The 72,089-nt window shown below is 33.2% G+C and overlaps 1 pseudogene; it reads right to left on the bottom strand.

The window, feature by feature from the left end:
• Positions 1–24,427: 24,427 nt before the first annotated feature.
• On the bottom strand, positions 24,428–24,523 carry LOC128567162 (uncharacterized; annotated as a pseudogene).
• Between the last annotated feature and the right edge of the window lie 47,566 nt (positions 24,524–72,089).

The following is a 72,089-nucleotide window of genomic DNA, read 5'->3' on the forward strand; positions in this document are numbered from 1 at the left end:
ACCAGAGATGTTGGCATGGATGTGGAGAAAAAGGACTACTTCTGCACTGCTTGTGGGAATGCAAATGAATACATTCTTTTTGGAAAGATCTTTGGAGATCCCTTAGGGATCTAAAAATAGACCTGCCATTCGATCCTACAATTCCTCTACTAGGTATATATCCAGAGGACCAAAAATCACATTATAACAAAGATTATTTGCACCAGAATGTTTATTGCAGCCCAATTCATAATTGCTAATTCATGGAAGTAGCCCAAATGCCCATCAACCCATGAATGTGTTAATAAATTGTGGTATATGTATACCATGGAATATTATGCGGCCTTAAAAAAGATGGAGACTTTACCTCTTTTATGTTTACATGGATGGAGCTGGAACATATTCTTCTTAGCAAAGTGTCTCAAGAATGGAAGAAAAAGCATACAGTGTACTCAGCCCTGCTATGAAACCAATTTATAAGTACCCACACTTCCATAGGAAAGCTACAACCCAACTCAGCCCAACATGAAGGGTAAAGTGGAGGAGAAGGGGAGAAGAGAGGAAGGATGGGTGGAAGGAGGGTAATTGGTGGGACCACACCTATGGTGCATTTTACAAGGGTACATGTTAAATCTACTAAGTATAGAATGTAAAGATCTTAACACAATAACTAATAAAACACAATAACATAATAAAATGTGCTGAAAGCTATGTTAACCAGTTTGATGAAAGTATTTCAAATTGTATATAAAACCATCACATTGTACCCCCTAATTGCATTAAAGTACACAGCCATGATTTAATTAAAAAAAAAAAGATTGAGGTAAAAAGGACATATATTTGATGTTTCCCATAAATGAAAACAATTTAGTAAGTATAACACTTATAAGTTATAAAAAACTCTAGAAAAAGATGTAGATTATAACATCACATTAAACTACAAAATTTAACTTTATGTCTTTTAAATAAACACACCTAAAATTGAAGGACACTTTTTCAGAGCAAAAGAGTGGCAAAAGCTAATCTAATCAAACATATAGTAACTAAAATAGCTGAGATGACAACATGTATATCTGACAATATAGACTTAAATTACTACTAAAAATTGGGAATTTAAATTAGTCACTTATTATATATACTGAAAATTTATAAAATTTGAATATTTTTAATTACATAACCTCAAAATACCTAAGTTAAAAATTAATGTCCTGGTTAGGGAATGAATAACAGAAATTTAGCTTTATTCTTTATGTGTAATGATGACTCTACCGGGCGGCGCCTGTGGCTCAGTGAGTAGGGCGCCGGCCCCATATGCCGAGGGTGGTGGGTTCAAACCCAGCCCCGGCCAAACTGCAACAAAAAAATAGCCGGGCGTTGTGGCGGGCACCTGTAGTCCCAGCTGCTCGGGAGGCTGAGGCAAGAGAATCGCGTAAGCCCAAGAGTTAGAGGTTGCTGTGAGCCGTGTGACGCCACGGCACTCTACCCGAGGGCAGTACAGTGAGACTCTGTCTCTACAAAAAAAAAAAAAAGAAGAAAAAAAAAAAAATGAAGACTCTACCATCAGAAAAGAATGTGAATTCCAGCTTTCATCATCAACAGGATTCAAGTGGCTCCACAGCTGGTCACCCGTTCTGTGAGAGCATGACTTCCTATAAGGCCATGAACAGAAAAATTCTCTTTTATAGGAATATCTTAGGGCATTAATGGGAGTGCTTGTTTCCAGTTGGATAAGTTAGAGCCTCTTGTTGCAGAAAATCTCATTCAAAGTGGTCTGATTTGTGAGTAACAGCAATAATAAGCTGAGATACAATTCATAAATAAGAATATGAGCCTTTGAAGAATTAAAATAAATTCATTTATTCTTAACATTCTATAGTTGTTTATTGATTTTGACTGTGTCAGAGATGGAACAGATTTTAACAAACCAAATAATTTTTAGAAATTTAACTGAATTGGTGACTTGTTCTATAACAAGGCTGTTTCTTACCCTTTTTCTGTGTGTGTGTGTGTGTGTGTGTGTGTGTGTGTGTAAACTTCTTCATGAGCTTTATATGTCCTGAATTTAATGAGTGTGTCAAAATGAATCTCCTTGGAGGAGATACTAGCAGCGTAGTGTCAGACCTGTGCTTTGGGAGAAAGCTGGACACAATTAAGATCTTTCCTACAAAGGTTATAATGATGGCTATTGACTCCATGCATAGCCAAGTAAATGCCTATCCCTTCAAAGGTGAGGACACTTCAGATGAAGTAGGCAACAAATAAAACATATTATATAAAATAGTCACTGAACAGAGAATATTAACACAGTTTATGATGGCAAAGTATTTATCAGTTGCTGATTCTATAGAATTAGTAATTTCAATAATATTATCTGGGTAGACCTTAGTGGGTGGAGACACACTGCAAAATGTCCATTTTCTTTTCAGTTTTATGAACCAGTCAATGTGGGCTAGTAAACAGAGAAGCAATAGAGGTAATCATCCTTCTCTGAGTAGCTCTATGAAGTAGATATCAAATATTGAAACCCACATTTTAGTTTATATTAGGCTGTATTAATTCTTTTAATTAAAAGGTTAGAAGGTTCCTGGGTTGCTATTGTTCAAGTTAATTTTAAGTGCCAAAATTATAATTTTATTTCAAATTGTAACTTTTTGTATCAAGGTCTACTTTAGGACCTTTTTAGAGCAATGAATGCTATGACCTTGTGAAATTCTGGCAAAATGACAGTTCGTATTGTTAAGGTGAAGCATTCCTATTCCCTATTTTGTGACTGAAGAAAATAATAAGTACCTTATTTTAATGGGATTTACATGCATAATAGCAATTTGATCACTAGTGTCAGTTTAGTCTATGCATAGTTGTCAATAAGTGCATTTCAGCAGATTTTAAACTTAATTTAGAACTTTCTTCTCATACAGAGGTGTAAGAGCCAATAAGCACATTTTATATATTTTTATTAAATAAATTAATTTGGTAAATTATGTATGTCCATTCCAGTAAAATTTTGGGCCTCTGCTTCAGCTTATTTTTTGTTTTGTTGTTGTTGTTGTTGTTGTTGTTTTTTGATACAGAGCCTTAAGTTGTTGTCCTGGGTAGAGTGCTGTGGCTTCACAGCTCACAGCAACTTCCAACTCCTGGGCTCAAGCGATTCTCCTGCCTCCACCTCCTAAGTAGCTGGGACTACAGGTGTCCGCCACAACACTCAGCTATTTTTTTGGTTGCAGCCATCATTATTGTTTGGCGGGCTTGGGCTGGATTTGAACCTGCCAGCTCAGGTGTATGTGGCTGGCACCTTAGCCACTTGAGCCACAGGTGCTGAGCTTTCAGCTTATGTTTTGTCATCACGTATCAAAGTGTTTGCTTTCATTTGGGGGGTAGTTGTAGTTCTTTTTTTATTCTGTCCTTTATTTTTTCCCTCACATTTTTAGGATTCATCTTCTCCCTCTACCCCTAAATGTTTCTAAGTTTCTTCTCTGGAAATTCTCAAATCAGTGTATTCAGGGTCTGGAAACTTCCCATGGCACTTTTGTTTTAGAGATCCTGGGCAAACTGAGGTCTAAATGAACTCTTTGGTATGTTACAAAGTCACGGAGTTCATCAATCCCAGGCACTTTCCTATTCTTTACACTTGTTCAATAGGGTGATGGTTTTCTCTGGCCTTTTAAGAGGGTGAGATTAGGTGGAAGATAAGTGGTTATAGAGGATTCAGGACAATTTTGTATAAGATCTATGGCAGAAGGAGTCTCTGATGTTTTCCCCATAAGAGGGAAAACAGGATCAGGATCGCTGTTGTAACAGATACATAGGCAGCAGCAGCAGCAGCATTTAAAATCCTGGCAAACCAATTGATTTTCAGTGTGAAGCTTAACTTTCAACATGGTGACTACTGTTTCTCATTTATTAACAGCCCTCTAGGACCATACGTTACGCAGATGTAGGTCTTTCTACATAGACTAGCATTCTATAGACTGTGAGTTGATGACTGATTAATGTACAAGTTCAATCAACGCTTATTGTTAGATTAAACCACATGATTTAATTTGTCATACACATAAGCCTGGGATGAGACATGAAGCTGGGCCACTTTAAGTACCCTGATTTCATACTGGTGCTTTTAAAGGCCAAGTACTAAAATTTTCAAAGATAACATTCATAATTACAACAGAACCCTGGTAGGACTACCATGTGTATCACAAAGTAGCACAGCTCAAAGCATTGGAAATTCAGCTGGCAATAGCTCAAGTCTGGTTTTGGCCAACAGAGAACAGAGCCTTCAATCACAAAGATATAATGACCCACAGGTGGTGGTGATCATTACCTAAGCTATAATGCCTACAGAAAAAGTGCTTTGTGGTCAACCCCCACAAAAATGGACTTGAATGTGGAGACTGATAGTAACACAGCTATATGTATAAAAAAGGCATGAAAAGTTGATTACTTGGATAATGGGACTTTGTCCACCATCAAAGCCAATATAGATTTGTGCACTTCATTTTTTTTAAATACCCAAAGAATAGATGTAAAAAGTTATATATTATTTTTCCTATGTGAATGTAATCCACACATTTAAGTGCTTGTGCAAATTTCCAAATGGCTCATAGGGTTATTTCTATATGTAAGCAACTTTACATATAACATTTCTCCCTGTAATGTATGTTTTTGTTTGGAAATATAGTAATGTCTGCTTTATTATTTACCCAATTTTTGGACAGTTGACTGTGCTGTTATAGTATTAAGTACATATGGGAAATGTTTTAATGCAAAGTTCATCATCATTGAATCATAATAATTCATAATTTCAACAAAGTTCATGTCACAAGTAAAAAATAACAATGTATTGTAGATAAAATCTTCTGTAAACTATTTTAAAATATAAAGATAAAAAACTGGAAAGAGTGAAAACCATCTATAAATGCATGTGTTTGTTTCAGGAAAATATTTTCTATCAATAATTCATAAAAAAAACATTGCCCTAAAACAAGTCCCTTGTTCCTAATTGTCCACATAGTGCCATAACAATTAATCCAGAAATACAACATATAAGTTAAAGAAGAAGGATGCATGTGTGTTAAACAAACATAATGGCTACTGAAAAAAAAAAAATAGCCTTTGACAAAATGGTTGCTGGCTATAATAGAATGCTTAATTAACAAACTCAGGCATGAAAAAATTAAAAAATTATACAACATCTAAGATGGAGATAGGAAAAAACACTCTCATCTCAATTAATTGAGCATTCTTTCATGAAAATAAGAAAGCCCAAATATTCTATTATTTCTCCCACTCAGAATAAGAGAATTCTTCCATGTACCTCGAACTAGTTTTTTCACTTAATATATGTTTTTCAGGGATTTTCACTCTTTTTTTTTTCTCAGATAAGTTGTGGCTAATATTATATGAAATGTATGTTTCCTGGTGGAATAAAGAGTGAACTAAAATTTGTATTTTTATTTTTTATTTATTTTTTTTTATTGTTGGGGATTCATTGAGGGTACAATAAGCCAGGTTACACTGATTACAATTGTTAGGTAAAGTCCCTCTTGCAATCATGTCTTGCACCCATAAAGTGTGACACACACCAAGGCCCCACCCCCCTCCCTCTGTCCCTCTTTCTGCTTCCCCCCCATAACCTTCATTGTCATTAATTGTCCTCATATCAAAATTGAATACATAGGATTCATGCTTCTCCATTCTTGTGATGCTTTACTAAGAATAATGTGTTCCACTTCCATCCAGGTTAATACGAAGGATGTAAAGTCTCCATTTTATTTTTTTTTAATGTCAGCCATTAAAAAAATAATTTAAAAAATTGTATTTTTATATATTTTTCATAAAATATTTTGGTAATAATAAGGATAAGGTAGCAATAAGGTAATGTAACTATATAAATACCTATAAGTGAAATATCTGAAACTGACAGAGATTTATTGTAGGTAGAATTAAGAAAAATACAGAAAGTAGAAAGCCAAATTTATTGAAATTTTTAGACAGTGTCATTTTGGAGCAATGGAGATACGTTCCAACTTACAAATATGTAGAATAAGCTAAGTAATTGCTCACAATCTCACAATAGCCTTTTTAATAATAGAGGAGTAAATTAATATACTCATTTGTGCCTCAATCTTTATTGTGTCATTGGGGTTAAGTCTCTCAAATAATAAGATAAAACACAGTTGGAATTCTTGTACTGATGTGGTTGAACACATTTATTTACAACTGTGTCTTTGTTATTGGCACATATTACAAAAATTTTTTTAATAGGGTAAAACTATATCATTTTGAGAGAATTTGTAGATTTTTAATAAGTTTCATATTTGAATACTGTTTAACCATGCTACACATATCTATTTTATAAGCACAAAACCATCTAAGTATTAATTTATATTTTGGCTATTTTTAATAACTCCATTAAACTTCAAATCTAATACTTATTTTCAAAAATAGTAGATTATCAGTTATCTTTGTTTTCCACTTATAAGCCATGGTCATAATGGAAAATTAATGACTTATTTTCCATTAAACACTATAACCACACATTTAATGTAACTTGAATTCATAAGTTATTTTTATTATTCAAATTAACCAATGTATTGTCACTCTCTATGTAGCTTAACATATTCCTTAATTTGGTAATTTGGGTACTATTTTAATTTTCACACATTTAAACACAGATAAAATTATTTAAAATACATTAATTTAAGAGGTTAAGGTTACTCTCTACACTGACATACTGAGTCTGGCCACGTCACATGATCGCCCCACCAACCTTGCAGTCTACTGTCCTAATGATCACTATTACCTGCCAGCTGGACCTTCCTAAGTGTCTCTTTGCTGCTCTCTTCATTTTCATTCCTACCACAGAGTAGCTGGAAAGATTCTCTAACAATATAAATCATCTCATGTTCCTCTTTCCTTAAAACACTCCAGGAGCTATCCACTACAATTTAATAAAGAATGACAAACTCTGACAGGATTCGATGTGTCCTCGTTGAGCAATTTATTTATCCTGCCCATGTCCTATATGGCTTAAGGTGAGCAAGTTTTATGTTTTGATGTATCCCCAAGAAATCTAAAACATTCTGGAAGAAAGTAAATGCTCAATATATATTTGTCTAGTGAAGTAATCGAACAGTTTGCCATTTTCTTTCCTCAATGTAATTGTATTCATGCACCCTTGCTTTTATAGGCTGCTATACAAAAGTTTTATTTAAAGTAAATGACAGCTGTTGATCATAAGTTAGGGGAAGAAAACAAGTATCCATTGTGATGATAAGAAAATTTATCCTGTGATATCTCTTAGGGAAAAGAATATTCTGGATAGTATCAGTCCCCTGGGGCTAAAGAATAAGTGGGATGTGTTGAATGTTACAAATATACTTTTACGTGTTTATGTACTTGAAGCAATTGTTTTGTAAGTACTGTACACCAAATTAGCTGAAGCTGAGCTTTATTCAAAAATCTAAATTTAAGTCTAAAAGAAAGACATTGAACAGTGAAAGCAAGGGATTTGCTCTTACTGTAATAGGGACATGAATAAAATTTAATTTATTAAGTGTGAATGCGTAAGCAAGAGTTCTCTGATTTTTTTAGCCTGATGTAAAAGATTTGTCTGTCACTCTTTGATGCAGTCCCACAGAAACATTTCCTTTTGCGTGTGGCTTATCCTTTCCCTGGGGCAATTAAAAGACCAGCTTCTGCCTAAAAGTTGTGTTTTATTTGTAATGAGTGCTAACAAATTACGCTAGGAAAAATTTGTCTGAGGATTTTTTTAGATGTCTGGTTTTTATAATACAGTCTTTACTAACTTGTCTTACTAAAAATCATTGTCAAGAAAGATGCGTAAAAGCTGATATAATTTCCCTGAGATGATAATAATGACTGCTAAACTAAGGATATGTAGAGTAACTATGTCACAGGGACAAAATCTGATGAAACAAAATCATTCCTATAATAAAGTAATAAAATTTTGGACAGATGGTGCCTTGCCAGAGAAATCACCATAGTTTTCCATAAATGTTAAGGTTACTGTCATAGTAAAGAAACACCAAATAAAAGTAGATAAAGCTTGTCCTTCATATGTTGCAGTTGTGTTTTTTGTATATTAATATTAAAATGGTCAATTCAACATAATTTTACTTACGGTGGATTTTACAAGAGACATAAAATGTTTGTTTGCTTTGAGTTTACCTAATTTATTTAAGTTTATCTTTAATATTTAAGATATTAAAGATATTTAAATATTAAATATCTTTAATATTTCCGAAAAGGTTAATAGCTTCTAATTATTCATTAAATAGAAGTGGAATAGACTTCATATTGACATGCATATTATGCTGAAAGATTCATACACAAACATTCTAAAATATTAAAAACATTTGATATATATGGTTATTGTGTAAAAATCAGTGAATTAATATAATCTATCCTAAGTTTATCACAAATATTTTTGTGATGAAAATTATATGAATGGAATAAAAAATTTATGAACCACATTTGGAAAGGAATTGCTAAAGCCATTCCTAAGTAAAAATGCCATTAAAGATCTCCTGCAAACTATCTTTCAAAGTATGGATTCATTCTTAAAAATGTAGTGGCTGAACAAATGCAATTTTCATTAATTTTTACATTTTGTTGATTTTTTTCACTTTTTGAAAACTGAATTTCTATTTATGTGCTACTACAATTTTTGGTATTAATTTACAAACTCTTAAGGGTATACTTTTAGGTTTAAATAGTATTCATTATTTTTATTCACAGTTTTTGTGGTTTCACAGTGCTAGCCACTGCAATGATTGGATTATATGGAATCCTTGTTCATTAAAAAAAAAATGACACAAGGGATAATTCCTTTTTACTATTACTGTTTAATGAAGGAGGAAATTTAGAAGGGTTATGTGACTTGTCCAAAGTCTGATGCCATTTCAAAGAGAAGCTGGAATCTAAATCAGGCCAGTCTAATGCTGCCTATCATAATCTTACCAATGTGAATCATGCCCATATAGGCATTATATGTCTATTTTTTGATGACTAAAATCATGATCATATATAATCATGCAATATATTATTAAACCATTTTATATTTAATTATCCACAGCACTTACTAGCTGTCTCTTAGACCAAGTTTATGGGGTTTTTTTTGTTTGTTTGTTTTGGATTTATTTTTTATTTCAGTAGATTTGGGACGTACAAGTGTTTTTTGTTACATGGATCAATTAAACAATTCTGAAGTCAGGTCTTTCAAAAGTGCCCAGCACCAGAATAGCGTATATGGTACCCAGTAGTTAGATTCCAATACTCGACACCCATTACACAGCCTTATGACCTTATACATCCTTCATTTAATTCCCACTTATAAATGAGGACATGTGGATTTTGTTTTTCTATTCCTGAGATACTTATAATAATAGTCTCCAGTTCCATCCAAGTTGCTGCAGGCGACATTATTTCATTCCCTTTTCTTCCTGAGCACATAACTCCATGCTATATATCGCATTTTGTTTGTTCACGTACCAGTTAATGGGCATTTATGTTGATTTCATGTCTTTACAATTGTGAATTATGCAGTGATAAACATTTGGGTGCATTTTTTTTTTATAAGATTACTTCATTTCCCCTAGGTACATATTTTGTAGTTGGATTTATGGATTAAATGGTAGGTCCACTTTTCATTTTTGAAGGAAACTTTGTACTGTTTTCCATAGAGGTTATACTAATTTACATTCCCACCAAAAGTATATAAATGTTTCATTTTCAATGCAACCATACAACATCTACTGGCTTTTTAGCTTTATAGTAAATGACACTGTGACATGAGTAATGAAGTATCTCATTGTGATATTATTTACATTTCCTGAAGACTATGAATGTGGAGATTTTTTTTCATTTATTTATTGGCCATTTGTAGGTCTTCTTCAGAAAAAATCTGTATATCTCTTTTTTCCCATTTTATAGGGTTATTTCTTTTTTAACTGTGATTTGTTTGAATTATTTTTGGATGTTAGTCCTTTGCCAGATATCTTATGTATAGTTCACAAATATTTTCTTACATGATGTAAGTTTTCTGTTTATTGTTTCCTTGGATGTCCAGAAATTTTTTCATTTAATTACATTTATTTATTTATTATTGTTGTGTAAATGACACTGTGACATGAGTAATGAAGTATCTCATTGTGATATTATTTACATTTCCTGAAGACTATGAATGTGGAGATTTTTTTTCATTTATTTATTGGCCATTTGTAGGTCTTCTTCAGAAAAAATCTGTATATCTCTTTTTTCCCATTTTATAGGGTTATTTCTTTTTTTAACTGTGATTTGTTTGAATTATTTTTGGATGTTAGTCCTTTGCCAGATATCTTATGTATAGTTCACAAATATTTTCTTACATGATGTAAGTTTTCTGTTTATTGTTTCCTTGGATGTCCAGAAATTTTTTCATTTAATTACATTTATTTATTTATTATTGTTGTTGCCATATTTTACTTGTTGTTGAGTTTTAATCATAAATTCTTTGCCTAAGCCAACATGCAGAATGGTTTTACTTTCTTCTTTCTTTTAGGGTTTCAAGTCTTACCTTTAAGTCTTAGTCCATCTTGAGTACATTTTTGTATATGACAAGAAATAAGGAACCACTTCATTCTTTAGCATGTGGCTATCTAGTTTTCCTGGCACCATTTATTAAATAGGGAAGTCCTTTCCCAGTGAAGGTGTGGTCTATTTTGCTGAATATCAGTTAATTGCTGGCTGTGTGGCTTTATTTTAGATTCTCTCTGTTGTTCCATTGTTCTTTGTGTCTACTTTCATCCAATACCAAGCACTTTGGTTACTAGAGCCTGGTAGTATAATTTGCAGTCAGGTACTGTGATTCTTCCAGATTTGTTCTTTTTGCATAAGGTTGCTTTGTCCATTTCAGCCCTTTTTTGAATTTATAAGAATTTAAGCATTGTTTTGTCTAATTCCTTGAAAAATGATGTTGGTATTTTGATGGGCATTGTATTGAATCTGTAAATCACTTTTGGCAATATTGTCATGTTAACAATGCTGATTCTTAATGAGCATGGAATGTTTCTCTATGTTTGTGTTATCTAGGATCTTCTTTTCATCAGTGGACTACAACTTTTCTTATAGAGATCCTTCATCTTCTTGGTAAATTATACTCCTAGGTATTTTATTTTCTTTACATATATTGTAAATGTTATTGAGTTCTTTGATTCCTTTAACCATTTATAGTATACAAAAAATGTTACTAATTTGTTTACATTAATTTTGTAACTAGAGACTTTAAAGAATAAATTTATATGTCCAGGAGTCTTTTGGTGAAGTCTTTAGTGTTTTCTACATATAAAATCAGTCAGCTTACGGAGCTAATTTTGACCTCCTCTTTCCTGATTTGGTTGCCCTTTATTTCTTCCTTTTGTCTGATTGCTCTGTCTAGCTCTGTCTTCCAGTCCTGTGCTGAATAGAAGTGGTGGCAGTTGGCATCCATAAGGACATTTGCACTACACTGTTTATTGCAGCTCAATTTACAATTGAGAAATTGTGGAAACAACCTAAATGCCCACCAATCCAGGAATGGATTACCAAGCTGTGGTATATGTATACCAAGGAATACTATTCGGCCACTAAAAAAGATGGTGACTTTACATCTTTTGTATTAAGCTAGATAGAGGTGAAACACATTGTTCCCAGTAAAGCATCACAAGATTGGAGACGCAAGAATGCAATATACTCAATTCTGATATAAAGACAATTGATACTAGTACATGGTGGGGAGTGGGGGGATGGGGAACAGAGAGATAAAGGGAGAGAGTGGGGTGAGGGGTCATGGTGTGGGACACACCCCTTGGGTGTGGGACACAATTATAAGAGGGACTTTTCCTAAGAAAGCAAGCAAGCAAACAAACAAACAATAACAGTGGATTCTACTAGGTCTGTGAAAAGAAAAACATATATTCATCACTTTCAATCCTCTCTGGGAGGCTGATGTTTTGCAGGGTGTTTCTAGTCCTCCATCTTAGTCTTTCCTCCTCCTACATCCAATTTTGAATTCAGATAAACAATACAATTAGAAGATATGTATATATATGCGTGTGTGTGTGAGTATATATATATATGAAGATTTTTTTAAAGATAGACAACAAGAAGCAAATTACAAAGATACAAACGTAATCATACTATTTATTCCACCTAAGTGAAATTAAATAAACCAATTAAATTGATCTGTGGTAATTAGGTTTATATACAGCAAGAAACAGGGTAAAGAATTGTAGTGGAAAACACATGAACTTTAGTGTCAAGTACCAGTGTGATTTAATCTATGTTACCATAGTTCTAATATTTTCTTTAGTAAATTAAATGTCAGCTGCTTCATTTATAACTTTTCACTGAAAAAATTAGACTTCTTTTATACAAAATTTGATTTTCATTTTTAATTTTTTAAATGTTTTTATAGTGGCGTGTTTCAAAGTAACTTTCTCTTGGCTATTTATCCTGCTTAGAATTTATAATGATTTTTATATTTGTAGCTTGATGTCTTACATCAACAACTTCATAAAACTTTCATGCAATAAGTCTTCAAATATTGATGCTAATTTATTTCTTCTCTCCTTTTTTGCTGGTGCTCCAGTTAGCAGTGTGTTTGACATTTTGATTCTACCTTTTATGACTCAATAGTCTATCGATTGTGGACATTCCTTTCTTTATATTTTTCAATATATTAACCACACATTTTTTCTACCTGTATATGTGCTTTTAAACTTTCTATTAAGTCTTAATCTTATTTATTGAGTTTTTCAATTCTTTACACAATCATTTTTTTAATTTACTTTTCTACCAAAATTTACCTTCTCTAAAATATTCCAACTGCAAAATCTAATGAAATTAGGACTTCACTTTCTTCATACAAAACAATATATCAGCAGACTCTCACAGTAGCACTTACATCTATTTCCAATTTTTATTCTCAATGCAATGATTTTTAAAAAAATAGGTTTCATAGCTATACTAATTAAATACTACTCAATAATAAACTACCACAAATTTCGTGACTTAAAACAAGAGCAATTATTATTTCCAATTAATATGGTAGGTTTGTCAGATTCCTAGAGCAAACTCAGTTTATGTCTGTTAGCCTCAATATTATGGCTGCTAGGAGATAATGTTTTGGTTGTGGGCTGAGTGCTCTAAGGACGGCCTCAGTTGGACAATTCATCTCTGACCCATTTGGGCTTTCAACCTTTAACAGGCTAGCCCAGGCTTCTTGTCATGGCTGTTTCAACTGAGATTAGAATGTATGAAAACTCTTGAGGGCTATGCTTGGAACTAAAATTCTGTAATTTCTCAGAAGTTTGTTAGAGACAGATAAGCCAAAAGCTACCCTAGGATCTAAGATTGAAGAAATATTTCAACTCCTAAGAAGAGGATTTTAAGTCATATTGCAAATGACAGAACAGAGAAAATAAGAGAATTGTAATCTTTTTCCCAGTCAACACAATATATTAGTTTGTAGATGAAATTTCTGAATAAATTTTAAATGGCACAGTGATCTGAAAATACATAACCATGTCTGAAAGAAAGTATTAATTGAAGGAGACTGAGCAAGAATAGTTTAATAATATCTAAAACTATAATCTTAATAAAGGTTTTTTCAACTAGCCTATTAGCACATTAAGTTAACCCCAGTTCACAGGTTTTAAAAACCATAATGCTTAATATAATTAAGACCAAAGTAAAAGATGCATAAAAATCCTCATAATTTCTGTAAATAAAAAGCTTATCCAAATTAGATGATGACATTATAGGAAACTAAACAATCTCTATAACTGCACTAAAATGTAAACATCATCATAATTACTAGAGAATTAACATGTCATTTTCCTTTAAATTTTCACAAATGTTAATATTCAACTTTTGATTGGTATACTTTTTGCATTTGTGCATACACAGATGGTAATCAAATATCTTCAAGATATGGGAATGTATATTTTCAAACTCCCTAGTACGTAATTAAAGGATACTGCGTTGGTGAATTAATTTGACATAGTTCATTTTACAAGACCAATGACCTCAATTATGGAGCAACGAATGATGGCAAACACTCCTAATCCAAGGACCTGATATTATGTCTTTATTTCTGAACAAATCCAATATTTAGTTAATAACTTCAGCACCAAAGTAATCTTAATTACAAAGTTCCCTATCATTTTTCTTATTTCTTCATGAAGCAAATCGCTGTTCTTCTTAAAAATATTTCTTTCAGTATATTAAAACAAACTAAAAATATATTCCTAATTTTCTCATGAGAAAAAAAAATCATTCCTTTCTCCACCAACACTTATTATAAAAGCACCTTAATATGGCAGCTTTAGTAATATTTAAATCATTTATGCTAAAATGATATGTTTTAATTCCTTGAAGTTAAAAGAATTAAATTTTGCTTATTAATGTATTCTTATGTCCCACCAAAATGTAGTGACTCAAAAATATTTGTTTAATAAAGAATTATGTAAATCTTAATTAGAAGTAAATATTAAACCATCAGCAAATTTAATGTATCGATGAATTGGTATTTCATTGACAAGGACCTTTTTATTTATTTTTTATTTATTTTTATTAAATCACAACTGTGTACATTTATGGGGTACAGTGTGCTGATTTGATGATATACAATGTGGAATGATTACATCTAACTGATTACCATAACCATCACCTCACTTCCTTATTTATTGTGGTAAGTACATCTGTACTCTTAATAGACCTTTTAAAATCTTTCATAGAGAAGAGCACAAAAGGGAGAGAATCAGTTGAGGGAAAATTTTATAGTAGAAATTTCTTTTTCTCCTTTTGGATTCAGTTTTCCCACATTCTTACTAATCTTTCTCTTTTCTTGCAGATTATTTTCTCCTTTGCCTTCATTCATACTTCCCTTTCTCAATACACAGGTATCCAGAGTACACGTGCACAATAGTCTAATCAGTGCATTTCTTGAGATCAGATATTCTCAAATAGGTGTCCTCGTTGTCTGGTGGCACTAGGTCTTAGAGATACAAATTCCATTGCTCTGATTTCCAAATCTATAGAAACTAGTTTATAGGTTACAGAAGTGTTGTTACCTAAGCTTAAATACCTGGAGAGTTAGATAACTTTGGAGATAAAAGAAAAAGGCAGAATAACAGAAAACAGAACTTGACGACTTACTTCATAAATGTGACACCTCAAATACCTATGTGCTTCTCTCAGTATTGCTGTTTAGAGAATTCCTTTAGCAAATGAGGAAAAGAAGACCAAGTAAAGAAAAGTCTTGCTTTGTCAGAAGTAAAAACTATTATTAACAAATAATTGGATCTGCTAACGTCCAGGTATAAGTGTCCAACTTTTGGTTCATGGGCCTCATGCTGATTTTGTGAGAAATTTTTTGCTGTACTATGCTGTCTGATATCAGAAAAATTATCTACAAATGTTTGATTTATTTTTTGCTAATCAGTGGTATTAGTGTTTGTGTATTTCTTGCGTGGCCCAAGACAACTTTTCTTCCACTGTATAGCAGAGGAAACAAAAGATTGGGCACCCCTCTCACAGAGTAAGCAAAGAAATATGAATTGTGCTTTATGATTTTTTAAATAATGATTGACTTGGTTTTTCATTTTGTGGATGCAAACTTTTAAATAAAAGGCTGCTAGAAATTAACTGAGATATATGCCAAGCATGATCTTGATTGAGGTAAGAATACTTTTTTCCTTCTTAGTAGTGTTTTCAATACTTTCTTCTGTTCTCTTATTTGGGTGTGAATTTTCCTATCACTGAGAAGTTTGGAATCAGATAAAATTGGGAGGGCACATGAATTAAGCTCTCGAAGTCAGTGTCAGAATACCCCCATGAGTTATTACAGGTTTGGCAATTTGCTAATTAGACTCAATGAACTCAGCATGTAGTCATTCTCACAGCAGTGATTAAATGCAGCAAAAGATTATAGCGAAAAATTAGCAAAAGGAAAAGTTGTATGGGACAAACTCCCAAAGAAACTAGGCATCAGCCTCCAAAAGTCCTCAACTGGTGGGGTCACACACCCTTGTTTTCTCCAACAATGAATGGAGACAGTACATAGGAAATATTGTCTATCAGAATTTCATGAGCTCTTTTCACTTGTGTGTTCTAATTAGCTCATTAGAGACTGAGTGCTCAGAGTTTTTACTGAGGCTGGTTACGTAGGCACTCTCAGCTTTGTATATTCCAAGACTTCCAACTCACAGAGGATAAATATTCAGCAAAAACCATATTGCTTTTTACAAAAAGAATAGGTATAATGAACCTCTCTTACACTTTTTGTGAATGGTAGGATGACTCCTGAAAGGCAAGTTTTCAGATTGCAGCGAACAGACAACCATACAAGCCGTCTTTGGAACGTATCCGTCTCAGATCTGCTATGTTAACTCTTTTTTTGTCCAATCTCCATTTGAAAAATTGGAATAAACGTTCATGTTAGACTACAGTGTATTATGAATTATATATAACGAATTATATGAATTATTAGGAATTATATGAATTATATATATAAACGTGTCATGTGGCAGGGCTATTTATCAGATGCTATGTTTTCTTATTTTTGGAAATGATTTGTTTTTATTATTAGTGTAAACCACTTCCCTGTAGATTTCGATCAAGAAGAACTTTTTTTTTTTAATGGACCTTTAATTTTATCGTCTCACTTAATCTTTTTATTTATTTATTTATTTATTTTTTTATTAAATCATAGCTGTGTACATTAGTATGATCATGGGGCACCATACACTTGGTTCATGGAATTACGTCTCACTTAATCTTTGCAACTAATTTATGAATTAGTGTTTTCTACTTGTCAGCTCAGGTAGCCAGAACAAAATATTATACTCTGGGTGGCTTAAATAATAGGTATTGTTTTTCTCAGTTTGGGGATCTGAAATTCTGCAATCAGAAAACAGGGTTTCTGACTTGTAGACAACCACCTCCTTACTGTGTGCTCCCATGACCCCCTGTTGTGTATGCAAAGGAAGAGAGAGAAGGCAATCTCACTGGTGTCTTCCTTTTTATTGTTTTTACTTTAAAAATATTAAGTGGGATGCAAATGTTTTTGTTACATGGCTTGAGTCAGGGCTATAGATGTGCCCATAAACCGAACAGCGTTCATTATTCCCATTAGAAGATTGTTTTTGTCCCTCTCCTCTTCCCCCCTCCTCCCGGCTTGATTTCCAATGACTTTTGCTTCAAGGTCACTAATCCTCATTAAAAACACCCATTCTCACAACCTCATCTAATCTTAATTACCTCTCAAAGACATCATATATTAAACTGAAGGTTAAAGCTTCAACCTATGAATTTGAGGGGGTTACATAAAGTTAGTCCATAGTTTCATTTTTCTCATTCTACAGATGAATAAGCTGATTAACAAACTTGTTAATTAACTTATTTAGTGCTATACAGGCGATACTTCTTTCTAAATCCTTCACATCTTCCTGTTATGCCATTACACTTTTAATAAGTATATTATAATTAAACATATTAAAAAAGTTAAAAGTAGAAATGAAGAACAATAGAGACTGGAATGTAAAGACACTGTTTAAGTAAAATTAATAGAATTGGCTATTGGTGGAATGTGAGTTTCAAAGCAAAAGGAAGCTTTTCTAAAGTTTAATTTCAGATGTTGAGTTTGGAAATCTAATGAAAGTCTTACAAATTAGCAGTTATATGAAATCTAAGGCAGTTACTTAACCTCTCTCTGTCATTCTCATCACCTGCTAAATTGAGACAATAATGAGACTTTCATCATCTTTGAAGTCCCAGTTACTTTCTAATTGTTCTGGAGTTCCATGTGTGTTTAGTGAAGAGTGTAGACTTCTGGTTTATTTATGTTGAAATCCCCTCTGCAGCTCCGAAGTCATTTCCTTTTCTGCTTATCCCATTCTTCTAAATCATTTATTTGCTGCATCTACTTTTTAGCTTCAAAAATTATATTAAAGGGCCAGGCTCAGTGACTCATGCCTGTAATCCTAGCACTCTGGGAGGCTGCAGCAGGTGGATTGTCCTGAGCTCACAGGTTCCAGACCAGCCCGAGTAAGAGTAAGACCCCATCTCTAAAAATAGCCAGGCATTGTGGCAGGTGGCTGTAATCCCAGCTACCCAGGAGGCTGAGGCAAGAAAAATCGCTTGAGCCCAAGAGTTTGAGGTTGCTGTGAGCTATGATGCCATGGCCCTCTACTGAGGGTGACAAAGTGAAACTCTGTCTCAAAAACAAAAAAAGTTATATTAAAATATTCTACTAATATCTCCTTTACTAATATTTTTATCTTTGCAGGCTTTTAATGTATTCATTTAAAAATTCTGAGGTTTTACCAATAAAAGTTGGTGAATATACTTTTTTCTAGTAAAGTCTTCAATATTAATAGCAAAGTGAAAGTACAATTGTAAAAATGTTATATTTGACATTGAAGTGATTTTATACCATGTGTCATATGCATTACCTAACATGATACGAAGAAGTGAGGTTGAGATAATTGACATGTGATTTTGTCATGGAAAAAAACAGAATTTGAAACAAAATGTGATGGATGGTGATGATTAGGTGACACCCATCTGAGATCAGAGTAGAAAATAATACGTTAAGTAATAAACGAGAGAAATCATGAAGCCCACCCAAGGAGGTAGGGGCATTCGAGTGTGATTTATAAAGTTGTGAGAATGGAAAACAAGTTTGGAAATACGCTTACAATTTTTATATCCCTCTCATGTATTTACTATATACATATTTACCTTATTGAGAAATAAATTAAACAAAATGCATAACATCTGTTAATTTCAACTCATTTAATTTCCATGCTCATGATACAGCCCTCAAATGATTAAGCTGAAAAACCATCATTTTATTTATTCACAATGCCCATTGTTCATGATTACTTAGTGTGAATTTTTTCTTATTCTTAGCATTTTGAAAAAAAAAATGGCTGCAATTATTAACCTCCCTATATCTAAGCCTCTTTTTGTGTGACTTTGCAGAACCCCCCTAAAATGGAGTCTATTTTTCTGCCCTTCCATGAGGGCTGGCCTGGCAATATGCTCTGTTTAGCAGTGTGGCAGAAGTGATGGTGTGTGTGTCCGTTTGAGCCTATCTTTTAAGTACTCTGTGAATTTCTGCTCTTTTTCTTTTTCTTATTCCTGAAGATAGTCATATGAACAAACACATAGGAGCATGCTAGAGCATAAGAGAATATTTGGAGTAGAGCTGAGTCAACAGTGTTTCGTTCCTATCAAGTCTGCAGATATACAAAATAAAGCCTAACTGTGATTAGCAAAGCCAATCTGCAGCTGATCCTCTTGCTGACCTCTAAAAATTTAACAAAATTCTTTTAGACTAGCCATCGCTCGGCTCCTACAAACTTGTGAACTGAACAAAGGCAGCTATTTTAAGCCACAATGTGTCTTGAATAGCATATTACAGAGCGATGATTATTTTATTGCCAAATAGACAGTAAATGCTATTATTCAAAATAACACTGTTATTCACTTTTATGGCTTACACACCAGTGTTCCTATTGCCTAAGACAGTTATTGGAATATGTATATGCACAAAAGTATTTCTAAATAAATGAATAATTACAAGGTACCTAAAAACATAAATAGGAATTAAATTGCTTAAAAATATAAATTAAACAAAGAGGTGATCTTCATTATTAATTCTAGTTATTAATAAAAAGTATTAATTTTATTGTTAGTCTATTTTCTTTTTTAAATATTGCCATTATAATTTAGCAGTTAAATTTCTCTTATTTAATTTATTTTATTAAATTTGGTTTTTTGATTTATATAGATGACAAAGACGAGACGACTTGGTCAAATTTCAGGCAATTAATCAAGCTCAGATTTGGCAAACATCATTACTAAGTCTCTTCCTATTCTACAGAACCATTCAAATAACTTACTACTCAGAAATTGACAGAATAGTTTCAGGTATTTCTTGAATTTTTAACATGTAGCATTTTTTTTCATCCATTTAGGGAGCTGGAGACAGGAAAATCATAGATTTCTGACACATGAGAAATGCTATCATTTTAAAATTGGCATTGCTTGTGTATTTATCATTTGAGTTTAATCACAATACAGTCAGCCATATTTACATAGAATTTACATTGTATTAGGCATTTTAGGAAGTAATTTAGATATAATTTCAAGTATATGAGAGGGTGTGCATTCATTATATGCAAGTATTATATCATTTTATATAAAGAACTTGATTACCTCTTTATTATCCTTCGGGTATCTGGAACCAAACAGCCTTGGATACTGAGGGATGACCAGAGGGTATAAATGGTAATTTTGCACTGATCAAAATATTCAATGACTGAGATAAATTCATCCAATCTCTGTATGTCTGTTTACACATGTGAGTACGTGAGAGAGAGGAGAAAAAAATGTGTTCCATGTATCACAAATTATTATGTGGAAACTGTTATTTTAAATCAGTATTGTAATTTAAACTCAGTGAAATAAATATAAATGTACTTCTGACTATTTTTTCATAAATATTAACATGGTCATTTGAAATCTAATTGAAGGAGAAATAAATAGCTAGTTATTCAGAAATTAGGTAAACATTTTATAGGGTTATTATTTAATTTGGTTCTTATATTTAATTTTTTTAAAAACTTTGAACAAAGAAAACTTTTCAAGGAAGATACAATATCATTTTGTTTAAAAATACTGACCTTCAAATAAAATTTTTCTTATCTATTGTCATAACTGTATAACTTTGCAACCTGTAAGAAAGCTTGATATCATAAAGAAAACAAGCTATCTTTTTCAAAGGAATTTTTTTATTTCTGTATGATATTTCCATTTATTTAAATAATAGGAAATAAGCCTATGAAAAATAAAACTACATTGACTTATTTTGAACATATTTTGCCGAACTATATACAAAATGTTATACAAAAATGTTAAGTAAAAATATAAAAATGACAAATTAATTACATAACAGAGCACCATTTTAACAAAATCATGCCAGAATTATATGTATTATAAATATACGTGTGAGGTATAATTATAGCTGCTAGTAAACAGTATCCACATAGATTTCAAAATTATTACAGCCTAGTTGTCTAATAAAACAGACAGCAATTATTTTCTCTGATGGTTTCAGGACAAAAAAATTCACATTATTTATATTCAAACTTAGATTATAAAATATGAAAAAGTTAAAAACTATAATAAGTGCTGATATTATTTTCCTACAAAAGGAAGAGAATATAAAAATAATAGACATTATTTTACTTACTTCTCTAATAATAATATTGTGCACATCTGAAGAATATTAGTCAGGAAAAGAAAACACTGAAAGCCAAATGGAAGACAAGGAAATGTGCAAATGCTATGATAAATTATTAAATGGAAATTTGGCTATGACTATTGACTTATTTACAACAGAGTAGCTATGTATCAATCATGAAATTATTTCAATGTGATATATGGCTGTCAGGATAGGCTGGCTATATTGTTATAATAAAAACATCAAATGATTGAAATATATTTCTTAGTTCCAAGGATTCTCAATTTTTCCAAGGTTATCCTATGCTTCTATCCTATGCTCCTTTGGTCTCTGGGCCATCTATTCATAAGCTTGTATTTACCTGGGTTGGATATAGAGAATTAAAATGTAGGAGCTATTACTTATGCTCATATTGGTTGTCATAAACTAGTCATTTTGCAATGGTCTAATGTAAAGAGACCAGGAAAGCTCAGTTATTCCACTTACCTGGAAAGGGAAAAGAACCTGATACATAATTAGCTGCAGTAACATTTAACATAGCATGTTATAGGAATTTTTCAACTGTACTTAGTTTGTTGGGAATAGCGTACTTAACTGCAAAATACAATTTTTATGTTGAATGTTGGCCTCAATTATAAATGAAATCATGCACAATAGTGTACGATTTATTCAAAGCGAACATCTTTTGAAATCTCCATGACTTCCAAGTAGAAACCTAAAGCTGAGTAAGAAAAATTTCTAAGAAAATTGTTTTTTTCAGCAGATTCCATATTGATTTATGGAGGCATTAATTTGCCATTTAGCTCTTAAAATTGACTATTAATAATCCTTGACACTCAAAAGATAAATGTCCTTTCTCACAATTAAAATTAAAACTAGGGCATTTTTAAAAATCACATTTAAAAGTTGTAGTTATGACAGAAAGCATTTTGAAAAATTCTCTCAAGAAAGTATGGTTGCAATAAAGTCAGGACAGCTCTTTAAAAATATTTTCTTTTCAAAAATAGTCAATCAAAAGCTTAATGCAAATGACAATGTTATTACAATCACCAACAAATTGCCAAATGTACTGATTTAATTAAATGATAAGAGGATCACTTAAAATTGCTTCTGAATAATCTATAATTTAGAAAATAAATAATATATTATTACTACATATTAATAAAAATCATGTTTATTTGTGATATTATATAATTATGCACTTGAGTTACATTTTTGGATGTATAATCTTAGCTGAACCTTTATTAATTTGTAATGTGAGTTCTGATGGCTTCATATTCATATCTAGGAAACTATATGTAGTATCACAGCCCACTGATGTGAATGAATAATGTATTAAAGATGGTTGTAAAATTAACCTTATTTTTGTATTATTGCGAAACATCAACTATTTGGGGAGAGAAGGAAACCTGCCTGTAAGTTGTTTTAAGTTCCTCAAACACTATGTTATTAACACTGGCAATTATCTTCCTTTTCTGTTACATTTTAGAAACTTCATAAAATATTTTCTAGTTTACTATGGACTTCATGAAGACTACTTAAGGACTACATTGGTAAATTTGGTGTTTTAAAGTTGTCTTCTTATAAATATGAATCAAAATCTTAGAAACTCTAGTTTAATTAAATTTTTAAAGACTAGTCACCCAAATTATATTCTACATGATTTTTATTGCTTATACAGAATGGTAAAATTAACAACAATAAGAAAAGATTGTAGCAATCAAAGGAGATGCATAAAATGAAGAAAATATGGTGAGTAAGATGAAGAAAAAATGAATTATTAATAAAATAGAAATCACCAGTCAGCAATGACATGAATTTTTTTGCTCGTTTTATAGGTTAAGAAAATATGTATAGAAATTTTAGTTAGACCTTAGAAATTATTTTGTTCACTGTATAAATATTTACATTTATTGAAATTTAAGTGTTAATACATTCCTTACTATCACTCACGCATTTCAAAAACATTCATCCAAACTAAAAACTTTGCTCATATTTTCTTCATAGGAAAGAAATGAAATCTTTTCTTAAATGACATAGCCCACTCTCTATATGAATACCCTACCAATCTGGCCACTTCGGGATCTTTCAATCAGAGGATCACCTCATCAACTGCTGTGTTAAATTTAGTAAAGTTTGTAGATGTTGGAGTAAATGGAGAAATACCTAAAGTAATGAATTATTAATGTAATGAAATTTTCTGACAGGTGGTAAAAGCCCCAGGGTTATAAAGATCAATGTACAGACATCCTTCAGATGTCAAAATCTCGTTCATACTAGAAACATAAAAATGCTCAAGGAAATGCATATGAAGGAAGAAAAACGTACTTTTTCTGCAAAAACTTTTTAAGAATATAGCTCTTATTTCAAAGACTAATATATAGGTAATATAATCTATATTTTCACACAGGCGTATAGTGTCATGGTTTCTATTTTATATTTTAAATGTTTCTATTTCTATTATATATTTTCTCCATTTGAAGATACCCAAGAATACAATGCAAATAAATTAAAAATTATAGTTGATGATAGAAAATGAAATAATAAATCTTAGAAAAATCATATATAAAGCTTTTTGTCCTATTTCAAATCATCTTTATCTCTTTAGGTTTAAAGAATGACAGAAAGTCTATATTGTTCCAGGATTCCCGAATCTGCACTTTCACCAGCCTAGAAGGGCTTTCTTCATTTAAATAATCTCATGTGCTTGAGATATTTGTAAAAAAAAATCCCAAATTATGAAGAACATTAGAAATATGGTGATATCCCTTGTTTCACAACCATAATGCTACTCTCAACTTCTCAGTATGGTTGATGTATCAGTAAAATTTGAAATTTTTCCTAATTTACACACACACAAATCCAAAACTCTCAATTGCAAAGCACTAAAAAATTATATTTAAAGAATTTAAGAAATAATTTCACTTCCTTAAGCTTTTTTAATATCTTTTTTTTTTTTTTTTTTTGGCCGGGGCTGGGCTTGAACCTGCCACCTCCGGCATATGGGACCGGCGCCCTACCCGTTGAGCCACAGGCGCCGCCCAGCTTTTTTAATATCTTAAATATCTTATTTAGACCTTTCCATGAGTCAATTTGTAAAACTTACTGTCCAGTAAGCTTAGCCCAAATAGTAAAGTTATTTAAGACATAGTTAATGTTACCTTCTTTATTTATTTCATTCTTTTCATGGTTTACTTGCTCAGAGACAATTCTCTAGTAACAAACTATAGAAATAATCCCTGAAAGTACAGTCTTTACTGTTATCGTCTTTAATCCTGACCACCTGTCAGGCAGAGTATTGTTTCCTCATTATTTGATTGACTGATAATCAGTTCTGATCATTTCATAAGTGAGAATACTGAGGAACAAAGTTTATAAAATTGCCTTTGTCATATAGCTACTTTTTGGACATCTAGGCTTTAAGTTCTGTTAGGAATGATATCATTCATTTCTGACTAATAGTCTTTATTTGGACTGTTAAATAACCATCACAATTTTCAAAAGAATTTGCCCTATTTTCTTTTCTCTCCGTATTGCTCTTACCTTCCCTCTTTTCCTTTCTTTCTGCAATACTTTATTATCATATAGGTAAATCTGGGTTTGAGTTTAGCACTACAATGTTTTCCTAATGACATGAAATACATGGGAACGTTTAGAATAAAGGGTCAACATCCTTCCGAGTTCTGCTCACATCATTTAGATGCAGTTGTGTAAGAAAAACCTCTGATGCTTATCAATAATTATGCCTTTCTGAGTTAGGAAAAATAATATAATCTAATGTATTTTTCATATGTATTAATTTTATAAATTCAATACCAAGAACAAACAAATAAAATATCTGTACCTTGACTATTCTTAAATATCCTTTCCTCTCCTTTTAGGCTACTCTCCCAGAAATACATCCATCTTTTAAAGTTATCTTCACAAATAATTATTCACATAATTGGAAACAAGAACCTTAGTCTGTTGCCTTATTTTCTGCTGAGAAGTCAGTCTTAAAAAAAGGTAATGGTGGCATTCTAACCAGGGCAGCAATACTTTTTGCTTTTTCCCCAGTAAGGAGTAGTCAGTATTTCAGAGCAGCCAGTGTGATTTCAGATGCTCTGATAAAGGTTTCACTATTTTCAGACTCTGGCCTGATCAAGTCAATATATCAAGTTTTGTCAAACTGCTGAGATATTTAGAAACTCAGCAATCGGGTTCCCTAAGTAATCCTTTACAATAGCAGCAAGACTCCTAGGACATTTTCTTTTTTGAATAGGTTTAGGTGAAACATCTGATTTAGCTTGACCCCTTGTCTGCCTGTACTAGCTAAGACAGATTCCTAATTTAAAAATACCTGGGGAGTAAAATCGGTAGCATCTGGAAGAGAAGGCTTTGTAGCATCTGGAGTGATGAGAGCTTTTGATCCCCATTTCCCTGTAGGTCCCTGACTTTGCAATTACATTTGAAGGACTTCTCTATTGAATAATAGTTACAGTCAAGGTGATATAATCACAGGCAGGGGGACTGAAGGGAGAAACAAAAAACATTGAAATGGAGACTTTACTTTTCCTTGTTTCAATACAATAAAAGAAATGCTGCCCCCAGCTTAAATACTTTTATTCATTTTTTGTCAGAGTGACTCGATTCCTGTTAAGCACTTCTCGTATAATCTTTCTCTGATGTATTTAAAAAAAATTTAACACCTGCAATATGAAAAACACATACTTAACTAACATACGCCATTGAAATAATTAGTAACTTCATCAAGCCAGGAGGCTGGCCTTTTTTTTAATTTTTTTTTTCAATTTCCACATTATTTTTATTTTAAAATCAGTGGCACAGTTCCCTTAAATCTGTGGCATATTTTCAGTCATAGGTACCAAGGACAGAAATAAAAGAGAAAGATGATGGGAAGTGCACAGGAGCAGAGTGCCCTAGGGCAGCTTTACTGAGGAAGGGGCATTTGAACAAAGAGCTAAAAGAGGTGAACTTGTCAGGCTCATGACTGGAAGAGGAACTTTTGACATGAAAGGGAGGAGCAAATTCAAAGGACCCAAGGCAGGAGAGGTAGGAGTGTGCCTGAATTTTTTGAAAAACACTGTCTGTAGTGTAACTGAGCAGAGTGAGCTGTAGTGTTACTGAGCGGAATGAGAGACAGGTTCGGAAAAGAAAATAAAAGTGGTGTGTGTTCCAGGATCCTGTAAGAATTTTTTTTTTCTGGTTTTTATGAGAAGATGTTAAGCAAAAGAAGACTTGATCTCACCCATTTCGAAATACAATCATTCTGACCATTGTACTGAAAGCAGACTGAAGGAAGCAACGGCACAAATCAGAGAGAAAAGTGAGGAGGGAATCACAGCAATCCAGGCAAGAGATACTACAGACTTGGGCTAAACGAGTAGGCACTCATGTACTGAGATGTGGATAAATTGTTGATAAAATTTGTAATTATCTGTGACTAGATTCGATGACCAGTGAAAAGTGGAGACAAAGTATTAGGATGATTCCAAGGTTTGGGGCCTGAAAATCTGGAATAATAAAGTTTCTATTTATGGAAAAATGTTATTGATTTGTCCTTAAAATACCTTATCTGTGTTATGACTAAAATGACACCAAAAAATGAGTGATTAGAACTATTTTCTGGGCAGTGCCTGTGGCTCAAAAGAGTAGGGCGCTGGCCCCATAAATAGAGATGGCAGGTTCAAACCCGACCCCTGCCAAAAAAAAAAAAAAAACATCTTTTTCCTTTTACAAGCTTGCAATGATCTCTGAAATTTTAAAAATATTTTGGCATTGAGAAATTTTTCTCCAAAAATCTTTTCTTAAAACATAACTTTTTTGTGTGTGTGAAAAGGATTGATTGAATAAGAGAAGAGATGCATCCATTAAACAAATTACAAGGGAATAATTTGTCAGCATAGTGAGCTCTTACCCCATTCAGAGCTTGAGGACTCAAACTCTAGTCAAAAGCCATGCAATGATGTTTTAGTTAACGATGGGCCACATATTTGATGGTATTCCCTTAACATTATAATATCATATTTTTACTGTATCTTTACATGTTTAGATACACAAATACTTACCATTGTATATTAATTGCCTACCTAGGTATATAATACAGCTTATTGGTCCCATGCTACATCATGTAGAGTGAATATACTATACATATATTGCCGCGGACCACCCTGTCGGTGGGCTTCAGTCCGAGGGAAAGCAGGGAAACGGAGTCAGGTTGGTTGAAAGGTCGACGCAGGAATGACAGTCTGCCACACAGCACTTGGTGAAGTATGCAGCTGTACTTTACTGAGTTTTAAGTACGGTTTTTATACAATTTACACAAAGCATTACAGGTTACACAAAGTATTTTTACAACTTGCTGACCTTTACAAGTTATATTTTAAGTTTGCAAACGTGGGTAGTTATCCATTACTATTTTTCAATATCCTGCCCTTAAGGAGAACAAAGGTTAGTGGTTATCAGCGAAAACTATTTGCTTCCTCTTGCTTCCTCTTGCTTCCTCTTATCTGAGGAATGTTAGTATAGTGTAATTCTTTACATTTGTGTTTAAGTAATAGTAAAGGCATAATTTGTTTTAAGCCTCTTATTAGATATATAAATTTTAAGTTAATGTTGGTTATATATACTTTTATTATGTGCTTATTATTAATCATATGTGCTTATTCTATTGTGATTTGATTGATTAGAAATGTAGTGAAGTAAGATGTTTTTTAAGGAAAGTTTTACTGTGGGTGGTGATGGTGCATGTCGTGTTGGAACATCTTGTTTGCTGTGCCTGCATTGTCTTAGCCCACTGGCGTTTATGGTGGGGACTTGCTTTTGTGCAGGCTTACTTGGAGCCACTGAGTCTGGCACAGTCATACTTCTAGTGCTGTTTCTGGATCAACTATCATTGTGTTCATTCTTTAAAACCTTATTGCTTACTTATCAGGACAAACAGACATTCAGCTTAACATACACGTACACTGTAACAGAAAGCCATACCCTTAGGTTAATGCGACAAAAAACAGCATGCTGGGCAACATCTCTGTCGCTGCGCACACTGGGGGTGCTGGGGGCTTCGCTCCGGGGAGCACAGACCTCCTTTCCGTCGTTTTACAACGCGGACAGCGCCACCTCGCTGCGGCTTGGTGCCGAGGGTGCGGCAATATATATATATATATATTTTTTTTTTTTGCAGTTTTTGGCCAGGGCTGCGTTTGAATCCGCCAGCTGGCATATGGGGCCGGCGCCCTACCCCTTTGAGCCACAGGCACCGCCCGAATATACTATATATTTAAGGTATGTAGTACCTTATACCACCTAGGTACTAGTTGTCATACAATGACAAAATTCCCTAAGGAATGTATTTCTTAAAACCTGTCCCCATAGTGAACACAGAGGCTAGAATGAGCATGTTGGAGGAAATCAGAATGGTGGACGAACTGTATAACATACATTTTTTCCTACTGCAATAATTTGCCTTTGAATAACATGATATCAAATCTTTACTAATTAAAGATAAAAAGTAAATTAAACCATAAAACTGAGATTTTTATTATGTCACTCCCAAAGTGGATACCTTCCATTATAACTTTTATAGGACATTGTTAAATATTTCAAATAGTATATAACAGTGTAAAAGGTTGTTTTACAGATAGACACCTACATTTAAAGGCTTGCCTTGTTTTACTGCAAAAATACTGAAAACAAAAGACAGGTTAGTTCAACACTTTTGTATGATAAATTAAAGCCTATGTAGTAGAGTATTTTAATACTGGTTAGTGGTCAAGTCAATCACACAGCAATGTCTATGTATTTATTTTTACTATACATTTCTCCTTTCAAAATCTTCTAAAATTCTTCAAAAAAAAAAAAAAATGACCATCACATTTGCATCCATGGTTCTCTCCAAGTTTTTGATATTTTTACAGGGCAAGTTTCTGAAGAAATACTTGTGTTACTACTGGATTCTGTATTTTAAATTTTATTTGTTATATTTATAGTCTTTTTCTCTTGAACTACCATTGATTTCCCTATATATGTGTATATGTCTCTCTGTTAGCATTGAGAAAAGTATTCCTCTTAGATGAGTTTCACCATTTAGTAATAACCACTTTTCATCCTGTGTAAGTAGTAACTTAAGACAAGGATATAATTTTTTTCTAATAAAAAATATTACCTATCTTGAAAAACCGTAAAATATAAATTATATAGGCTATTGTTTTCAGATTTTTCTAAAGAATTTTTTCACGGAAACTTTATGCTTAAAATGAACCTTTTCATTGCAGATTATTTATTTTATCCAATAAAAAATTATGAGTTTAATACATATTTTTGAATTGGTAATATATACAAAACACGATTTTAAGTACTATGTATTTGTTAAGGGTACCATTTAATAAAAGTGTACATGGGAATAATAGCCTGTGTTAGATGATTATGACATTTCTCTTGGATCCAAGAAATAGAAGAAATAAAACTCACATTATCCTGGTTCAAATTATCCACATTACAAACTCACTGATGTGAGAAGACTTCATCTTAATATATACAGATTCAACTGTGTTCGCTTACACAGTAGTGTTCAATGACAATTTTAAACAATTTAAAATTCAGCTCTCATTATTATAATACTTAAGATCTGGAATAATAAATTAATCTCCTCTCAGTTTTATTTCTTCATATATAAAGAAAAGAAACTAACGAACATAAAATCAATGGGACAGACTGAGGTGATTGGTATTAAAGGGCTGTTTTCAACCCCATTCCCCATTGCCCTAATTTCAGATTAAAATCCTAGGAAAAAATAGTGAAGTATAATAAATTTTAGACACATATTCACACCTGAATGAGACTATCTAGCATGGTCTAAAGAGCTGTCCTGGTTTGATCACATACCTATCCCCAAGGTTCCTGGAAACAGAAGTCCTTTGGGCCAAGGTTATGGAAGATATTAAATGATATTAAATAATGTTCTATAAATAAGGATCTGTGAGTTGTGGAAAGCAAGTCATATGGCCCTATTAGCATTATTCAGTAATAATAATTTGATTTATGATTTGATCTTGATTTCATTGAAGTATGAGGAGTTTTCACAGATCCAACTGGTCACATAGCCAGAATATGCTTACATAGCCAGCTCATGTAAGAGACCATCTCCCACCCCAGCGTGCAGACTTTGGACTTCCTGGTGCAAAATGTTTTGCATGCATTCTGTTACAGGCTTCAGACCTAAAAGTCTGTGCAACACAGCCTTATGAGGATGAATTAAGTTTCTGTCTGAGAGGTCAGGACACTGTTTAGTGCATATTTTTTTCTGCTACTACTTTGATGAATCCTTTGCCTGTATCATATAGCTATTCCATGAGTATGAAACTTTTGGGCTCAGCAATTCACCTCAGAGTAGTTAACACATAATTAATGCAAAAATCAGAACTGCTTAAATCTAAGTGCCAGACATAAAATTGAGTCCAGGTTAGAAGAGTAGACAAAGCTAATATTTCTTGCAATCACAAAGGATCACATAATCTAGGCAATTCAAGCTAATAGAATTTATTAAATTTTACTGGAGAAGTGACAAGAAGGATTGAACTGTACACCACTCTATAGGTAAAAAAGGATCACTTGACACATGTTGAGACCATTGTCTTCTGTATTAAGATCAACTTAAGGCTGGCTTCTTTTCAGGAGACAAGGAACAAAATTTAGGAGCTATGTATTTTCTTGTCTATCTCCGAGGGAAAGAGAAATAGTCATGTGTGGAGGCTCTCCTAGAAAAGCCAACACTTTCTTATAGAGGGATCTCTAAGCTTCCAAATTTCCTTGAATTGAGATACATACTTAGCCCTAAAACAGTAACTGAGAGATTGCATAGGTTCCCATTAGCTTCTTTCAAAACACACGGGTTGCATAAAATGAGATTTGTAGACCAAATTATAATTATAGATTTCCACTTACCCAAAAGAACTAATCCTTCAAGTGGGTATAAGTGCAGTGCTCTCAATAGTTGTTTTGTTTGACTTTTCTTTACAAAAAGAGTATTTATAAAATGTTCTGACTGAGCCAGAGTAAGGTATATATTTTATATTGTAGCCCAGAACATCCGTATCTATCTATAACTTAAATAAAATACTCATAACAATGTCTTTATTTACATATATAATCTGTATTTCCTATCCTATGTCCTTCATCTATAATTCTAATATATAACCTAATAAGTTGCATTAATAAAATACTACTATATCTTCACCTATAGTTTGAAAAAAATCTAGAGTATTGATATGCTTCAATACCATGGACTTCCCATTTTTACATAATTTCAAAGTTTAATTTCATTGAGAGATAAGGTAATTACTCCTTAGACAGATATTATGGCTATGATTTTGGAACCCCGTCTTGTAGGATAGTTCTCTTAGTGGTCTTGGACTGACTCAGTTCTCCCCCATCCCCACATTTCTTGCTTGCAATTACTCAATAATAACCGTAGAATTCTGTGGGAATGCAACTTCTCAGATTAGGGGTAGCCGACCAAAATAGCCCAGGCTCTGTTCTAGTTCCTCCAAGATGTCCTTTATCTTGCGGATCCATTGTCTTAGAGTCTAAAACATAAAGTGGATCCATTGTCTCAGAGTATAAAACTAGACTCCACCTATCACAGGCAGGGTTTTGAGGTTTGGGAGATTGGTTTGAATGAATCCCAGACTCCTGTTGTCCTTTGCTGCTTCTCTGTAAGTAATAAACCCACCTGATATAACTGGAATACAAAGATGTTCTGTCTCACCAGCCTGAGACAAGCTGGTAAACATTGCACAACAAGACTGTTTCACACACATTTTGCTAATTTGGCCAATACAGAGAAAGAGAAAATATATAAAGCCTGATACCACCTCACTTTAATAATGAGCAAATAAAGCCATAAAGCCATAAATTCTTGCACTTAAGAATTATCTGCTTAAATATCATGTTTCCATAAGAAATAATGATTTAGTGACTTACGAGGTGGTCTCATGGTGTCTCAATATCCTTGCCCTTGACACTAAGCATTTTAATGAAGAATTATTTCTATTCTTATGGTGAAGACATCCTTATGTGTCTTAAACATGCTACTATGACTTGAAAAAGAAAGCTTAAGAAGGGAAAGCAAGCATCTCATGTACTCAGTACTTATCTGAAAACAGTAGGTTAACAACTGCAGGGTTGCATGAGAGAAAAACACAATTAAATGCAAGAAGGGAGTGGGGAGGTGTATGCTATGCTTTTGACTGTGGGTGCCGTATGGTACAGGTGCAGGTACCTTATACAGCACACACTCAGATTTTGGAGTTTACCTTACAAATATAAATCATGTAACCTAATCATGTGCATCCTCATATTAACCCCAAATTAAAAAAATATATAGGAAGAGGTGCTGACTTCATTTGTTCTGTGATTATTTTTCTGTTCATGTGTATGTGTGTGTGTGTGTGAGAAAGAATGAGAGAGCAAGACAGAGACAGAGAGACAGAGACTATTTCTTCCCGAGTTTGACAAAGAAGGTTAATCCTTTATGATCACCAGCTTCTGTAGCAGAGCTTAACACATGTAATTTTATTTAGTTCTTTCATGGGAAAAAAGTGAGGTTAGCATTATTATCTTTATTTTACACATTAGTAGCTGGAACCATAGAGAATTTTAGGGGCATATCACAAACCACATAGCTTGGTAATGCTGAGGCCATGATTAGAATGAGGCCAAATATTGTACTCATTTCCTATTCTACTTGAGGATGGGGGGTGTTACTCAAACCCATGTACTGGCTCAGCAATTATTCAGGGGAAAATTAATGGGCTTCTGTTCTAAAGGTCTAAACAATTCAGTATGCAAAATATGGCAAATACAATGAAATTGAGTTTGACGACTGTAAATACTATGCCTTGCCTTAATTAGGAGAACATTGCTATAGGTTTTTTCCTTTTGTTTGAACTCAATGGAATTCTGTAGCTAGTCTTATTCTGCTGTTAAAACTGTAACATAGAAGCAAAGAAAGAAGGAACACACAGAGTGCTGTTTTGTTGTTTAAAATCAAACACTTAAATATTAGGGCAGAGAAAATAGGAAACATAGCCCTTCGGGAAAAATTAATCAGTAAGAATTAGACCTCCATGTACACATGTGTAGATGCTGAAAGTAACCAGTTTAAATGAATCATCCTACCTAGGTTTTGCTCCTATGCATGACAAAGCCTGTTTCCATGAGTAGTGTTCCAATCTTTTAATTTTTAAAAAATCATTATTTCAGTTCTGAGGAAAGGTTTGACAGTGGAACTTATGATCTTCCTATTTCCAACAGGATGATGAACCTCTAAAGTTGATTCAATCTCTTGCGCTCTTATTAAAAAGCCTTTGACAAAAGGTACCAAGTTTTGAAGCAATCCTATCCTTGAGGAGTGATTTAAGAATCTTGGTTTAGAGTTATTAGATAGCTATTTTTAGAAGTTCCCCTCTCATGTATCTTTATTGATTCAAAGTGTCATTAAATTTCTGCAGCTGTACGGAAATTGCTTGCAACTCAAGGATTTTATACTATGGACAAAATCTTGGATAGTTCGGTTTTTCATTTTATGGAACTAAGGAAAATTGCTCAAGTGAAGTTTAAGGTGCTGAGTTAAAAAATAGCCTTGAGGTTTTTCTAAATGGACACTACATTTATAGTTGACACACTTGTTAGAGTTTTCAGGCTAATATTTGTTTTTAAGTCCAGCTGGCTAAGACTTAGCCAAATAAGGGAAAGGGTAGATGATTTTGTTTATGAACACAAGATACAATGTAAAAACATAAATATGTCAATAAATTGTTTACTGAAATAAAAACAACAGAGCAACATAATCTAAGAAACAATATTGCCACATTATATATATAGGTGTCTTTCAAACACAGGATCAAGGATGAGAATGAATTTCTATACCATTTGATCTAGCATGGACTTCAGCTAATAAAATGCATGGCTGCTGTACTCACAACCGGAAGCCCCATGGTGCATATTGGATACCAAACTTATGAAGGGAAATAATGCTTAGAGTAGACATGTAGATTAAGTAGGGGAATAATTATGCAGTGAAAGACGCGAACACTGTAACTTGAATTTTAAAATTGGTATGGATCTATTATTATCAACAGTGAAATTGAACAAAAGTTTAAAAGATATTGTTTTAATTGCATTTCAGATTTGAACAGTTTGTCTTTATTTCCTTTAAACATGCACCTAAAAATGATTTCATGAAATCAAAAGGGATGGAGGAGATAATATACATAGACATGGATGTTTTTACATGGGATTGGGAAGTTACGTGGCAGTTACATTTAGATGGGAGATTTCTCAGCAAAATACTGAGTATGGGAAGAAAAAGGAAAAGAAAAGCTTCAAAAAACTATGAACTGATTGTAACTGCTATGAGATAATGCAATAGGAGTCAAAAGCTATTACACATGTGATAAAAATTTTAAATCTTCAATAGAAAAACACATTTTTGTGATATTGCAGTGAACAATATCAAAAAGATGCGAATGATCTACAAGAACAATAAGCGGACCAAGGAACATGAACTTGAGGTTGAGAAGCTCGGATATGGAACAAAAAGTCTAATGATGGACAATATTAAAACATAGCAGGAGATTAACTTTATTAATGAGCAAATAAATCCATAAAGAGTTGGTAGCTTAAGAAATTAAGGTTGGAGGCAACCAGTTAGTAAGAAGAAAGCCGAACAAGATAAATACATCAATGGGACAGAAAATAAGGTGAAGATTTTCTAAAGTGCTTATATTTAAACCAATAGCTTGTTAATTTTAGGTAAAAATATGGGAGTAAAGAAGTAAATATGGGTACCATTTGTAAGACCTAACAAATTTATCCCCAAATTATTGTACCTCAGTACAATAAATACTCATTTCTACTGCACGTAAAGACTGACCTCTAAATCTTTCACTGATTTCAAGTGTCACAGAGAATATCATGCCTCAATATCTCAAACCCTGAATTTGATTTTAAGGGAAATTAACAATCTAGTAGAGTTGGATAAACAGCAAGTGTATCAAACATCAATTAGATCTAAAAATAAGAAAAAAACAAAACATATAATAGGATGTAGGATGAGCAATTTCTTGATAATCACATATAGTTACCTGGAGGAAGATACACTAATTTTTGGCATATTGTCGAGAGAAAATTAAGGGAAGACGTATCTATAACTAGGTGCCCTGCCTCTAGTCACGTGGTGAGGGGTGGTGTGCTCCAACCTTTGCCCCTGTGAGCTCTCACAGCTTTGTGTCTACATAAGAGAAATAGTTCTTAAACAATAACAGTTTATAGTAAAGTTAATAACAATTAAGTACAATAGCAACTAATGCTCCAGATAAAGCTCCTTTACTAAAAAATGTCAAGACATCCCCTAATATGTAGCAGTGACAATTTATCAAATGATCTTCTATACTCTAATAGAGAAACCTCACATCTTAACCACTACATTAATCAGGCTTCTGCTTAATAATTAGAGTTAGAGTTAAAATAAATGAAAGGCTCAAACTTAGTTTTTTAGTCTCTGTGGAAACTTCAACATGGAAACACAAAGACCCTAGGGAGAATTTTAGCATCTAACACATACATCAACAGCAAACAGTAACTCCTAGCCAGATAAACATGGCCTCACCCTAAATGCCTATTTACTTAAGTTTCTTTTACCAAATCGTTAGCTTCTGACAAAAGAATTACAAGCATATTTTGAGGCAAAAGAGACAGAATAAAGAGACAAAGCAAGCATCAGAACAGATTTAGATATGTCAAGAGATTTTGGAATTATCAAACAGGTAATTTAAAACAGCTGATTAATGTGCCAAAGGCCCTAATGGAAAAATAGAACAATATGCAAGACTAGATGGGTAATAAAATGAAAAAAGAATAAGAGACATGAAAATTCTAAGAGATAAAAAGGAGATAGTATAAATCCAAAACACTGCATTGTCAAGGAAGATCTTTCACAAGTTTATCAACCGACTGGACATGGCCAAGGAACAAAGGAGGCAGCTTGAAGATGTGTCATTTGAAATTTTCCAGACTTAAAAAGAAACAAAAAAGAATGAAAAAAGAGAATAAAATATGCAAGAATGATGGCCAATTACAAAAGGTATAACCTATGCAACATGAGAATATTAGTTGGAGAAGAGTGAGAGAAACAGAAGGAATATTTAAAGTAGCAATGGCTGAGAATTTCCCCAAATTAATACAAAACCATAAATCCACAAAAATCATAAAATACCAAGGAAGATATAATTATAAAATAAATATAAACACAGACATGGCATATTCAAACTGCAGAAAGTCAAAGGCAAGAAAGTATCTGGAAAGAAGCCAGAGGAAAAGCACCTGAGGGTTTATCAATGTTCTCCCCCGTTGCCTGGATAGGGGTTACTTTTATAATTAACAATATATACATATTATGCATTTTTCTGTATGTATTTTATTCTTTCATATAAAAGTGCATTAAGGTAAATTTCAGGTATGTTTAACTATAGAACCATATGCTCATGACACTTTTTATGTTTCTAATATTCATTATGGCTACAGGGCACATGAATATAATTTAAAACAATAATTACTCAGCAAATAATTCTGCATACACATTATTTCCTAGATTTAGAAAGCTCCTGTGAAGATATTTAATCTCTCATTACTTTACTTTTCCATCATTCCTAATGGTTGAATATTCCTGTTGATAGGTATGTCATCACTGTGTTCCCCCACTGACTTCCCTTTTCAATCAGGCACTAAGCTATTTACCAAGAATACAAATGTGACCAATTTACAGTCCCTTCTACCATAGATCTTGCAACATCTTGTGAGAGAAAACCTAAATTGTTACAACTTTTTTTATATATAATACAAAAAATCAAATGCAATAATTATGAGTCAAAGAAGCTATAATTGAATAATCTTGATGAGGGAAGGAATATAGAGTAATAGCGTATCACAATGGACACATGATTTCAGCTTGGAAGTATACTTTTGAAAATTATAGAGTCAAAGGAAAGATCATGGAAAAATTTTGAAAAGGGTATGGGGTTTCTGTAAAAATAGTTCTTTACTACTGAGATGTATTTTTTATGAGTGAATAAGAGACAGTAAAAACAAATAGTAACATAGGACCAGTGTGGAAATATGAAATGTCGAGGTAATTAGATATATGATTACAATTCAATACACCTTGAAAGTGCTTTTTTAACATTTCTTACCTGATTTTTCAGGGAAAACTTCCATTTCAGTGTTAAACAGAGATTACGCAATTGAACATCCTCGTTTTGGCACTGATTTTAGAGAGAAAGCTTCCATCTTTTCACCATATAAGTGTTATGCCGCCTGTGGATTTTTGTGGAGTCTCTTTATAATATCACAGGAGTTTCTTTCTACTCCTAGTGTGTTGAGTGGCATTTAGCATGAAAGATGGGTTGGATTTAGTCGACTGAATATTTTGTAGTGTGTTACATTCTGCTATTTTCAGACCATAATCCAACTTTGTATTCCTGGGATGAGATCCAATTGTTCATGTTGTATAATTATTTTTATGTTACTGAATTCTGTTTGTTAGAGCTTCGTTAAGGAATTCTGTGTCTGCATTCATATGAGTATACACAGTGAAACATGCAGTAGCCTCTGACATTCAATTCAATTCAGAATATACCACTCTTGTCTTCCCAGGTCCTCCTATTGAAATTGGAATTACTTTCTTCCTGAGGCACTATAAACAATACTTGTAAATATTCTGGCAATTTTATTTAAAAGCTTACAAATATTGATTTCTTGTGTCAAAATTAAAGAATAATTTAACTTTCTTTCACAGTTATAATTTATTCCTATTTATATTTGGGACTTGCTATTGAAAAACAAGAAATTATAGTTATTAAATGGACTACCAGTGATATTATTCAAGATTTCATATATATATATGAAAAGTACACATAATAAAATTAATCAACATAGCTGTATTGGATATAATCCGGATAGAATAATTTTAATTTTCAATCATATAATACTATAGATAGCAATTGCATTGATAATTTGTTGAGCTCTTATTTTTGTTAACAGGTGGATAAAAATTTAAATTTTGACTGATCTTTTGGTAAATGGCATGAACCTAGAAGTTGAAATTTGTCTGTTTAATTAATTCTACATGTCTTTTATTTTTATAAAATCATTTGGGCACGATGATTATGTTTAAAAACCATATAAGTTGATCAAAAGTATACACGTATTTATCTTTCTGCAAAATAATAAATCACTGAAAAATGTTCTACAACTACTAGGTTTACTTTTTCTTTGAAAATAAAGTTGTATTTTTCATTTCAGAGATTACAGAAGTGCGCACATTTTGGCTACATACTTTGCATTTGTTATCTTTTTGGTCCATAATTAAGAGTGTGCTCTTCATACAGAATATGTGCTTTGTACCTGTTAGGTGTGAGTTACCCTACCCGCTCTCGTCCCTTGCTCCTCTGAATTTTACTTCCATTTATTCAGGTAAATGTTGGTCAACTAGTTCCCAATTAGAATTAAGTATGTGTGGTGGTTATTTTTTCATTCTTGCAATGCTTGACTTTGAAGAATGGACTCCAGTTCTATTCATGTTGTTATAAAAAAAAAAAATACTCGACTGCCATTTTTTATGACTGATTAGTACTTCATGGTACATATATACCATATTTTATTAATCCTTTAATTTATTAATAAATCCATTTAATCCATCAATGGTCATGTATTGATAAGTGCTTGGGTTGTTTCCACATCTTTGCAGTTGTGAATTGTGCTGCTACAAACATTTGAATGCAAGTGTCAGAAACAAAAGATATAAACCTATGGATCAGAATTGAAAATCCAGATATGAAACCATTCTCATATTCCCATCTGATATTTGATGAAGCAGACAAAAACACACAATGAGGAAAAGAATTATTATTTAGTAATAATAATTAGTAAATTATTTAGTAAATGGTGCTGGGAAAACTGGATAGCCCCATGTAAAACACTGAACCAGGATCTACACCTTTCACCATTCATAAGAATTAATTCATGATGGACAAAGATGTAAACTTAAGTCATGAAATTACAAGAATTATAGAAGATAGCATTGAAAAAACTATTATAGATATTAACCTAGGAAGGAATTTATTAAAAAGACCCCAAAAGCAGTCACAGGAATAACAAAAATAAATGAGTTGAAACTGATCAAATTAAAGTTTCTGTACTGCCAGGGACACAATCGATAGAGTAAATACTAACTTGTAGAATGGGAAAAAAAGTTTGCATAGTATCCATCTCATAAAGGGCTGATACTAGAATCTATAAAGAACTCTAGCAGATCAGCAAGAAAAAAAGTCAAAAAACCCCCCTAAAACTGAGCAAAAGACATGAACAAAACTTTTCAGATGAGATCGGGTGCATTCAGGGTGGTATGGCCATAGACAAACATATTTCCAAATGAAAATAATCTAACGGCAAGCAAACACATGAAAATATGTTCAATATCTGTAATCATCAGGAAAATGCAAATAAAAACCACAATGAGGTATCACTTAACTCCAATAAGATGGTCTAATATCAAAAAGTCCCAAAGCAACCGATGCTGATCTAGATGGTGAGAGAAAAAACACTCTCATTCACTGTGAGACTCAAAACATAACCTGTACAGAAAGTAGTATGAAGGTATCTGAAAAAATTAAAAATAGACTACCTTTTGATCTAACAATACCACTAATAGGCATTTGCGTAGTTTAAGTTAGTAATTTTAACAACATAAATGAAATATGATGAAATTTATTTATTTTGATTTTGACTAAGTTTTTCACAGACATCTCTGATAGATCATTGTCTCCATTGTTGCTCTTATGTCCTACTTTTTTCCTAATATTCACCTAAATAGCAAAGCAGTTGCTTATTTTTATTCTGGAAATTCTTATAAGTTACTATAATATTTTAGAGTAAAATAAGCATTGGAATTTGGAGTCAGACAACATTTGTTCCTATATATAACGTTTTGTATAAATCTGAGTATGTTATCCAACTCTCCAATTTTCAGTTTGCTCATACCAAATAAGGTAAATAATAATACCTTTGGTTTTTGCATGTTGTAAAGACTAAACTAGAGTATATACTAAAACCATAGAATAGTATCAAATTTATGTAAGACATTACCTAAATTTCTGTGATTACTTTTGTTAGAAATAGTATAGTGGAATGCTTATATATAGCTTAGTTTCAACAACAACAAAGTTCAAAACTAAGCTCCAAAAATGTCTATGTTTTTTCAGTATTTATTTTCTTTATCTTCCAGAATATTTATCTGTAAGATGGAGTTAATTATATTTATAAACTGGTAATGTTAAATTTAAATTGTAAATTGAGAATTTGTATAATGCTTGAAAAATATAATAATAAATTCTTTATAATCTTTTAATGTCTCTGCTTTTAATTCTTTCCACCCTTTGCTAACAGAGTAATCCTTTTTAAAAAAATATTCAGGTGTGACCAAGTCACTTTTCAATAAAGCTCCATTATCTCCAAGGTAACATCAATAACTTACATCGAGAATTTATTTCTGGAATCATCCCACTCTAATGCCCTCTCACTTTTGCTAGTACTACCAAATTTAACTTGCCACATTATTCATTATTTAATGTTATTTTATTCACCATTCTTTTTCATGCCCTTCTCTCTGCCTGAATGACTTTTATCTTAATCTACCAGGAGAACATGTACTTTTACAACATCTTTTTCAAACATTGCTTATGCTGTATGGCCTTATTTGACCATTTCTGTTAAGTATATTATTCTTTCCTCTAAAGTGCCAAGTAATTTTTTGCATATGTCTTTACAGCAACTTACATTGCATTTGTGATTTGTTATTGCCATTTTGAGTTCTATTGTGAACTTAATGACAAAAAGCATCACAAGACTTTAAATTTGTTCACCTTTACACGAGCAGGTCATATCAGAGCATCTCACAGATGGTAGGCTTTAAATTGTTTAGTTGAATTAAATAGTGGTTAAGTTGTACAGCTAACACCTAGCCAGTTAGCATTTATGTGTTCATTCATTCATTCAAGCAGTATATAATCTAACAAATATTTATGGAAATTCCATTACATGATACTCTAGGATTAATAGTGGTAACAGTTAATAGAATAAAGCATATTCGTCAATTAACTTAAGTCCAACAGTACAAGGAAAGAGACATCTAACATGGTGTCATTAAAATTTAATATTGAGAGAAGAAAAGGTTTTTAACACAATATGATGATGAACCTCATTCTAAAAAATGTTATTTTTCTTATGGATACCAATCTAAGTTTTTAAAAAAAGGCATTGTAGGAATATTAGCAGGTAAAAAAGCTGAAAATGGAAGTTTATGGTATGCTTTTCAGGAAAACGTGCAATCCAAATAAACAAACAAAAAAATATATAGGGTAACAACTAAGTGGTCCTTTAAGGCAGAATTATGACAGCCTATTTTACTTTTTTAAGCAATATATGATAGTAGGAGAGAGACTTAAAACACAGGAACAAGAGATAATCTGCAGCAAAACAATCTGGAAAGGAACATAGAATGTGCTATTTTATACATCATGAAGAAACATTCATTCTGTAATACTGAAACAACTAGACTGAGACTTAGTTCAGAATGAATGCATGGGAGGGATGTGGCAAGATGGCAACCAAGAAACAACTTCTTTGCAACTGGGAACTTGAGACTGGGGAGAGAAGACTCCAGGCACCTCTGACTTCTGGACTCTGCCCAGAAATATCCCTTTGGGGATGTAGGGAGGCAACAGGAGACTTCTGGACCCTAGGCGGAGGATGAAAGCAGTGGAGAAATGGCAAGTGGTTGTGTTTGGTCTGAGGCCATGGCAATTGTGGTGGCTGCAGCTACAGCAGCAGCAAGTCTGCAGACTGGTAAGGCCTTCCCTGTGGGTTATTCTGTTTTTTTGGAGTTGGGCACTCAGTTGAGTTACGTTGGGAGACCTTTGGTGAGTGAAAAAGTGACTTTGAACAGCACCAAGAAGGCAGGAGTGAGACTCCAGGGAAGAGTGGGGCTTTCAGTGTTCAGCATAGAGTAGCCTTGGGCCACACCCTCAGGGGCATGGAGTGAGGCAGGTTTTAGTGCTCCTGATAAGTGGGCAGCCACTTCAGGAGAGATCCCAGCAACAACTGCTTTCCTGGAAAAGCCTCTACTTAGCCAAGGGTCACAATTTGGAAAGGTCGAGGTTTGTCTATTAAGTAGTCTAAGGAGAGATTCAGTCTTTCAACCCCGCAGAGTTTGAGGGCAAAGGCCTCCAGTGTCCATCTTATACAGCTGTATCAGCATTGTGATTAGGGTCTCATACCTCAGAAGAAGATCACACTGTTGCCCAGGCAATATTCAGCAATATATATCTTGCTGAATCTTTTATGTGTGTGTATATATATATATAATATATAATAATATGTATAATATATATTGAAATGATATGAGAGAAAAAGAGAAACAAAAGCAAAGAAATATACATGTATATAAATATATATGATATAATATTCTATATATATACCATGTTATATAATATATGCATATATATTTCTTTGTTTTTGAAAAATATTGAAAGAAAAAGAGAAACAAAAACAAAGAAATATATATATTATATAATACGATATAATATTCTCTATATATAATATATACATATATATTTAATATATATAATGTCATATATAATACTATAATATATAAATATATATTTAATATATATTATATAATATGAAATAATATTCTATATACATACCATATTACATAATATATACATATATTTCTTTGTTTTTGTTTCTCTTTTTCTTTCTTTTTTCTTTCAACTTTTTTGCCTTAGATTTTTCTTTTTCCTTGATTTTTCTTGTGTAAATACAATTTGTCATTTCCTGTATATGTATATTATATAACATGAATATAAAAAAAGAAAAAATGAGAAACAAAGACAAAGAAATATATATGTGTATATTCCATGGTATATATATAGAATATTATATCATATCATATAATATATATACACGTATATATTTCTTTGTTTTTGTTTCTCTTTTACCTTCTTTTTTTTCTTCAAGGTTTTTTGCCTTAGATTTTTCTTTTTCTTTTTTCTTGATTTTTCTAGTGTAAATACAATTTTCATTTCCTGTAATAATGAGAACATCGTTTTTCCAGTTTTTCTGCCCTTGTTATTTGTTTTCCTTCAATTTTACCCTGTAAGGCTTTTGTTTGTTTTGGTTTGATTTATAATAATTTCTTTCTTCTCTATTTGGTGGTGGTGGTGGGGTACTATGTCTGTTCAGGCTAGCAAAGAGCTGCAGATGTCAAGGGAACCACCCAATTCAGCACCCATAGATGTTGGTGTTCTTTAGTTGTGGATCAAAGTACCCTGCTGTGTACACCTCTATTACTCCTGTCTCTCTTTTTCTGTGACTCTCTTCTTTTTGTCAATCTTCTCTTTTACTCACCCCCTTTCCTTTCTCTTTTCTCTCTCTCTTTTTATTTTTATCCCTTCAATCTTCTCATCCTTTTAGTCCTGTACCAAAAGGACATACCAACACCTTAGGTCAGAGGCACAGTAACTTAAAGAGCAAGATGAAGTGAAAGGAAAAAGTAGGGCAAAGAAACAGGCAAAAAGAAGATACTCATGATGAAGAAACAGCAGAATAATCCTGGCAATATGAAAAAAAAAATGGAGCCTCTCTGCCCCCCAGGGGACCATCCCTGGGGGCACAGTGAAGAGGTGGTGGACTGCAGGAGATGGCAGAAGATCTGGAGCTGTGGAAGACTGACACAGAAAGTGAGTGCGTGGGAGTGGGGGACTGCACACAACCCCTGACAGAGGTCTGCAGAAGAGAGAGAGCCATTTGAAAATTTGGGGGAAAGCTATTAATTGGAACTGTCATGGAAAGCTTGGACTAGCGGCAGACTTGAATGGTGTACAAAAGCTGGGTTTGAATAGTGGGCGGAGTAGATTTCCTATCAGCTTGCTGCTATTAGGGCCACCATTGTGGGAAGGTCATGGCTGCAAGCCGGACTACTGTTGTGGGAAGGTCATGTGGGAAAAACTGTCTGCAGGTGCCTAGAACATAGCTGGCTCTGATGTGCCTGCTGAGCTTGTGCTTCCACATTGGAGTAAACTAAGTGGCTCCTGCAGCCCCAGGAATTATTGTCAGGGGACTCCTTGAAACTTCCTTTCTAAGGATTCTGGAGCACTTTAAGATCCCAACTCAGCTGGTACTGAATGCTGAGGAAAGAACTGAACATCACCAATTCAACTAAGTCAGGATGACAAGACCCATTCTCCTCGGAAATTAGAAAGTGGTTTATACTGTATGTTCTACATACAATAACTAACAAAATGCCATGAAGGCTACGTTGAACAGTTTGATGAGAATATTTCAGATTGTATATGAAACCAACACATTGTACCCCTTGATTGCACTAATGTACACAGCTATGATTTAACAAAAAAAAAAAAAAAACAGCACCACCTGGACTCCTAGCAATATATTGATATACATATATATGTATTATAAACATATGTAACATTTTTCTTTTCTTTCCTTTTTTTACTCTGTTGGTAATATTTTCTTGTTTAGGTGGTTGCTTTTGGCTATTTAAAAAATGTGTTTTTCTTTTCTTTTTTCTTTCTTTCTTTTTCTTTTTTTTTTTTTTTTTTTTTGCTAGTTTGATTGGTTCTATTCTTAATTTCCAGTTTTTCTTTCTTCAAGAGCAAGGTTCATGCATTTTTGTTATGGTATTTCAGCCCCATTTATTCTCTCTCTCTCCATTTACCCCCTTTTTCTGCTATTATGTCACTAATTTTTTTCTCTCTTTCAGTAGATTTTTGTACTTTTCTCATCTTTCCTACATAAATTTCCATACAACACCTGAAATATTTCCTTGTTTTTCTTTCCTTATATTTTCTCTTTCTTCTTCTTCTTTTTTTTTTTTTTAACTGGTAGAATTGTATTTTCACTTTTCCTTGTCTATTCTTATTTTTTTCTCTTTTCTCTGAGTGTTGCAGGGTCATGACAGTGTTCTGGCTAAAGGAAATTGCAAAATTATGATTGAGGGAGTCCTTCTAGCTTTGGCCTTTGGTAAACAGTATTGGCAAGTACACATGGCTGGATTTTTATTTATTTCTTTTTCTTTTTCTTTCTATGCCTATATTTGGCAGAGTTAGGGTCTTGTTTTGTTCAGGCTGGCAAAAAGCTCCTGTATTTAAGAGAACCACCCAGCCCAACCCACAAAATTCCTTGAGTTGCAGGAGTGGATATAACACCTTGCAGAATAATATCATTTTTTTCTGTTGCTCTTTTTCTCACTTTCTGTACTCCTTCTCTCCTACTCTTCAATTTTCTTTCATTCACTTATTTTTTCTCCTTTTCTTATCTTATTCCTTTCCTTTCCTCTTTTTTTTTTCCTGGCTCACTCTTTATCCTTCTCTTGCTTTTGGCCTTATGACAAGAGGCTACTTAAAAACCTAAAATCTGAGATAAGCCAATTTAAAGCATAGGAGACAGTAAGAAGGAAGGGAAAGGAGGCGAACAAGAAGAAAACATACACAAGGAAGAACCAACAGAGAAACTGTGGTAACAGGAGAAAAGCAGAACACTCCTCAAAAGAAGCATGATGTAGCTACTACAGAGAACTCCACCTATGAAGAATGAATGAATTGACAGAAAGGGAATTTAAAATATGTATGATAAAAGCAACAAAGAAAATTGATAAGAAAGTGGCAAAACAGAAACAAATATGGATGAAAGATATGAAGAATATATAAAGGATATGGCAGAGCTTAAGGAAATAAAGGAGCAAATCAAGGAATATAAATATGTAATAGAAAGTTTGAATAACAGATTAGACCATGGAGAAGAAAAAAATTTAAAAGCTAGAGGATAAAGGTCTTGAGCTAACCCAGGTAGGTAAAGAGGCAGAAAGGGAGACAGAGAAATCAGAATAATAACTCAAAGAATTGTGGGATTTAACAAGGCATTCAAATATATGAATTATAGGGATCCCTGAAGGGGAAGATCTTCCCAAAGGAATGGAAGCCCTACTGGAGGATAACATAAATGAAAATTTCCCGAGTTTCACTAAAGATTCTGACACAATCCTTTTAGAGGGATATTGAACCCTGGGTTAACTCAACTCAAACAGAGCTTCTACAAGACACATTGTAATGAGACTGTCAAAAGTTGAGACAAAAGAGAAAATTATACAAGCAACCATGATCAAGTGCTAATTTAATTTACAGGGGCAGATCTATTAGGGTGACAGAATTTTCAGCTAAAACTTTCCAAGCCAGAAAAGAATGGTCTTCTACCTTTAACCTTCTTAAATAAAATGATTTTTAGTCTAGAATTCAGTATCCTTATAAACCAACTTTCAAAATTGATGGAGAAAAATATTATTAATATACAAACATTGAGGAAATTTGTCACAAGACTGCCTCTACAAGAAATACCTAGATATATTCTCAACATTGACCATCACAATGAGCAACCAGTGAAGTAAACACCCAGAAACTAAAAGTCAAAGCTTACCTTCCACATAGGTGCAAAGGATAATACTATGCAACCCACACTAATCAATTCTTTCAATAAGTGTCAATGGCTTGAATTCCCCTTTGAAGAGGCACAGGCTGGCAAATTGGATTTAAAAAGCATAAGCCAGCCATATATGAACTCTAGAAAATGCACTAGTCTTGAAGAACAATTCAAGAGTCAGGGTTAAGGGATGAAAACAGAATTCAAGCAAATGGAAATCAGAAGAAAGAAGGGGTTGCAATCTTATTTATTTTACTTAAAATGTATTTAAAGTATCTAAAGTTAAGAGAAGCAAAGATGGCTACATCATACTAGTCAGGGCACAAAACAAGAAGAGGACTTTTCAATTTTAAATACTTTTCAAAACAAGAAGAGGACTTTTCAATTTAAATTTTAAATAGGCACCCAACTTAAATGCTCCCAGATTTATGAAGCAGATCTTGATGGCTCAGAATAATATGATGTCCTATAACACCATAATAGCAGGGGATTTTAACACTCCTTTCACAGAGCTGGGCAGATCCCCTAAACAAAAACTAAACAAAGATACAAGGAACTTAAACATGACCATAGAACAACTGTGCTTAATAGACATATATAGAACACTTCATTCTAAAGCTAACAAATACACATTCTTCCCCCATTGGTCCATGGAACATTCTCCAAAATAGATTAAAGAAATCAAACATCAACAAAATTAAAAGAATTAAAATTATACGTTGTATCTTCTCAGTCCACAAAGCAAGAAAGGTAGAACTCAACTCTCACAAAAATATTCATTGACATAAAGTCATGGAAATTAAACAACCTCATGCTGAATGGCAGTTGAGTTAAGGAAGACATAAAGGAGGAAATTGTTAAATTCCTCAAACAACAAAAATGAAGGTACGAGTTACCAAAACGGTAGTAAAATGCAAAAACAGACTAAACAGGGAAATTTACTACATTAGATGTCTACCTCCAAAAAACAAAGAGAGAGCACATCAACAAACTAACAAACCATCTTAAGGAAATGCTATAAGCAGAACAATATAATCCTTAAAGTAGCAGAAGAAAAGAAATAACTAAAATTAAATCAGAGATTAAGAAAATTGAAAAGAAAACAATCATCCAGAAAGTTAATGACACAAAAATTGGTTCTTCAAATAAATAAATAAAATTGATAAACATTTGGCCAGACTAATTAGTCACAAAAAGGTAAAATCTCTAGTAACCTCAACCCAAAATGATAAAGGGGAAATAACAACAGATGCCACAGACATACAAGGGATTATCTCTAAATACTATAAAAAAAAACCTATGGCCAGAAATTTGACAATGTGGACTAAATTGATAAATACCTGGAATCACACCCTTTCCCTAGACTTAAGCAAGAAGAAATAGAGCTGTTGAATAGACCAATATCAAGCATTAGATTAAAGAAAAAATAAAAAAACTTCCCACAAAAGTATGTCATGGACCAGATGGTTTCACACCTGAATTCTATCAAAACTTCAAAGAAGAGTTTATACCAATACTGAAGAAATTATTCCAAAAAATTGAGAAGGAAGAAATTTTTCCAACTCATTCTATGAAGTAAACATCACCTTGATACCAAAACAAGGAAAGGACCTAACTAAATAGGAGAAATACAGACCAATTTCACTAATGAATATGGATGCAAACATACTCAATAAAATCTTAACCAGTAGATTATAGCTATACATTAAAAAATGTGGACATCACAATCAAGTAGGCTTTATCTAGGCATGCAATGCTGGTTTAACATACATAAATCCATAAAGGTAATTCACCATGTCAATAGAAGGGAAAAAAATAGATCATATGATCCTTTCAATAGATGCAGAAAAAAGTATTTGATAAAATTCAGCGTCCTTTTCCGACAAGAACACTTAAGAATATAGGTATAAATTGCACATTTCTGAGACTGATTGAAGTCATCTATGACAAATCCACAGCTAATACCATACTGAATGGAGTAAATCTAATATTCCACATAGAACTGGAACCAGACAACGATGCCTCTATCTCCAATACTATTCAACACAGTGCAGGAAGTTTTTGCCAATGCAATCAGACAAGAAAATGATTTAAAGGGCATCCAAATGGTGGCAGAGGAGATCAAACACTCTTTGCCAATGATTTGATCTTATAATTACAGAACCCAAAGACTCAACCACAAGACTCCTAGAAGTGATCAAGAAATGCAGTAACAACTTAGAATATAAAATCAATGTCCACAAATCAGCAGCCTTTGTGTGCTCCAAAAACAGGCAAGTTGAAAAACTAATCAAAGACACAACAGTCTTTAACGTTTTACAGTAGCCTCAAAGAAAACAAAATACCTAGGCATATACCTAACAAAAGAGGTGAAGAACCTCTACAAAGAGAATTTTGAAACCCTAAGAAAAGAAATAGCAGAAGAAAGTTAACAAATGAAAGAGCAAGCTTGGCACCCATAGCACAGTGATTACAGCACCGGGCACAGGCACCAAGGGTTCAAACCCATCCCGGGCCTGCTAAATAACAATGACAATTGCAAAAGAAAAAATAGCTGAGCATTGTGGTGGGCACCTGTGGTCCCAGGTACTTGGGAGGCTGAGGCAAGAGAACCACTTAAGCCTAAGCCTAAGAGTTTGAGGCTACTGTGAGCTGTCACACCACAGCACTCTACTGAGGCAACATAAGGAGACAAAAAAAAAAAAGGAAAAGAAAAAAACAAATGGAAGAGCATACCATGCTCATGGCTGGGAAGATGTTAAAATGTTATATTTTCCAAAGCAATCTACAGATCCAATGCAATTCCCATTAAATTGCTAACATTATACTTTGAAGATTTGGAAAACAAATTTTGTTTTGTACGGAACTGGAAAAAATCCTGCATAGTCAAGGCAATTCTTAGTAATAAAAACAAAGCCAGGGGCATCATCTTATCAGACATTATGCTATATTAGAAATCCATAGTGATCAAAACAGCCATGGTATTGGCACAGAAATAGAGACATAGATATTTGGAACCAAATAGAAAGCCATGAGATCAAACTAACATCTTATAGCCACTTGATCTTTGATAAATCAAGCAAGAGCATACATTATGGAAAAGATTCCCTATTCAATAAATGTTGCTGGAAGAACTGGGTAACCACATGTAAAAAAACTGGACCCACACTTTCACCACATAAACAATTGAATCAGGATGGGTAAAGTATTTATATCTAAGGTATGAAATGACAAAAATCTTAGAAGAAAGTACAGAAAAAACTTTTGAAGAAGGGGAAGCCTAGGGAAAGATTTTATGAAGAAGACTTCTGTGATGATTGCAACAACAACAAAATAAACAAATGGGATTTAATTAAACCAAAAAGCTTAAACTACACAGCTCAGGATACAATAACCGAAGCAAATAAACAACTTTCAGAATGGGAAAAGATATTTGCAGAGTATGAATCTGACAAAGGGTTGTTACACACCTTCTCTGAGGAAACCAGAGGAATGGCTTCATATGAAAAAATGCTCAGTATCTCTAATCATCAGAGAAGTGCAAATCAAAACCACCCTGAGATATCACTTACTGGCAGTGAGAATAGCCCACATCACCAAGTCCCAGACTTGCAGATGCTGGTGCAGATATGGACAGAAGGGACACTTTCACACTGTTGGTAGGACTGCAAGCCAATATAGCTTCTTTGGAAAGAAGTCAAATTAGAATTCAGCAAACTCAAATTAGACCTCCCATTTGACCCCACAATCCCACTTACTAGGTATCTATCCAGAAGAAAAAAAAATATTCATAAGGAAATTTTCAATAGATTGTAAACCGCCAGGATGTGGAAACAACCTAAATGCTCATCAACTCAGGACTAGATTAACAAATTGTGGTATATGTATACTATGAAATGCTATTCAGCCACAAAAAAGATGGTCATTTCACATCTTTTGTATTAACCTGGATGGGGCTGAAACACATTCTTCTTAATAAAGTATCACAAGAATGGAAAAGCAAGTATCCGATGTACTCAGTACTAATATGAAGCCAGTAGATGAACTAACGCGTGCCCACAAAGGAGAAAAAATAATTACAAGTTGAGGAGGGAGACCAAGGGAAGGGTAGAAATAGGGGTGGGTACTCCCTCTGAATGTTCATGATGTGGAGGTGTTTGACACACCTTTTGAGAGAGATATAACTAGAAGAGGGACCATACCTATCAAATGCAAAAATTTGATCTGGTTGTTTGTACCCTTACGTTAACCATAAAATAAATAAAATGGTAGGATTTAAAAACTTTTTTGCACACACACAAAAAATCTCCTAATAACTTTTTTAAACATATCTGAATAGGATCTAGTTTGAAGCACTAAGAAGAATAAGACAGCAGTCTGAGGCTCAGAGCCCATAGCACCAGTGGTGGTTTCGAACCCTGCCCAAGCCAGCTAAACAACGACAACTGCACCACCAACAAAAATTGCCGGGTGTTGTGGCAGGCGCCTGTAGTCCCAGCTACTTGGGAGGCTGGTGCAAGAGAATTGTTTCAGCCCAAGAGTTTGAGGTTGCTGTGAGCTGTGACGGACACCACAGCACTCTACTGAGGACGACATAGTAAGACTCTGTCTCAAAAAAAAAAAAACAAAAACAGCAGTTTGAAAAGTGTCCCTAAAAGAGCAACATGAATTCTGATTAATTAAAGCAAGAACAAAGTTATGGTAAAACTTGAGTGAAAGAATTGCTAAAGCATTTATACTTTATGAAAATTTATGGGAACAATGCCCCCAATAAATATGCATTTTACAAAAGAGAAACTTCTTTAACAAGGAATGACATGATGTTAGGGTGAAGCCTTCAGTAGAAACAGACCATCCACATCAATTTTGAGGAAAATGTTCATCTTTTTCATGTCCTGATTGAAGAAAACTTATGATTAACAGCAGAAACAAGAGCCAACACTGTATCTCAATTGCTTCATCTTAAAAATAAAGCAAACTTTCCACTCCATTGGTGCCAAATCTCTTGCCCCCAGATAAGCAACAGAAAGCAACAGAAATTTCAATGGCTGTTTTAAACAAAACAAATGTGATCGAGATTGTGAAGCATTTCCTTGAAGACCTGGATCAGGAGATGAAACATTGCTTTACCCATATGATCCTGAAGACAAAGCACAACCCACAGCTACGGCCTCTAACCGGCAGAAGTGTTCTGATCAAAGGAAAAGGGGTCAAGAGCAAAAGTCATAGCAACAGATTTTTGGTACATTCAAGACATTGGATTATTAATTTTTGGAGGGCTAAGGAACCATAACATGTGCTTATTACGACAGTATTTTGCAAAAGTAACCCAAAGCTTTAGCAGCAAAAATCCTTGGAAAGTTTCACTAGTGAGTCCTTCACTGTAAGAATACTCCTGTTCACACCTCTCATTAAACAAGAGCCATTTGCAAGAATTTAAATGAGAAATCATTAGGCATGAACCTTATAGTCCTAATTTGCCTCCCCCTGATTAATTTTTGTTTCTTGATCTTAAAAACGTCTTTAAAGGACACCCATTTTTCTTTAATGCAAAATGACTGCATTGATGGGGATAAATTCCTAAAAATGTCAGTTCTTAAGGGATAGCCTAAATAGTTGTTACTATTATTTTCAAAAGTGTCTTGAACTTGATGGAGCTTCTCTTAAAAATAACATTTATGTTTTTATCTTTTAATTCCATTTTTCCATGAACTTTTTGAAGATCCCTCATACTTGTATCCATTAAAATTAAAGTTATAAAGGCAATGTGGGAACATGGAAAAAACACAAAAGTACAAACACACAGAAAAGTGTACAAACTTTTATATTCTATAAATATACCTCTGTGAGATGGGAAAACAGTGGAATAATTATTCAATCTGCTTTAGTAATTCTATAGGGTAGCAGTTTTATGAGTACCTTTTGTTTGGTTCTATATTTTATGTCATATATTTTTACTAAAACAGTAACTGTTTCTAGGCATTTAAAAATCCATTAAAATTAAAGTTAGAAAGCTTTTCTACTTTGCTTTTAATATGTATTTCTAGTTTTCTATTATTTGACTTATTACATAAATCATGTTTTACAAACCTATAATACAACAATTCTTTACCTTTTTGTCTAGCACTTTATCATGTCAGGACTCTGGATTAATGATTTTCTCTTAAGATAACTTTATTGGTTTGGGCACCACAATCTATCCTTGGCAGTATAAATGTATTCGAAAGGAACCCAGAGAGTAAATTCGTGTCGTGAGTAAATTTATGGCAATCAGCTTGAACAATTTGCAAACCTAGCAAGTTAAACTACCAAATAAAAATTAATAAATAGTGGAGTTAAATTATTTTCTGTTTTTCATATTATCCTTGCCAGTTTGGAATTGTGACATAAGTAAATTTGACCTATTTCAGAACAAGATTGGCAGAAAGGAGATAATTTTTGTTAGATATTCTCATTTATAAAGTTTTTTTCTAAAATCATATATTTCTTCCAGTTTCCCATGGATATAGTACATACTTAAAATTCCTAATAAAAGATACCTGTAACATTTCTATTTGTTTTTTTCTATATTTAGGTATTTCTAAAAGATAGCTACACACACCTTACTAATCTGCTAATCCTGTTAATAATGTTCCAACTTATTCACGTACATATTTATTTTACCTCAATTTTATGTGTAGCATAAAAATCTGCTTAATTCAAATGAATGCTGAGTCAAAAAATAATATAAATTGTATTTGATACCTGAAATGCTATGGAAGCAGCCACCTTATAAAAATATAATTTATATTCACCTATCAATTCAAAACAAAACCGATACATACACACTAAAAATGTGGTGGAGAATGTACATATTTTCAGGTATTTTTTCCTCCCAAATTTCATCTAAGTGATTATGTGATGAATTTTTTATGAATATATGTGTATGTTTGATGAAATCTTCATATCGAATGTAAAAATGTGTCAGTTGAGTCTGAAGATTATTATACTGCCATGTGATCATGTCTTTAAGATAGAAAGTAGTTTAAAAATTAAGATACTCAATATAATATGTAACTATATCTTTTATTTAAATTCTTATTTATCAATTCTAAGATTATTAAACATTATTAAGCTTCATTTGACTTACACACATTTAACAGAATGGATATAAGATGGTACAGTCATTGAGGAGAGCAATTTGAAAACATCTTTCTGTATCTCAACTCTCCATAATTATCACAGAGAAAATTCCATGTGGCTTCATAAAGTGTATATATACAAAGATGTTTGTAGAAGTTGTTTATGGTGGTGGAGAGTATACGGTAAACTAGATTGTTACCATTTTCTAACTTACAGTTGTTTGAATCAATAAAACTTAATGCACACTGAACACTGTGAATATAAGTTTAAAAAGCACAGTGTGGTATAAAAAAGAAAAAAGCTAACATTGAATTACTTATCTCTCTATATATTTAATTAATAAGCTAGAGCAAGAATCGCCTATTTCAATTAAACTGAATAGTTAACTAAACTCTTCTTTATCAAAGGCCATGATGGAGTCCTTAATTAATTAATTAATTCCAAGAGATTCAATAAAGAGAAGCTATGGCACTGTGTTATAATGTCTTCACTCAAATTTTTAAGTACTTTTGAATCATTCCTTATATGTGTAGACTTACACTTATTTAATGCCAGATTTCTAAAATAAAAAACATCCAAGCATGTTTTGACTGAGATTAAATAAGAGGGCCTTTTAGTTGAATCTCCCAGACTTGGGTGGAATTTCTCTCTGGGTGAAACCTGGCATCTAGCACTAGGGTACCCTTTTGGTTGGTTCCTTGTCCTTTGTCACTATTTATAGTAGTTTAACCAACCAATTTAATAGTGTTTCCTGTAGCCATAGGAGGGAAACTAGGATGCAAAATTGCATGTACAGTTTTCTTTCAAGGTTATGAAAAGATACCACAGGGAATATTTTCTTAAATACGTCTCTGGGGAGTTAAACCCTTTGGCGTACTGTAAGCAGGCTTAATAACAATAGCAGAAATTAGGACTTGCTTTCTAAAAGTTACGCAGGGAAGAAATCATGTTCATACACACCCAGCTATAAAGTCAGCCAATGCATTCTATCTACTGGGAAAGAAATAACTCCTTAATAAAATAAAGAAATAGAAGACAATTGGTTTTATAGATTTGCCATAGTTGGAGAAGAGAAAGGTGAACACAAAGAGATTGAATATACAAGAGTTGTAGTTTGTTCAAATATACCTATGAAAAAATAGTGCAGTATTAATTTTGGGGATACCTAATACATACATATAAAGTTAATTCAAACAATAAGTTCTATAGATGTTTAGGAATAAGATATCACTGTCATAATTCTTAGTAGCACTTTCCTCTTAATGTTTTAAGGAGAAAACAAAGTAAATTTAAAGTTATTTCTTTCCAGACTTACCACCGTGGATCTAAATTATTTTATCATGTTGTAATTTTGCATCAGTCTGAAAAGGAGCCATATCTCAATTCTGCTGGTGTACAGCTTTTGGCTTTAGGGCCCCTGTATTACTTGGGAGTACAGATTATACTGTCTGTATTCCAGCACTAGCCAGAATTTTTTTTTTTTTCTTTTTAGAATTTGCCTGAGTCAGAAGAGATACGGCCACAATAGTATCACATCAGTTTCTCAAACTATTTTATGGAGGTAGATAAGGTTATTCAATTTTACAGTAAATTTTACATATTCTAAATATGTCCATAAACTTTGGAAGCTACATCTAAGAGACTTAGTGTGCATTGCCTGGTTCAAATGTATTTGTCACCTGGGAAGATGATTTTTAGTTTCTACCCAGCAGGGAAAATAGCAACAGCAATAACAAAAAAGACAAGCTGCTAATCTCTAGGCACACTTTATCTGGGATTATAGTTTACCAGTTAGGAAATTGTTTAAATACCTAGGAGGGCAATATAATCTTCCCAGTGTATGCCACTGGAAGAAATTGACTCAGACCTCTGCCCTCTCCCCAATAGTGGGAGGCCTTTTGGAAAATCCATTTGTAGTTATAAATATTTTTAGTTAGGGAGCACAAAGTTAGGGAGTACACATTTCTATGAGAGAGAAGGGAAGATCTTGTAATACTTTTTCCATTTTAATTCTCCTCTAACACATAAAAAAAATCATTGTTGAGTGGGGGTGAAGTACTGTGATAAAGATAAAAGCATGAGAAGCAATACCAGAAACCAAACTATCTTATATTCCACTATAGTTTTAACAAAACATGTTTAAACACAAAGAAAATCTATATTATATGTTAATATAATTTTTTAAATAAAACTTTCTAAATGCAATTCAAAGACAAGGTCTGTATTCTCACCTACAATTCCGTTCTCCTCTGAACAAAACAGAGTCTCTATTTTCAGAAAGGCCATCATAAAACAGCAAAAGAAATATTTTTAAATAAACATGAGAAAATTAAATAAACATAAGAAAATATTTTTAAATAAACATAAGAGAACCGAGGGTAAAACTTTTTTTGCATATACATAGTGGAATAGATACATTTTCCCCATATCTACTTTTCTTATTTTGAATTATAACATTTTGAATAGAATCATGTGAACTTTAACATCCTTATACCTAATGGCTCTTCTGTTCCGTATGTCTTCTCTACCCTGTGCCCCCTGAAGAAAACGCCATCATCACGTGCTTGAATCACAGCTGCCATCTCATATGTGGTCTGTGGGTGTTATCACTTGTAACACATGTTCCCTATTCCTTCTAATCTGGTCTTCCTAAAGCAAATGTCACATCAATTCCATTCTCTCATTACAAAATTATCTCATTTTCCCATAGTACAAACGCTAAATCATTTACGATGGTACGTTTAGATTTTTCTAACAAACTCCATACTAGGTTAGATAATATGGAATTATTAACTCATACACTTGAAAGGCAGAGTGGACCTAGGGAATGCTCATTCCAGGGAATCAATAGCATTGCAAATTCACAATTGTTATCATCTTTTCTATCAGTCTATCATAGTTTCGAATTAAGTTCAATACATGTTTTATTCATGAACTTAAGATGGCTTTAAACAGCTATCTGGTTGCACAAGCCTTCATCCATATTTGAGGAAAAAAAGGAACAGTTTTTCAATTTTGAAATATGTACTGAGATTCTCTCCGATTTGGCAAATTGGAGCATGTGTCCATCCCTCGAGTAGTGGCTCTGGCCAGAGAAATGCAATTTGTTGATTGGCTAAGGGTCTGGAATCAGAATGACAGCTAACTAATAGAGATAGATGTAATGAATAGCGGGGAAAGAACTACAGCATCTCCACATGCTATTAACTTGGGGGAAATGTCTTTCCTCTCTTTGTTTTGCTCATTCACACAGTCAGTGCAATGTGCTATGGCAGACTGTATTTTCCAGACTTGACTGACACCGTGCGTCTCCTCTCATATGTTATCACAAAATTCTCTTCTTAAAACATGTCAGTCCTTTATGATTGACTGACTGAAGTGAGGGTAAGTGGCATGTAAGCTATGTTATAAATATTAAAACATGTTTTATGTATCTTCTTTTATCTTCTGAGAATGTTGACTCTTGAAACCAAACCACCACATCAACAAGAAAGGCAAACAACATGCAATGACCTTGTATTGTCCTTCCTTCCCTTCCTTCCTTCATTCCTTCCCCCCTTTTTTCCTTTTTGATGAAAATCCCCATGTCTGGCCTCAACTAATCTACGAGACCAACCAACAGTCATGTGAGTAAGGAAGAATTCAATGTGACACTAGCCCCAGCCTCTATCTGGATATGAACACTTGAGCAACAACTAAAGAAAACTGGCTAACTATAGAAGATAACAAAAAAGTTATTATTTTAATGCACTAAAATTTAGGATATTCATTGTAAATATTATAAAAGAATACAAAATACTAACATAACTTGTAAGAGCTAGTTCAGCACTTCATCTTTGAAAAGCTACTAATTTATATTATTGTTCTTTCATTCTTAGTCGTTTGTTTCTTTAATGCTCCTAAAGTTTCTAAAGAAATATTAAAAAATCTAATCTTACATTAAAACTATTGTTCATATAGTTTATATTGTTCATATTTCTCCTCTATCAGACTGTTATTCTTGAGATAGTTATGTTATGTGAAATTCTTTTTTTTTTTTTTTTTACCGTGGAGAGTGTAGTGTGTATAATAGTTCTCACGTAAATGTTGCTTGACTCAATTAATCGACCAGTTGATCAATCAATCCACATTAAGCCAGAATTAATATAAATATCTGGACTCTACTTCTTTAGATTATACATTTCCTCATGTATAGCATGGTAATATGAATCCAATCTTTCTTTCCATTACTGTGAGTCTGTTAATTTTTGTAAATATAGGGCACATTTACCATTTATGCTTAGACACTTATATGGAAGTTGAAAATTCTTTTTCAGAGAACTGAAACTATTTCTAAATGACACTTCTAATGAAATTCATAATATCATTATTATTTTTGCTTTCTTCTTATCTAGTTACTTTGTTTAAAATTAAATAAATAAAATTTCTATTTACAGGTGGACTCTGTTTCTCATGCACCTGGAAATCCTAATAACATATGTTTAACATGAGATAGAGTTGACATCTCCCTTCAAGATTATGTACATTCAAGCTATTGCCAGTAAGTTCTTCATTCTGTTTAATTATTGGTTTCTGGTAGTTCATTCTTTTTCATCACACTTCCGACCTGAATAACCGCTCCTAAAATTTGAGAAAATTTTATTTTCTTTTGCACCAAATAAAAATATTTATTGTACTGAATGTAATTCTCAGCATTGCTAATAACAATGTGATTTTTTATATTTGCTTACTGTCAGCATATTTATTTTTTCATAACATTAAAATTATTAAAAAACATAATTTGAGAAATCTTTGCTAAAACATCACTCAGCAAACATTAATTTTACTATATATCAGTGAGCATTGTCTCATAAACACATGATTTATACGGAAATACATAAATGCCATCATGTGGCTCCAGAATGAAAATGACATTATAGTAAAGTTGTTCTCAGACCAAAAGATGTTTAGAATGTAATCTTAAAATAGTAAAGTTGAGAAAGGAACTACTTTATACTGAGAGAATCAAGAGAGACCAAGCAAGTTATGATATTTTAGCTGGACTTTAAAATTTGGTTATGATTTGGTCCCATGAATTCAGTTGAAGGAAATTAAAGTCAGAAATTACACAAGCAGATCAGAAAAATTTAAAAAAAAAACCCTCCTGGATATGTTATGGTATTGCCAATATAGTTTATGAAATGATAGTGATACAAGTCAGAAATGACTACAGGTTTAGAGATATGAATAAGTAAGAGATTACAGCACTAATAAAAATTCAAAATTCATATTCAAGAACTGACTTGTGAAAAAGTAAGAAAAATAATATTGACTGCATAGAGTGTTACAGGGAATTGGAAATACAAAGCTACAATGCAAGAAACTGGCTGTAGCTGCTTATTTATTGTTTTCCCAAACACAGGAAAGATGCAGAATGCAATGCTACAAGTTCAAAGCATATGAAAATGACTGTGATACAGCAACAACAACGACAGCAGAAAGACAATACACATAACATCACATCACAAAAAGACTAACAGCATTGCTCCTCCAACTATTTTTAAACTGATAACCACCCTGAAAAATCATTTTACTCCCATCTTTTGCATAATGACACATTTATGAAAATAAAAATAAATTGTGAGAAAAATAAAACAAGATAAGGCTTTATACACACAAAATAAAAGCAGTATTCTTTTTATTATTGGATGCAACAAATATAAAGTTATATTTCAGTAAATACAATTAGAACAACCAACATATAACAAAGGAAACCAAACTGAACCTATATGTATCTCTGAACTGATTGGATGTTTTGTTTTAATCACAATTGTCACATGGAAACCAATCTAACAATAATATGTCAATAGGGATGCAAGATATTTAAAAAAATACATAATGTGTTTCAAAATGTTCCTTCAATATTTTTTAATAGTTACTTCTACATTGTATCTAGCAAATACATTTAAATCCTTCAGTGACATAAATTGATCCCAGGACCTAAATTTTCAATATGTGGTGATGTTAGAAAATACAGAAAATAAATTTAAAATACTGTTTGAAATTGAAAGTATTCAGGAATCATAATTTATGTCTTTAATTATGATCAATTATATATCATCTTTTACTAATGTTACAGAAATATGAAAAACCTTATTCTTGCAAATGTCTAATTTTGCCTTTTGATCTTATCTGCTGTTAGAAATAAATGGAGTTTATAAATACATTAGCATTACTGAATATATCAGATGAATAAAAAAGTCTGCTAGTCTAATTCATAGCTCTATAAAGTTGATACCAAATTTGTTTCTCATTATGCAAAAAGTTGATTGCAGGAATTTCCACCTTGATAGCCATTTCTGTAAGCACATAATAATAGTTATTAATAGTCACATACGATGTAATCATGTCATAAGAACAGTAATCTCAAATTTAAATTAATATATATTTTTTTTAGTGCATGAACTATCCTGTTAAATTCAGTTAATAGTATGTTTTGTTTTATTTTTATCTTGACTTTCTTGTTGAAAGAGGAAACATATTAGTTTACATTTTCTGCAAATTTTTAAACTGATAACTACCCTAAGTATTTTCATATTAATATGGTTGCATTTTTGAAAATATTTTTACACAAAATTTAAAATGCAAAATTTGTTGATAATGTAAGCTTTCATTATATAACTCAGAGTCGTGTTCACTGGCATTAAATTTGACAGAAATCATTTTTTTGCATAAGCACTATCATGCTTCAATTCTATACCTACTCAACCAGCAATAGCTATGCCATTATTAAATAGCAAATTAAGAATACTTTGTTACTTTTATTTGTCCTGTGTGTTGATCCTTCTTATTAGAAAGTTGCTGACTAGATTGCACTTTTCTGTCATTGGGCAGTAAGACTTGAGCCTCTTCCCCTCAGAGCCATCACCTACCTTTTTCAGAATACTTATTTAATACAGTATTTTACTAGTATTTCAGCTATTGTGAATGTGTACGTATACTTTCTCAGTCTTAGCAAACCAAAGGATTGCTTTATAAGAAAATTGAAAAGCACTAATATTTACATGTTAATTACTGAAGATATGTTTTTCATAAGCATTGCTTTTTTTCAAATAATTGCTTTGGCTTTAACTCTATTTATATACTTTACATATAAACCCTCCTTCAGACTTTATGATTACCTTTGCACAATTAGCCATCATGCATCATCTTTCTAACAATATATAGTAGTTATAGTATTTCACTATTAACCATGGCTACAAAAACAAAACTCATATATGTGAGGAATACTGCTTCTAATTAAAAATAGTATGAATCATTTAATCCTTCTTTCCTTGAAATCACTCCCATTATTAAGTGACCCAAATAAAAACAGCTTTTTCACCATCAGTAAATTGGTAAAAAAAAAAAAATACAAGTTTGTTTTCTAATTTAACTAATAGTGTTAAAGTATAGATTTAGAAAAAATAGCTTGATAAAAGTAAGATAAGTCGAAAAATTAAAGTTACAAAAATTGCTTACATTTTCTCATATTTTATATAAGTTTAAATTAATGTAAACAGTCCAACATTAACACCTTGTGTGGCATAAGATGGCCCTGTGCACATGATGAGATTCAGCTGATAACCACATGACATCATACCACTCAGAGAAAATCTGAGGATCTCATAAGAAAATCTGAGGATTCATACTTTGAGTTTTTAGCAAAGATGCAATTATTGAAATGAAAATGGGTAATATGTATATAGAATCACAGAGAAGAAAATGACACAAATACACTAAAATAGAAATAAAGGGCAGCCATTGATCCTCACTTCTCTCAAAATTAAACCAAATTTATACCAGTAATTCACTCAATGTGATAAAAATATGTTTATATTGCTATTGGGAACATTAAATTGGTTCAGCAATGAAAAGTAAATTGACAGAATGTATGAAATGGAGCTGGTTTTCAATAAGTATAGTTTTATATCTATTAATTAAAACTTATTCCATAGTACAGAATTTTTCTATCTGAAAATTATATAATCTCATCAAAATTTATGTAATTTCACATACAGTATTAAATCTTTCTAGAAAAAGTATGTTTCTATGTATTTGACATATGATCCATTCCAGATACCAAACATTCTGAACTATATTTTAAATTTATCTACAATTATTTCCCCCTTGTTCTGTATATAATAAGTTACAACCCCTCAGAGCTGGAGATTTTTCCATAAAAATGACATAGAGTCCAGGTCAAGTGTGAGAGCTCCTGTACTGTCTATAATCCCAGAATTTTGGGAAGTAGAAGCAGGAGGATCACTTAAGGCCAAGAGTTTAAAGCTAGGCTCAGTGATATGGTTTGACCCTTATCTACAAAAAGAAAGAGAGAGAGAGAGGGAGGGAGAGAGAGAGAGAGAGAGAGAGAGAGAGAGAGAGAGAGAGAGAGAGAGAGAGAGAGAGAGAGAGAGAGAAGAAAGAAAGAAAGAAAGAAAGAAAGAAAGAAAGAAAGAAAGAAAGAAAGAAAGAAAGAAAGAAAGGAAGGAAGGAAGGAAGGAAGGAAGGAAGGAAGGAAAGAAAAAAGAAAAAGAAAAATTAATCATGCATGATGATGCACACCTGTAATGCCAACTGCTTTGGAGGCTGAGGCAGGAGGATCACTTGAGCCCCAGAGTCTGAGGCTGTAATGAACTATGAACACCCTAAGGCAGCAGTTCTCAACCTGTGGTCACAACCCACAGGAACTGTATTAAAGGTCCGTGGCATTCGGAAGGTTGAGAACCACTGCTTAAGGCATTTTAGCCCAGGGGTCAGAGTAAAAAGGACATGGAGAAATAGATTTCAATTAACATATGAGACACTTGAATGTTTAAAAAAAAAATAAGTGAATTCTACCATGAGATAATTTAGAAATGAACTGGACCAAATATCTACAATTAAAGTTGACTTTATAATTTTTTTTTATCTTGCACATCTGCACAAAAATTAAACATGGAGCATTCTATCAAAAATTATAAAAATATATGTTAAGTAATTTTTCCCCAAAGTAATTCTTATTTGGCAATTTAAAAGCATTAAAAAAAAAGAAACTTCAGATGGTAAGAAATGACAATGGTTCTATTTTCTACCTCCATCTCAGATAATTAATAAATAATAAAAATAATAGATCAACTTTCATTTTTCCACAAAAATAATATTTTGATTTGCAAACATATGATTTTCTCTATAAAATTGCTTTGCTGTTTTAAAGCAGTTAACTATTACTTTTTGAAAGATTGTTCACTCAATTTCAGGCATATGTAATTTAATTCTTTTTGTTCTGCATCTAGTTATTTTTGTTTTAATATTGGACCATTTGAAGTGCTTATTAACAAGCTTTCCACTGTATGGAAAGCAGTCAAAACAAATTATGGCTATTCCTGTGCAGAAATAAGAATGAGCTTTTGGCTAAAATTATTTTTGTTTATACTTTTTAATAATTCGTGTTAGTGCTAGTATTGTCAATACTAGCTAGCAAGTATTCTAAATATTCATGAGTCACCTATAGTAGTGAAGATAAATTTTCTTTCTAATCTGTATCTGGAAATTACATTTAGCAGTAAATTATCTATAGACTTTTGGGAAGCTCTATATGCCATGAACATTGTTGCCATGTTAATGATATTCTATAGAATTATAAGATATTTTAAAAAGTACTGAATTTAACATTAAATGCAAACCATACGAAATGCTATAGAGAATAAAGCTCAGACTATAAAGTAATGATACAAATCTGTTAAATTATTATAATATACTTCATAAAGGCATGTTGTCTATTTTGTTTGGTTTTATTAACTGAATTAATTCCATTTTACTCTATTTTGTTTAATATTTCAACTAATTTGCTTTTCATACATTAAGGAATTCATCCTGATTTCTTATATTATTGATGGTAACCTTTAAAAGATGATCTTAGTGATGATAACTTTTAACAGATACTCAGGAAAAAAATAATTCTACTCTCTCTGGATTAGAGCATTTTGGAAAAAGAAAAAGGAGGGCTGGGCATGGTAGCTCATGCCTACAATCCTAGCACTTCGGCAGGCTGATGTGAGAGGATTGCTTGAGGGCAGGATTTCAAGAACAGATTGACCAACATGGCAAGACTGGTTATCTGCTGAAAATAGAAAAATTAGCCAACTGTGGTGGTGTGTGTAGTCCCAGCTACTTAGGAGGCTGAAACAGGAGGATATTTAAGCCTGGGAGTTGGGAGGTTGCAGTGAGCTATAAATATTCCACTGCCGTCTTACCTAGGGAAAGCAAGAAGAAAGAAAGTGATGAAGAGAGGAAGGAAGGGAGGAAGGAAGTGAAAGAGGGAGGGTAAGAAAGAAAGAGAGAAAGAAGGAGGAAGAAAGGAAAGGAGGGAGGGAGAAAGGAAGGAAGGAAGGAAAAAGGGCTAGTCTTACAGTTGGGACAACCTTCTGGGAGTGACAATTAACAGATGCCTAACATCAGAATCAACTTATCATCCTGGGTATCAGAGTTAGTCTCTTGGGATTGAGGACAAGATACTGGAAACAGTAATGAAGGAATAGCTGTTGTACCCAATGGTCATCATAACCCACATAGGGACATATTTAAAAAGGAGCTCTGATTAGTCGATTTCATCGTCTCTTTAGAAGCTAGAGTCTATTTAAGATCAAAAGCTTACCAAAGATTCCCAGGTTTGTTATGATTGGAAACCATTTGAGTAAATGAAGAAGGTAAGTGATTATGGGCCATCAGTAAACTAAAAGCAAAATAACCCTGGAATAGCACTACCTCTGCCTATAGGAAGTGGTTAACACAGAAATACCTCCTGCACAGTCAGTTGCTACTATGGCCATGTGGGAACCTAGAAGACTTCCTTAGGACTCTAAATGAAAAATACACATCTCTTATGGGAGTTCCACATTGGGAAGTGGTCGCTGAACTGAAATGAAATCCATATCAAGTAAGTATTACAGACCTTCTGTCCGGGCACATCCATTCATCGACTTCTTTTCCTGATGAAAAGCCTTGTGAATGTTCTACTTCTCCAATAACGCCTGTTCCATACGTTATGTATTTTAAAATTATGAAGCATGTCTAGATTCCAATTAAAATCAGAAATAGGACTGATAAGATCTTCCTGGCAAGACTTTATTTAAAAAATATATATCACATGGACTATCTCTGCTGCTGATAGAAAATATAATTAATGTATTTATATCTTCTTATGTCTTTGTATCATATTTATGTCTGTAATACTTTCTAGGTTGGAGTGATGCTGTTTGCTCTTTCCTGAAGGTGCTGGCTAGGAAGCAGTGGAATTTATGCCTTCCTGGTGCTCACTATTATTTGCCATTTTTAGAGATTTTATTTGAAATAATTTTTTTCATTCTAAATTACTATTAAATTTGGTACTTAATTTTGATTTTAATTCTACTTTTTAATTTTTCTAAAAATCAATGCTTAACATTGTAAAACCTTCAGAAATCACAAAATGTATCTTTAATTTCTTTAGGCAATAGTATAGTAGATAAAGGGTATGATGGTTAATTTTATGTCAAATTGACTGACATAAAACATCATTCTGAATAAATCCGTAAGATTAACATCTGCGTTGGTTAAAGTACATTGACCTCCCTCCCTAGTGTTGGGGTGGGGGGTGCTTATCCAATCTATGAAGGGCTTAATAGAACACAAGGGAGAATTCACTTGGCCTGACTCTTTTTGAAGGGGTCACCGGTCATCTATCTTTGGACTCAGATTTAGTCTGGAACGTACAGCGTCAGCTCTCCTGCTTCTCAGAGCCTAAGACTGGACGTGTACCCTTAGCTCCTCTGGGTCTCTAGCTTGCTAACTGCAGTTCTTGGGATATCTGTCTTCATTTTTCCTTCAGCCAGTTTTCCAGTTTCATTTATACGTACACACATATATGAAAGATATATATGATACTTCTATTTTCTATATCTTTCTTTCTATCTATCTATCTAATCTATCAATCATCTATCCCATTGGTTGTTTCCTTAGAAAACCACAGGGATGTCCATGGGTGATATGTTGACTTTTGAAGACTTTTTTGCTTATCTGTAGTGTTGGACAACACAAAAAGTATGCAGGGACTTTTTATTTGTTTGTTTTGTTAATCAATTTTCATTAGCTTTTGCACATTAAACGTGTGGCCAAAACAACTCTTATTCTTCCAATGTATAGCATATTTTAAAAAAGTTGAACACCCCAGAAACCGATATGGAAGTATATAGGCCAATGTTTCTTGATGATTAGAATAAAAGACGACCTGGGCCATTTTGTTGATAAAGAATATACATACCCAGCAGATACTTAGAGATGTATGTTTCTTTAGTTCAAAGACTGAATTTTCAGTAATAATTTATATTTTCTGATTAAAATTTGTGTTCTTTATGAAAAACTGTTATGGGATGAATTTTGTCCACTCAAATTTATACTCTGAAGAATTAATACCTAGTATCCTAGAATGTGACTATATTTGGAGATAGAACCTCTAAAAAGGTAATTAGTTGAAAATGAGGTTAAGTATCCCTAAACCAATATGACTGGTGTCCTTAAAATGATAAAGGAAATTTGTAGAAAGATAAACTGTGATAGAGGAAAATTTACGTGAAGACACATGGAAAAGAAGATGGCATTTACAAGCCAAGGGAAGAGGCTCAGAAAATAAACAGATAAACAAACAAACAAAAAAACCTGCTAGGCTGTTATCCTGGATTTTTATCCTTTAGAATTTGGGGAAAATAGATTTCTGTTATTTAAGCCAAGTGATCTGTGGTCCTTTGCTACAGTAGCACAAGCATGGGTAGAGGATAATTCAACAAATCAGATGAAAGTTTGGCTTTCATATACATAGACTGTTTTAACTCTTATACTTGTCCTTCATACTATAGGTTTTGTGGAAGGCTGACACCACAGCATCTATTTTGTAGGCCAAGTGCTATTTCCGGTACTAACAGACTTAAGTTTCTATTTCCCTGCAAATGCTAGGCCTAAGTTTCTATTTCCCTGTAAACACCAGGCCTCTTCTCGTAAATCACGTGAGTGAAACTTGGAAGCTTGCCGTTTGGAACTTATCTCCACCAAGGCCAGGTTGCTTCGATACCTGGTGACATAAACCTCCTCCTTCACCTACCCTTATATACCCTGGAAGAACTTTGCAATAAATGAGACTTGATCAGACTCCTGTCTTGTCTCCATTCTTCGTGCCCCTTGCCCCTTCCCATTCTCACCCCCTCCTCCAGGTATCCCTGTCAACTGACCCGTGGGCCGGGTCAAGGTTTCATGCTTATCTTTGCCAAATTAATTAAAATATTTTCAATAAAGGGAAGATAACAAATATTCAATAATGGTTTTATTCTTTTTTTTTTTTTTTTGAGACAAAGTCTCACTACATCACCCATGGTAGAGTGCTGTGCTATCACAGCTCACAGCAACCTCCAACTCCTAAACTTAAGCGATTCTCTTGCTTCAGCCACCCCCCCCCCCATGTAGCTAGGACACAATGCCTCACTATTTTTTTGTTGTTGTTCTTGTTTAGCAGGTCCTGGCCATGTTCGAACCCACCAGCCTGGGTATATGTGGCTGGTGCCATAAGTACTGTGCTATAGGTGCCGAGCCTGGTTTTATTCTTTATATAAAATAATTTTTTGTATAACTTTTAAATTATTTACAATGTATATTCCACTTTCACATGTTACTATTGGAATGAAAAAATGTTTATGGACTGGATGTGGTGGCTCATGCCAGTAATACTAACATCTTGGGAGGCAGAGGTGGGAAGATCGCTTGAGGTCAGGAGTTCTAGACGAGCCTGAGAAAGAGAAAGACCTCACCTCATCTCTAATAAAAACAGAAACATGAGCTGGATATGGTGGTATGTGCCTGTAGTCCCAACGATACAAGAGGTTGAGGCAGGAGGATTGCCTCAACTCATGAATTTGAGGCTGCTGTGAGCTAATAGAGTGAGATGTTGTCTCAAAAAACATGTTTATGTGTATTTTGGTAGATTTATATCTAAAATTGTATGTGAAATAACCTTGACTAAATGATTTTGAGTGGATGAAATACAAACTTCAGTCTCTTAGCAGGAAAGAGATGTTTTTCCCTATTATTATTATTTTTAATTTTAAGAGTGCCATGGGATACATGTCTAAAATATTCCTCAGAGAAGTATAATAACTTTAAATAGGCTTTAAAATAATCTTTCACAAAAGAGGCTTTAAAATTTCAGAAAAGAAAATTGGTATTGGGGAAAAACATGAAAATGCCATTCCCTATGTGATCTTTATAAGACTAGTTCGTGCTGAATTAAAATGAAATGTTCGATTATAAAGCTGGTTTTATGGTCCTCATCACCACCGGATAAAGACATTTTATAAATCTATTGGGCTTAATGCAAAGTATGGAAGAAAAGAATAGTATATTTTGCAAAAAAGCTTGTAAGTGCTTTGAAATAAAGGAAACCATTGTATAACATAGATTTATCAAAGTATCTGATAAATTCCATAGTGATCACGATGTGATTTTCATCTTATATAGTTTTGAGACTGGATCCTCTAATATTATAATATGTTTTATTATAATTATTGTATTTTTAAAATGTATTTGTTAAAATTGTTTTATTATACCAGTTTTTCAGTGTTTACTGATCAAATTCATTCCTTGAAAGAGCTCTATACATTGTTATTTGCATCATTTTAATACTGTCCCCCTCCCTGTTTTTTTAACAAGACAGAGAAGATTTACACTTGTTAAAGTGAAAATTGTGTATCCACAAAACACAAAAGGTAATAAAAATTTGTCCGTGGCTATAGATAGCATTCCCAGATAACCTAAGAGTAATTCAATGTAATGCATTATACAATTGCTTCAAACACATTGCAGCAGGCAAAAGTAGTAAAAAGTAAACATTTCCAAAGAAATCATTGCCTCTGTAACCATGTTTATCCAGATTTCTGAATAAAGTGAAGAGGTCAGATTAATGATAATATCATATATAAGGCATTATAACAATATATTACTTATAAATATGATAATAAAAACTCTCATAGGTTACTTACAAATAACTAGGTTTTTATTTTATTTTATTTTATTTTATTTTGTAGAGACAGAGTTTCACTTTATGGCCCTTGGTAGAGTGCCATGGCATCACACAGCTCACAGCAACCTCCAACTCCTGGGCTCAAGTGATTCTCTTGCCTCAGCCTCCCAAGTAGCTGGGACTACAGGCGCCTGCCACAACGCCCAGCTATTTTTTGGTTGCAGTTCAGCCAGGGCCGGGTTTGAACCCGCTACCCTTGGAATATGGGGCCGGCGCCTTACTGACTGAGCCACAGGCGCCGCCCATAACTAGGTTTTTAAAAATGTACAGAAATAAAATAGAGTGTGCTTCAAACTTTATTGCTTTGAAATCCAAAAATTCCACTTTAATTTCTAATATAAAAATAGTATATCTGTGATTTTATCAGGATAAAAATAGTATATTTCTGATTCAATCATAAAATATGCTTTTCTTAAAAATACCATATCCAATGTGTATGTATATGCACACACTAACACACATTCTTGTTTATATCTATGAATATTTATAAAATAGATACATAGTGAAGTATATTTTTGAAGGTCTATGTATATGTATAAGTAAATATGTAAACATATATATATATATGATCTGTGAATTCAAGGAAAAAATATTTTCTTTATTTTTATTTTATTTTATTATTATTTTTTTTTATTGTTGGGGATTCATTGAGGGTACAATAAACCAGGTTACACTGATTGCAATTGTTAGGTAAAGTCCCTCTTGCAATCATGTCTTGCCCCCATAAAGTGTGACACACACCAAGGCCCCACCCCCCTCCCTTCGTCCCTCTTTCTGCTTCCCTCCCCCATAACCTTAATTGTCATTAATTGTCCTCAGATCAAAATTGAGTACATAGGATTCATGCTTCTCCATTCTTGTGATGCTTTACTAAGAATAATGTCTTCCACGTCCATCCAGGTTAATACGAAGGATGTAAAGTCTCCATTTTTTTTAATGGCTGAATAGTATTCCATAGTATACATATACCACAGCTTGTTAATCCATTCCTGGGTTGGTGGGCATTTAGGCTGTTTCCACATTTTGGCGATTGTAAATTGAGCTGCAATAAACAGTCTAGTACAAGTGTCCTTATGATAAAAGGATTTCTTTCCTTCTGGGTAGATGCCCAGTAATGAGATTGCAGGATCAAATGGGAGGTCTAGCTTGAGTGCTTTGAGGTTTCTCCATACTTCCTTCCAGAAAGGTTGTACTAGTTTGCAGTCCCACCAGCAGTGTAAAAGTGTTCCCTTCTCTCCACATCCACGCCAGCATCTGCAGTTTTGAGATTTTGTGATATGGGCCATTCTCACTGGGGTTAGATGATATCTCAGGGTTGTTTTGATTTGCATTTCTCTAATATATAGAGATGATGAACATTTTTTCATGTGTTTGTTAGCCATTCATCTGTCATCTTTAGAGAAAGTTCTATTCATGTCTCTTGCCCATTGATATATGGGATTGTTGGCTTTTTTCATGTGGATTAATTTGAGTTCTCTATAGATCCTAGTCTGGAAAAATATTTTCTTTTCTTTTTTTTTTTTTTTTCTGTAGAGACAGAGTCTCACTTTATGGCCCCTGGTAGAGTGCCATGGCATCACACAGCTCACAGCAACCTCCAACTCCTGGGCTTAAGCAATTCTTTTGCCTCAGCCTCCCGAGTAGCTGGGACTAACAGGCGCCCGCCACAACGCCCGGCTATTTTTTGGTTGCAATTTGGCCGGGCTGGGTTTGAACCCGCCACCCTCGGCATATGGGGCCGGCGCCCTATGGACTGAGCCACAGGCGCTGCCCAAAAAATATTTTCGTGGCGATTGTGCTACAAGTGGGTAGGCTATTTTAGAGGTCATGGACAGAAAGGATCATGGATGTGCTAATGTGAACTTGAAGTGCATGGTTTCATATATCCATTTAAAGAAGAGCAAGAAGAAAGCAACAAAAAATGGATGGAGTAGGTTGAAATGTCTAAGGAGTAAGAAGGATGGAAAGCCACACTTCCTGAATTCTGTACCATATAGTGTTCATATGTTCTGCTGCTCTCTCTGCTGCCTCAGCCTTCCCCACGAATGATAGGACTTTTGAGGACCCAAGTTGACAGCATGTGAGAGGGCTTAGAGTCTGAAGTTGTCAGAAGCCAAATCACCCTCATTCAACAGAAGGGATGCAGATGCAAGTACATCTGGCTACTGCTCTAATTTGCAGATAGCCTGATGAGCGGCTTTGGTTTTACTGCTACACACATGAGGCCAGAGTGTGTGTCACCAGTGGGTGGTTAATTTAGAGATGTCATAGCTGTCAACATGGAAGTGACATGAACTGTCCCTTATGAATATTTAAGATTTATTTGGTACTGATGGCCTTTCCTACATATAATTATAATATTAATTAATGACTTGTGTCTTGATTCAACTCACAAATGTTCTATTTATTCTCTGTCTAGTTTAACTTGTAGACTACTTTCTGTATCTGTACATATGAACATACCTTTTAAGATTCACCTGCATTTCAGAAGCTATCCCCTTATTTGCTATCTATACTTAGGTCCATTTTTTCTCTTTATTTATGCACTTGTCTATTTTTCTTAATCTCTGTAGCAGAATAGAATATTTTTAAATATTTTAACAAACATACATGACAGTATTATGTAGCAACTGGCAGGATAATATAGAATGTCAACTCCAATATATTATTTTTTTCTGAGATCCTCAAATCTCTGCTTTAATCATGAAAGTTGGCAAAAACTGCTTTGCTATACACTTAGAGAATGTCCACTTGAGGCTGACTTATCTTTCAAAAGTATAAAATATTTTAAGTTAAGTGTTTGTTATTTCAATTTCTCTAGTTTAGTCTACAGTAAACGCTCATAGATTGAGAAAGCCTATAAAGAATTTTAAAGTGATTTTCAGAATACTTCAGTGACACAAAACAAAAATTTTGGATGGATTTTTTATCAATAGCTATTTGTAGATATTTAGTTCTCTGACTTTCAAAAGTTGGGAAAAATACTGAATT

This window comes from Nycticebus coucang, chromosome 15 (assembly GCF_027406575.1).
Source record: "Nycticebus coucang isolate mNycCou1 chromosome 15, mNycCou1.pri, whole genome shotgun sequence".
Classification (NCBI taxonomy): Eukaryota; Metazoa; Chordata; class Mammalia; order Primates; family Lorisidae; genus Nycticebus; species Nycticebus coucang.